General features: G+C 44.0%; 7 protein-coding genes across 8 annotated transcripts in view; 1 reads left to right on the forward strand and 6 right to left on the reverse strand.

The window, feature by feature from the left end:
• Positions 1–91: 91 nt before the first annotated feature.
• On the reverse strand, positions 92–1718 carry LOC106744613. Its single transcript, XM_014619537.1, has 4 exons — positions 1327–1718; positions 682–835; positions 368–549; positions 92–260 (listed from the first exon to the last, which is right to left on the reverse strand). The coding sequence occupies exons 1-3, from the start codon at positions 1701–1703 to the stop codon at positions 385–387; spliced, it is 696 nt and encodes a 231-aa protein (XP_014475023.1). The 5' UTR covers positions 1704–1718; the 3' UTR covers positions 92–260; positions 368–384.
• A 1042-nt stretch (positions 1719–2760) lies between these two features.
• On the reverse strand, positions 2761–5122 carry LOC106744622. Its single transcript, XM_014619548.1, has 3 exons — positions 5091–5122; positions 3733–3926; positions 2761–3189 (listed from the first exon to the last, which is right to left on the reverse strand). The coding sequence occupies exons 1-3, from the start codon at positions 5120–5122 to the stop codon at positions 3098–3100; spliced, it is 318 nt and encodes a 105-aa protein (XP_014475034.1). The 3' UTR covers positions 2761–3097.
• A 1853-nt stretch (positions 5123–6975) lies between these two features.
• LOC106746413 (tumor necrosis factor receptor superfamily member 4-like) lies at positions 6976–17301 on the forward strand. The gene is made up of 2 exons (XM_014623007.1): positions 6976–7263; positions 15005–17301. The coding sequence occupies exons 1-2, from the start codon at positions 7180–7182 to the stop codon at positions 15470–15472; spliced, it is 552 nt and encodes a 183-aa protein (XP_014478493.1). The 5' UTR covers positions 6976–7179; the 3' UTR covers positions 15473–17301.
• Positions 17302–21391: 4090 nt separating this feature from the next.
• Positions 21392–41556, reverse strand: LOC106746283 (hemicentin-2). The gene is made up of 12 exons (XM_014622694.1): positions 39519–41556; positions 31286–31418; positions 27963–28174; positions 27616–27726; positions 27305–27520; positions 25418–25714; positions 25073–25203; positions 24817–24976; positions 24202–24504; positions 23391–23843; positions 22385–22594; positions 21392–22300 (listed from the first exon to the last, which is right to left on the reverse strand). Exons 1-12 carry the CDS (start codon positions 39625–39627, stop codon positions 22257–22259), a joined length of 2379 nt encoding a protein of 792 aa, XP_014478180.1. The 5' UTR covers positions 39628–41556; the 3' UTR covers positions 21392–22256.
• A 16143-nt stretch (positions 41557–57699) lies between these two features.
• LOC106746401 (vacuole membrane protein 1-like) lies at positions 57700–60223 on the reverse strand. 2 transcript variants are annotated; one of them, XM_014622996.1, is made up of 5 exons: positions 59979–60221; positions 59402–59740; positions 58823–59332; positions 58474–58743; positions 57700–58380 (listed from the first exon to the last, which is right to left on the reverse strand). In XM_014622996.1, exons 2-5 carry the CDS (start codon positions 59726–59728, stop codon positions 58249–58251), a joined length of 1239 nt encoding a protein of 412 aa, XP_014478482.1. In that variant the 5' UTR covers positions 59729–59740; positions 59979–60221; the 3' UTR covers positions 57700–58248. The 2 variants fall into 2 exon arrangements, with proteins under 2 accessions (XP_014478482.1, XP_014478472.1); XM_014622986.1 differs by having other exon boundaries at positions 58249–58380; positions 60100–60223.
• A 467-nt stretch (positions 60224–60690) lies between these two features.
• On the reverse strand, positions 60691–64710 carry LOC106745702 (myotubularin-related protein 10-B). Its single transcript, XM_014621559.1, has 10 exons — positions 64335–64710; positions 64043–64237; positions 63805–63960; positions 63462–63586; positions 63194–63346; positions 62782–63086; positions 62553–62699; positions 62286–62458; positions 62032–62202; positions 60691–61838 (listed from the first exon to the last, which is right to left on the reverse strand). The coding sequence occupies exons 1-10, from the start codon at positions 64395–64397 to the stop codon at positions 61365–61367; spliced, it is 1962 nt and encodes a 653-aa protein (XP_014477045.1). The 5' UTR covers positions 64398–64710; the 3' UTR covers positions 60691–61364.
• A 1865-nt stretch (positions 64711–66575) lies between these two features.
• Positions 66576–67738, reverse strand: part of LOC106745662 (serine/threonine-protein kinase Genghis Khan) — a 17248-nt gene continuing 16085 nt past the window's right edge. The window contains exon 28 of the mRNA XM_014621481.1: positions 66576–66954. The gene's annotated coding sequence lies outside the window, so the exon portion shown is untranslated. The remainder of the gene's footprint in view (positions 66955–67738) is intronic.

Here is a 67738-nt window from a genome sequence, read left to right on the forward strand (position 1 = left end):
GTTTGACACCAAAGAGAGGCGTATTTTGCTGGACTAACAATCGATTAACATTATTCGCATATGATATTAATATTTTTATTTTCTAGAGTTGTATTTTATACGAGCGGTGAACTTTATTGTATCGTACTTATATAACGATCATATGATTTCTCATATATATTTCTACAAAATATGTTATTGATATATAACGAGCAGAAGGAAAAGCAATATATTATTTTTAATCTTTGTATCTTAAGAAATTCGGCGTTCTGCTTCTGGATGTTAATAAAACTACTACTTACTCATCTTCAATTCCGAGAAAATATCCGTAGCATTTCCACATATGGCNACTTTGTGTCCTAAGAAATTCGGCGTTCTGCTTCTGGATGTTAATAAAACTACTACTTACTCATCTTCAATTCCGAGAAAATATCCGTAGCATTTCCACATATGGCAAAAGGCTTCTAAATCTTCATCGGTTACAAAATGCATGCCAACTTTTTGCGGATATAATACAGGCAACATTATGAAATGGGCCTGTGCAACGGCCATCACCATATTATTTAAGTCCTTCGGTTAGCGTGACATATTATCTAAAATTTTGTAAGGACGTTGTCCAGGCTTCTCAGACGGACATGTGAGAGCGAAGTCCTTCAAAAGTGTTTCGTATTCTGGACACCACGGCTGCTCGAATTTTGATGCCTCCTGATATTGCTTGTTATCCAACAGGGAAACCTTTGTGCTTATTCTTATATGTTTATTGCGTGCAATTTGCATGTCCCTGTAAGCCTCCGTACCTTTACTCCAAGGTTCCCCATCGTACCAATCGAGTATCCGTTTCATCGTATTCAGATACCTTCAAATTAAGGAATTCATCCTTAAACTATATAGTATAATAACAGTGTAATAAGCAATCGTTGGTTAATATCTGTGAAGTTGATGTTATTTACATAGATAATGTAAGATATATTTAATTTTATTACAGTTATTTTAAATGCGCAAAGAATGAAAGAAGGAGGGAGGAGAACCTTGTATAAAGGGAACAGTGTGATGTTGGGGACGTTTTAAATCGATTCAGGAAAGTTTACGCATATGCAAGTAGTTGCGTAATATGTTCAAAAATATTTAAAAAATATTTAAAAACTGTAATATGGCGATGTCATTTGTTACTAATTCTGCAATCTCTGCCTTATCAATACAGCACAAATGTTCAAAAGACGTGCTGGAGATGTCCTAAAGATATTCGAATATTTTTGGTACGTTCCTACGATTTCTGTCGCACATTTGTTCTGTATGGAAATATCACTCTTGCTGCTATTTCGATGTCAGGCTTATAAATTAAAAGACAATATGTCAGAGAAATACCTTTTCACTGCTAAATATGGTGTATGACTGTTTCCTCCTATGATAATTGGTTTGAGGCCATCCTCGAAAGTGTAGGCGTAAATAGAACCCAATATAATAGCCATGATATACGAGAAATAATGCTCGCGCACAAACTTTTGTCCTTTGTGATATTTATCTGGATCCATCCATTCAGGTAACACATTTAGTGATCGGTTGAAATCAAGTGAACGTGTGTAAGCCGGGATCAGATTTTGTAAAGATTCTGGCACGTTTTTATATAAATTCGTCATATTGTGATACATCCAGTCACTTTGTTCTTGCGCTGTCCAATCATCGAAGTTGCACGGAAGTTCAATATCGTCGCGTACACGCTGCATTTTCTGCAACTATTCATCATCAGTAGTGTTTTTCAAATCATCATTGAAAAAAAGTATCCTTTAGTATATAATTAACATTCGTGTTTTCATTGAAGCCAATTGAATTTATCCTTAAAACACTGGTAATTAAACTTACGTACAAAGCACAAATACGTCGCGACGCGAAACCGTCCGTAGCTTTATATACGGGGGTGGTCCCTGAAGTATCCGACCCAACAAAGAAAACACAATAATTTTGGAAAAAAATGTATTTATTTTTCAACATAATCTCCTTTCAGCTCTATACACTTTTCCCAGCGATGTTCAATAAGTTCGATACCCTTTTTATCATAAGAACTGTCTTGCTCCTCAAAATAGCCATAAACTGTCCACATCACTTCTTCATTGTTGGAAAATCTTTGACCACTGAGCCATTTTTTCAAGTTTTGGAACAGAAAATAATCCGAGGAGGCGTTTGTTGCTGTGAAACTTCGCTAAACATTCAATTGAAACATCTTCAAGACACTGTTTTTGCTCGAGTGTGAGCAAACGCAGCACCCATCTTGCACACAGCTTTCTCATGTCCAAATTTTCAGATAATATGCGATTACCGCACTTTTTGGAATGCCTACTTTGTCTGCTAGCTCGCGCACTTTCGGTTGACGATCATCCAGTACCGCTTTGTGGATTTTCTTCACCATTTCTGGAGTCGTCATTTCATTTGGTCAACCACTGCGATGCTCGTCTTGGCAGCTCGTACGGCCTCGTTTAAACTCTGCTACCCAATATTTTACTTTTGTAAACGAAGGAACAGACTCACCCAGAGTAGAATCCAGTTCAGCTTTTATATTGGTTGGGCTAAGGCCTTAAAATAAAAGTATTGTATCACATTACGATGACCAATTTTCCCCATTTTCACAAATTCACTGAAAACGTTCACTATTGATGGCTGCCAAACAAATACTAAACAACGTGGCTTCTTCAAACTTGAAACATATGCTTTATAGATTGTGTACTTTCTAATACAGTGATATTTTTCAAACAACTACCGCCATCAGGTCGGGGACTTCAGGAACCACCCACGTATATGTGAAATGTGAAAACAAGATAAACTTGTCAATAAAAATAAATGTTTTTTATTTATATTCCAAAAAAACTTGCATACATTTCATAGCACGACCACATGTTTTCTGCATTTCGGACTATGTCCTTCTTACATTAGAGTCTGCCCCTCTCCCTACGATAGTATCTCTAAACTATTCCGAAGCGTTTGACGTCTTGCTAATCACGAGCTAATCAAATTACAGGCTACCAAATACAGCATTGTTTTTTGTTACGTCCTGGAAGAGGACGGACGCAACAAAATTGTTTACTCACGCCCTGGCGAGTCCTAAACGTACTGGTAGGTCTACAGATCAGATCAAGGACTGGAGAGGCCCATTTACTCCGATCACAGAACATACGTTAGGTAGTCCTTTATTTAGGTCAAAGAACTTAATCTCTTTACCTGGGATAGGACCATGTGAGTATGTTGAGAAGGGAATTTAGATTTAGGTAATTGAAAGAGATGAATAAATAGTTTTAACGACTTGATTAAATTTATGGCATTTTGAATAAAACAGTTTATTAATTATACTAATAATATAATTTGGTTCTCGGATGGATTAATAATAGTGGTAAATTGATGAGAAAAGTTATTGTAAAAATACAAGATTTAAAAGTTGAAAGGGTTAGCTAAAATTAAACAATGAGATATGTCGGTTAACATTAAACAAACTTTTATAAATCAGCATTATTGGAATAACGCAAATACAAGATGAAGATTAAAGTGAGATTAAGAAAAAGGTAATTCGTGTAACTTAATTTAATACAATCGGATATATCATAGCAAGAATGTTTAACGTATCGGTATAGCGAGGAAAACATCGTTATATAATACAAAGAAAACAATAATTACGCAGTGCATGTGTATGTTTTGAGGAGTGAAGTGGGATTGGAAATTGGATTGAACTGATTAAAAGTCATGTTTAAATATAAAATAGAGACTTACAATTTAGATGAATCAATAGACTGACGAGGACGAATGAAGACGAAGACGAAGCCTGGACTAGACTAAAACTGTTGACTAGACTAAGACCTGGACTGCTGAAGACTGAACTAAGACTGACTAAGAAGAACTGAGAACTGGGAACTGAGAACTGGGAACTAAGACTGAGACTTGAACTGAAAACGTGGACTGAAAAACTGTAACTCTAACTGTAATTGTGACTGTGACTGAGCGCGCGGCAAACGAGAAAGGCTTATATAGGAAAGATTTCCGTGGTGTAGTGAATGACTTCCAAGAATAAGAGGAAGTTGTGTGAAAAACGGTTACTCTGGAAAATTCCTAGCATCATCTGATTGACATAAATAATGTTAAGAATCTAATCGCATCGAAACGACTTTGTTCTACCGTCTGTATATAAAGGCGGATAAGATCGCAGGGGCATTTAGGCAGCGTGTGAACGTGTCATTTTACAGCAGCGTTTGCGAATGTTCGCAGATAAATGCGAATATCACGGTGTTATGCCGATTTTATATAAGTATCTTCAAGGACCTATTAATTGATTTAATGAATATTCTTTTAGTTGAAAGTGAGATATAATTCCTAGTATGTACTCATTTTGAAGTTAGTATAGTGTGTTTTTCTGTGTAGATTAAAGTTTAATGTATGCCGCTCGACATAAGCGCGTATAATATTTCTCATTAATCTGCAATAACAAGATACTTTACATAGCTGAAAAAAGTACGCCAAATATATAGAAACCTCCAAATATTGTATGAATAATATAATAAATATAATATAATATAATAAATAAAAATATAATATAATAAATAAAAAGAATAAATAAAAATATTTATAAAAAAAAGCTTATAAAATTTGCTTTTGTCCATCAAAGGTATAAAGAAATATTAATAGGTATTTAAACAATATTTATCAAGAACAGGCGGGAATTATATATCGGTTAAATAATAAACTAACAGAACTGCAATAGAGAATATCCTATATTGACGGAATCTCAATGTTATAATATTAAATTTCCATAATAGGAGTGTCCAAATTATTGTGAAGTCGGTCTTCCTCTCGGACTTTGTCCGAGTGAACTTCGTATACTATGTCATGATTTATCTAATTATTGATACTCACAGTCTACGTGGCAATAAGCTAGGCATATGCATAAAATATTCATGACAAAGATAGACATCTGTATGAAATTTTCATATCAAAGTGAATCGATATCATTTATTTTTCAATTTGCATAAATGTAGACTTCCTTGTTTTTTTTAACAAAAGTTGCTAACTCATTTAAAGCCAATAATCATTAAAAATGGCGACAGAATATATCTTGATACTCACTATGTAATTACTTTTTTGTGTAGGTATCAGAAAACACGGTCATGTTTGAACACAAATTCACGTGCAAAACAACGTATATTTACGTCGACCATGTATATTTACGTCGCGTCTATAGTTGATCGCAGGTAAGATTTCTCGACTATAACAGTTGTACCAGTGAAATTCTGGACAGGCTTACAATCGATTCCTTGGATTTATATTGCATAAGGAAAATATCTTTACTCTTGCCCTAAAAAATCAGTACTGAGCCAATATTCGCCGGGCAGTTATTTCCTACTTGAGATACATCGCATTTACTTCGCCGTTTAAGATTCTTTAATGCGATTTCGCTGGGAGAGCGTGCTTCTTCGTTTATACGAGGCCCGTTTTGAGGTGGCTACCGGCGCAATAATGACCGTAATTACGTTACAACGTTCGATCGAGCGAGTAGATCGAAATTTGCCTTCCCGCTCGATCGAACGCGCGCGCGCTTCATCTGCGAGTTTTAATATTCCGTCTGGAAAAAATAGCCCGACCTCCCCCTTCGACGTGATGAATCACTCTCATCTTCCACGCTCGACGCTTGGATCGGCGTTATCGAGACCGAGCGACGGAGAAAATGGCTCGTGTAATAGGTGGTTGATACAATACGATATAATGGGACCATATAATACGGTGGGCGCGGGCGAGAGAGGCGTTATTTATGTATGGGAAACGCTCGATGTGCACGTGGAACGTGGAATCAACGCCCGGGATTAGACGTTTCGTAATATCCCGGTCTCGCTGTGGTCTCGATCATCACACATTTATCGCGAGGCGAACTCTCGGCGTTATCCGCGCGAGTCGCTCGAAGAACATGCATCTCGCTATTTTCGCACGTAAAGGCTATTTTGATTACGTGCGAGATTGATGCAGCTGTTCCGCGAACAATTACCGACGAAGATATTCGCTACGCACTGAACGAACGAATCTTTGAGCGGAGGCACCGTGACCGGTCGCACTCGGGAAGTTGTCGCGTGGCGAAAGAGCGAGCACCTGCCCTCATCAGAAGCTGACTCGCTCGGATGTGCAACCGGTGGAGGTGGCACACCACGAGGCGTTCAGCTGTTGCTGCAGCTGAAGTAAATGCTGATTCCACGGGAACCTACCTCGCTTTCGGGAAAGGTAGCTTTTCTTTCTCACTTTTGTTTTTCTTCTTCCTTTTCAATAGTGGATCGCGTGTCGCGTTCGCCCTTTACATAAGTGCGGAATGTATCTCGAATTGTTAAAATCGCTTCCACGAACCACGTTTCTTTTTCTTCTTTTCTGAAATTTCGTCCGATTATGGCGACGTCGAATTTTCACACGACAAAGTCTCGAGATCGATCGGAGGGAAAGCGGCCTTATAATCTCCATTCGATCTTGCTGTTAATCGACAGTTTTGTAACTGTCAACGTTCAACGGGCTCCCTAAATCCCTGGAACGATCGTGATTTTTTGATCCGGCTTGAGATTTCCTCATAGCAAAAGTGCCAATTGGGTAACTTTGTTTCTTGAATTTGAATCTACAAACTCTCTTGAATCGACAAACGATTTCTCGCCCTGCCCCGTACATTTCACGCGAGTTAATTATTTTACGAATACGTTTTCCCTCTGTTTCTAATTTTTTCCTTTAATTTTTAACCTTTTTACACAGTTACTTCTTTTTATATATTTCTCTTTATACAGTCAAGCATATCCCCTCCTTTTTATTTAGTGGATCCACACAATGGCCCGTTCTGTATGGGCTCGAAATTCGTGCGCTTGATCAGAACATCGTAAAAACGGGGAGGGTACGCCGAGCCACGTGACCGAGCGCGTGTTCAACAGTAACAGCTGCATCAATGCAGTCCCTTCAATTCACGTTGAACCTTCGTCGAGGTAACATTGCGGCGACCAGCTCAACCGAGTCGTAGACGTTTCTCGATCCTACACGATAATATCAAGACACGTCTCCTCGCCATCCACCCAGTAGATCGAAACGCGAAATTACCGTTGATTAACGCAAGTCAGTTACGAACACGCGATTCCGCGAAGAAGAAGAAAAAAGTGATTCCAATTCACAGTGATAAACAATCGCAGCTCGATAACACTCCGAAGGATAATGGATAATCGCATCAAGCTGATCAACAATCGACCTCTGATGCTGGCGATCGTTTTCGCGTGTGTGCTGGCTATATTTATCCAGGTATGCGCGTATATGCGACTTTGTTTTCATTATATTATTGTAGCACTTGTCCATGATAATCTGAGATGAATTGTGATTCGGCCGATTCTAATGTTCATAAGTTTGGCGTGTGATCGTTTGGAAAAAAAGAAAATGTTACACCGACAAACCGTAACTTGATGGTTACTTGTTTGAGAAATTAAAGAGTACATTTAGTTATCGAGTCGTCGATAAAAAATGAAAGTGCACATCATTGCGTGTCGTTGCGTTCTCGATAATGCTGCGTTTGCTCTGCCAGAACACGATGAATTGCGTAAGGAGAAGAGTTCGGTTGCGTCGCGGTAATATTCAGGTATGGCTACGTTTCCTCAACAGCATCAGATCATTTTCCATATCCGATGTCACTTGAGCGATGCAATCGCGTTATTAAAAAAAAAAGAAAAAAAAAACAGTTTCGCTCTTTTCGCTTTGTAACCCCTCGCGTTTACATTACGAGCATGCGCGACAAACCAGGCGCCGAGCTAATTAACAGTTGAATACTTGCACGAGTAAAGCACGAGCGGAGCAAAGGACGGAGAAAAGCAATCGTGATGGCGATTATTGTGCAAAAATACGAAATTTTGTGTCCGACTCCACACACATACGACGATAATTATTACTCCACGATTATTCACCTGGCTGAAATATATTACCGGCTGGATAAGATCGGTTCTCACGTGCGCAGCCCGTCCCCGTAACGATAGTATACACAAGTATAAACGGGGTGGTAAAGAAAGATAAGAGAGAGAGAGAGAGAAATTCTTGTGTGAGGGTTGGACCGGAAATATCAAAGGCGCGCAAACACTTACACAATATGTGTGAACGAGATATGATTCGTGGGAACCGAAAGTCGTTTTATCAGAGTCGCATATTTGATCTCCCTCCCTCATGTTTAGTGATTTATACATATCCGTAAATTTTATCGAGAAATCTTCTGTATACCAAAGCATTTGAGGGAGGAGGTAAAAATTAATAACAGGTACGAAACTTCCTCTATAAATTAAGAATAGTATCAGTTTGAATCAAGATTAAAACTTTGTTAAGAAGATTATAACATTCTTGCTTATATATGAAAATTATATCTATCATTGATTTAAGATGAATTTTTACCTTGTACATATAACAGCGCACTTTTTATCAATCGCAACTCTGCAACACAATTGTTGCGAATTACTTATAGCTTACCTCTTGCATCAAAGAAGGGACATCGTCGGTGTCCTCCCAATTGACGCCGAATATCGTAAGCATGATCGGCTTAAATAACGTGCAAAATTCTCTCGTAAATGGTGTTTCCCGTTTCGCACCTCCTCGCATACTTTGCGACGCATTGCGTTGATGGCGGAGGTCTCATATGTGTGTGTATATGGGTGCCGGTCCGCGCGAATACGCGCATAGGCGACGAGTTGAACGCACGAGCACAAAGCGCACGGTCGCGCGTGTCGTCCGCGATTGTGTTCGTGCGGCGACTGGAAGCACACTTATACGCATTCGCACACACACACACATACACGCATGCACTCAGCGTGTGTCAGCGGGTTATTCGGTTCACTGGGGTACACATTGTGCTTTATGAGGCTCATTAGCATGGCCTGGGAACCCAGAGCCGGCGATTCCGCTCGCGGTGCGATTTTCGCGATGCTCTCTCGTCGTCGGCCCTGACTCCTTCGCTCTCCTACGCCCTCGCATAAGCACGGGAAACGCCGTTTGGCCAAGGATGTGTGCGCGTGTCTATTTACCGAACAGAGAAAAAGCCTTACGTACAAAGACATTGTCATCGCAACGCACTCGGAGGAATTGCTCGTTATTAACGATACGCTTAACGCAACACCACGCATAATTATTTTGTTTCGAGCGATACACCGTAATTTATCGTCTTATGTTATCACGATGTAACGATGCTAAGAATGAACACGAGAACACAGACTGCTGTGTCTACTATAGCAGATGAAGTTCATGTTCGATAAAATTCTTCGAAAAATTTAGCACGCTACTAGACTGAGAAACACGAGTATGTCGGTTCACCATATCTATGTCAGATTTTGTGCTTTTCCTTTATATATATATATAGGTTTCCGAACAAGACGCTTTCTCTTGTAAATTCACCAGGCTGAAAAAAATCCACGGCGGTATTCTCGCCGTAAATTAGGGACTCGTTGAAGAACTCGTCTGTCCGAACGGCGCCTTCGTGCCGAGGACTTACGCGACCGGCTGAAAGATACCTTGTTTATGTCAGGCAACGAGCTCTCGGCAAGTGCGGATCTCATTAGCATTGTAGAAGAGAACCCGACCGCCACGGTTTCTTTCGCGTTTGCAATTGTCGCGACACTTTCCTCCTCGGGGCTGCGTTTCAGCGAAGACGCGAGACGTTCTAACGAGCGGTAACCAGCGACACCCGCGCAATCGACGCTCCTTTCTTCAGCACCGTCCGCATTACTTCCCCCTTTCTTTGCACTCCCGACTTTTTACTTAATAATTTCCTTCCTTTTCTTCATTGACGCGCATAAACCGTAGCGACGTGTCCGACGTGAATATTTAATAAATAACTAATATTAACTATTATAATATTGACTAGATCGTACTATCAAATTTATAATTCCGTGCAGCCAATACGACATAAATCTTGCAAGAAGTTAGTGTTTTGCCGGTCAAGTTTTCAAGTATGACATCCTTTAAGATATTAATATATACCTGATTCTAAAATCTAGTCATTTCTTTAATTTCATTTCACCACTTCATCCACTGATATAAATGAGTTTCGCTGTATGATGTTTCAAAATGAAATGAAATTCGTTTCAATGTATGATGTAACCAGCACAACACTAATCTTGACAACTCTTACTAGTCATTTCAGCTAACAAAGTTGTAAGACTCGCAGCGAGTGCACTTTATTCCAGACAAGCAACTTTTAACGATGACGACAAAGTTCGAACTAGCTATTTAAGGCTTAGCTGTGCTGTTATTAAATTATTTCTCTCGGTGCACGCCCGGCGTTACACTCAACAACGGTTTCTCGTATCGAGACGGAGTTTCGCTGCGCTCTCTCATCTCGATTGTAAGCGATGGCATCTCGTTGACAACGCCTAATGCACCTTATTCGCTCGTGTCGAGACAGTTACAAGAATATGCTCTTACCTGACTCCTTGCCCCGTCCAGGTGCGTCGATCCGACTGACGGGATTCTCGGCGAGGGCGGGGAACAATAGGGTGCGTAGCGGCCGAAAGATAATTATCACGGTTCTCGAGGCAGCTGCGACTGTGGGCTCACCCTCGAGTATAACAGTGTCTTCCTCCGGGAAGTAGAAGCAACCGGCCGGCTCGCTCGGCCGAGGAAGTCGGACACACACACACATACAAAGGGGGAGAATCCAGTCTAGCGTGACTCCGCGGGTTGCTGCCTGTTGCAACTTTGGCAGTGACCACCTTCTCCAGGTATCGCGGGACCTTGCGGTCCTCTCGAACTTACTGGCGGCTTTCCAATTGAAACTAACGCACGAAAGTATCGAGCGTACAAAGGGCCGATGGATGTAACGTTCTACTTACCTTCCGGTATTTCGGCGCCGTAAGATTCTAGCTTGAAGAATTTAGGCCATCGTGTAAGTTCGCTGAAAATTAGTTCGATTGGATCCACCTGGCAATGGACAATGAAAGGCGTTTCGGTTGGAGGAAGCAAGATTTCGAATTTTCGTGAACGAAAACACATATAAGCGGGTGTGTTGCACATACTTAGTCGGCCGGATATTTCCCGATAACACGTGCGCGGATCCCTTGCGATTATTTCGCGCGAACACGAGTGGGCGACATCGGGTTTAATAGATATTTGATGTGATCGATGGTAACGGCATAAAATCGGAAGGAACTCCGATCCACCCGTCCGATATCTTATCTTGTAATAACGTTCGGAACGTGTCTCCACGTTCGAAATTACTGCAATTTCTCTCTCTCGTGCGCGAGCTGCCCGCCTCTTCCGGTTGACAAATGGAAGTGGGCCACGTTCCCTTAGGTGAGTCGGCCAGGATGAAAATCCAGCCCCGGTGCGATTCTATACAGACACACGCACACACTCTTCTCCTTCGACGCACCCATACGTACACATTAAAAATCCCTCTCCTCGCGTTTATCGCCGCTAATTATCTTCGCGGTCTCAGAAACGCAGCGAGATACCAGTAATCATCGCTAATCAGCGGAACAGGTTGAGCAGTAGCGATTTCCTCCGAGGGAATCGCTTCCAGACGTCAACGACGACTCCGTGTTCCTTCGGAAGTGCTCGAAAGCGCTTGCGCGTCTTTCAAAGAATTTAACGCGCTTCGGCGTGTGCGACGTTCAAATACGTCCGCAGGATGTCATCGCGACAAATGGTCGATGGTTTTACGCGCGGGTCGCGCGTGCGTTCGTAGGTCGCGGTCGATCGTCGCCGATGCGCCGGCTATAAAAAAGGACGGGGGAGGGAGAGGGAGGGAAAAAGGAAGGAGGGACACAAAAGCGACGGGCAATTACCGCTTCCGTTGCGCTCGTCATGCCGGAAGTTCCTATTCATACTCGTCACTATGAGCACCGTTACTTCCGTCATCCGTCGTTACGGATCGTTTGCGAGGCCCGGCGAATTTTTCACCGGTCCTCCCGATCGATCGTTCCGGGCGAGCGAAGTGTATCGTCCGCTTCGACCGAATTGTTTCGCCGCTCGTTGCGTTTCTCATCCGCTCGGAAGTCTAGTCACGTTATCCTCTTTCTCTCTCGCGCTCGCGCGAGGAAGAAGGAGAGAGCTTCGCGCGGTTTACGACGCGGTGGTCGCGTCTTCGCAGCAGCTGCGAGAGAGAGATCGAAGGAAATCGCCGAAGGGTGTTCCCGACGTGGTGCCAGCGAATCCCCGGCGCTCTCGAGAGTCATCGCTCGAGCATGACGCCTAGCGCTCCGAGCGACGACGTCTCGCCGCGCCCAGCCAATGCGGGGGAATAATAAAAGCCGCAATAACAACAACGATACCCCTCTTGTGCGCGAACGAGCGTTTTTTAACCGATCGATAAATCTCTGCCCGAGGATGGCTGCGAGGCATCCGAGGGTATGCATCTTCGTTCGGAGAATACGACGCGCCTCCCACGAACGTACTCCGCCGAGGAAGCCCCCGGATGCCCCTCTCTCTCTCTCTCGACTCCGTTGGTCCCGCCGCGTATTTACGGTATAAACGCGTCTCGTGTCCGGCTCGTAACCCACTTCGGCGCGCTGAGGACGATTTTCATATTAAAATTCCACGGCATGACAAAGTTGGAAGTTAACCGCGGGACGAGCGGAGAGACAGCGAAAGTCTGGGCTCTCTTTCTCTCTCTTACAAGTAACGCGTCGGGGCTCAACGAGGTAGCCGTCTCGTCGCAGCCGTAAATCGACAAGATGCATCCAGCGACGTGCGGGAACGGCGTTAAATTCCCTTGCGTTAAATTCTCCGCGACAAGGTGACGGACGTCTTGCGCGATCTTTTAACCGCCTCAAAATAAAGGATGTTACAACGAAAGAACAGAAATAGTTTACCGTCTTTCCACGGGAAACTAAAACACTCGTCTCGTTCATAAAACCTTCACAGGACCGTCATGTCAAAGTAAACAATTAGCTTTGAAGAAGATGATTTTTTTCCCCGCACCACGAAAGCTTCAGATATCAAATGTTCGCTTGATTACTAATATGATGGAAAAAAATATGACATTTCCCAACGTCTCTTCTGCAAAGTCACAAATTCGCGAAACGATCATGGCGAATCGCAGAGTTGAGATACGTCGGAAAGGACACACTCGACTCGGGTGTGATGTTGAAGAGCACGCGCAACGAGAAACTCGACGGTGGCACGGACGACGTAATGACGCGCGCGCCAAGGGGGAAAAAGTAAGGTGAAGGGTTTCGAATTAAGGCCCGGTGCTAACGATTCGCGTGATGCACGGTGACCGTTGGCGCGTGCCGCACGAAACAGCTGCCAACAGCTGCCGTCGAAAGGGATCGCCTCTTGTCCTCCTTATTTTGCTTGTTCGCCCGCCGCTTTGCAAAGAGTATCGCGAGCATCGGGGACATGAAGGACTTTTCTTTTTTTATGAAACTTTTAACTCAAGAAAGAGAGATGTCCTAAGTGTCATGCGACGTGTGTGAAAGAGGAAGAGACGAACCGGCGAGCGTTGCGAGACTTGTGTCTTTCGACACTCTGACATCTGTGCTCTAACCTAAGATTATCGCTGTGCTGTAACCTAAGATTATCGCAGTCGTAATATTTTTTCTAAATATGAAATAACTCTACTTATGTCAAGATAAGACGATACAAATAAACTACGATTAAGTACAACTATTTCATGCCAACTGTCGCAACTGTTTAATAACTATGAAATTGAGTGAACAGAAGCAAATGATAATATTGTGCTGAGGAAAAATCGGAGTCTCAGCATTACGTAAATATTATTATGTAAATTGTGAATCGAAGCAAGTCGAATGAAGATAGATGATGATATAACAATATGAACTTACATTACGTTCGCTCGATATCGGTTAACGTGTCGATGGTGTTACACACGATATTTCGGCACAAATTTAAAGATTGACATTTCGAAACAAGTTTGAGGACTGAGAGATCGAAGGAATCGACGCTGGTCTAATTTATTTCGAAGAAAATTTCTGAAAAATTAATTTCGGAGAAAGTATAGCGGCCGTTCTAACGTATTAAGGACGGTATTTTATACGCGTGAGAGAGCATGGGAGACTTATGTATCGCGTCTCGATCTGGCCAAAGTAGGCGGAAGAATGGCGCAAGGTGTTCTCGAAGTCAGGTGGCTGCCTTCCCTTGTGCACCTGTTGTCGGACGGTTGAACTTGCATTTCATCAATTCAGGTTAGAAGGATAGGAGACGAGGGGAGGGGGAGGAAAAGGAAGGGGGCGATAACGTTTATATGATTCGTAACTTCTCAGCAAGCAGGTCCGCTCGTTATTACTAACTAACTAACGTTAATACATATTTCAGATGCTAAGGTAAATTGTTTGTAAAATCAGCTTTTATGCTCTAGAGCATAAAATCGCGCGCCCGCATCGGCTTGCACGAAACCACAATGAGGAGATGCGATTAATAAGAGCATTTAATGAAATATTAAATGATATTTATACCAGTATCCCTTCTATAGGAAAACATTTACGAAATTATATCAGCAGAATTTTAAGTGAAATTTGTGATATTATATTCACTTAGTATCAACTTTTACGCGGCCTTTAAACTTATTTTCTCGGATGAGATAAATCACGAGTGACAAAGTGGCGCAACGAATGAACTTGTAAATAGAATTAATCTCTCAAACCAGACACGCGCATAAAGAAAAAGCAATAACAGCAAAGAAGAGATACGAAGAGGGAGCCGGATCAGTCCGGATCGATCCACGTGGCTATTTACATTTCCAAGTGTTTGAAACATATTATACGTGAAATATTGTTTTCAATTGTTAGACAATTTCTTTCCAAATTTAATTTTGCAAATATCCCGGTAAGATGACTCCTCATACCGCCGCTACTATTTCGAAATATTATTTCGAAGAAATATAGAAGAATATTATTTAGAAATTAATAGCGCATTGACGTCTCGCTCTTTGAAATCGCTCGTGAAAAGATCCGAAGCTGCCACGCGGCCTTTTTCTTTTATGGTACAGACGTCGGTCTGTTACTGATTTCTCAAGCAAGCACTAACCATCTGCTGCTTGTCTGACGGATTCCAGGCGGCCGAAGGCAGGCCTCACATCAGGCACCATCGGGACGGCTCGCACTGCAGCAGATGCGGTCCAGGTTGGGGCGTGATTAGCCGGTGCGCTCGCGGCCGCGACACCCAGTGCGGAAGATGTCCCGCCGGCACTTACAGCCCGCATCACAGCACGCAGCCCTGCTGGAACTGCGCCAGGTGCGGCCCGAGTCTTTACGAGGCTCATCCCTGCACATCGCGCTCAGACACCGTCTGCGACTCTTGCCATCGGCCCGCCCCGGACAATCCGGATTATCAGCGGAAATGCGAGGGCCGCGCGAGATTCTTCCTAGCGCCGGAGGACGCGCGTAGCACCGCCGAGGAGAGCGTGCTGGTGAACGAGCCGGCGTTCCAGCTGAACGACCGAGAGCGGATACTGGAGGAGGACGTGGAAGCCATCATGAGAGAGCAAGCGGCCGGCCAGCGGGAGGACTCGCAGAGGCTCTAATTTCCGCCCGGATGTCGGTTTCGGCCGATGAAACTGGTGCTGTATCCTTCACGTATGTTGACACGGTCGTACGTGAGTTCACTCGCAGATCGCAGCAATCGGGCTCCTTGCGAGTCGTATGAAAGAGTTTTAGATCCGTAGCGAGATGTAGGCGAGTTCGACATCGATGTCGATTCTGCGATACTAGTCAATTAGCGTGTAAGAAGTAACGCTTGGCCAAGGAATAACGTAGCGGGAGACCGGGGCGAGTTTCCACTCGGGGCTAAAGTATAACTGTGCCAGCTAAAATGTGTCTTTGAAACGGAGACAGCTAATTAGTCGTTGATTTAATAATTTGTATGAATTCAAGCGAAACATATCAACTAGTTCGTATTAAAATCATATTTACATTCCCGACTAAAATGTATTGCTTTTTTTTTTAACAGAAGCTGTCCTGACAGCGTATGCTGATTTTATCTGGAATTTAGCCATTTGTTTAATTTAATGCTATGAAAAACGCGCTTAAACACCGGTAGATCCGACCTCGAAAAATGTAGCAACTAAGGAGAAGAAAAGTCTGACGTGAGAACGGCCGAGTAAATAGCCGAGCGTCTCGAAATGTCCTGTTAACAATATATCCTCTGTCTGTATGAATTTCCAGGTGTCGTGTTATCGGTCAAACGGTCTCCCCTACGGCATCGATGTAATGTTCAATCGGAAATTTATTCATCTTTCGCATTCAGTCCATTACAAGAGAGAACTCCGGTCGTTCGCGTCGTGCGATCGTGCAGGCGCGAACGAGTCTCCCTCAGGATCGTTACATTAGCGTAGAAACAGATCCTTCTACTCGTGTACGAGTGAACGATTACACATTTCGCGCATTTAGGTCTGTATTATAACGTTGCAATGTGGATGTAGCGTTCAACGATCGTTATCCGTGGCTGCGTGATCTGTCGCTCGAAAATGCTCGCATTGCCAGACGATTACAGGCGTTACACAGGCTATTAACGTTATTTGTACATAGTTCCGTTCTCGAATACGGTGCATTGCACAGGGACTCGCGTTTTGAAGCATACTTTATACATACCCAAAGATCTCTCTTCGGATTATCGCGCTTATCATAAGGGTAGATACGAGAGAGACTCGCTCGTGACGGTGCTCAGACCTGTTATAACAATGGATGGTCGGATATCGGAATGCAACCGATGCTCCAGTAGGAGAATTTATCTTTCGAAAACGAATTGTCTCGTTAGACTATCGGCTGACTTTCAAAATCCGACAATGTCACAAGACTATTGTGTAACAAGCCTTATCACGTGTTAGAGCTCGGACACAATGAAAGGAACGAGGAATAAAATATTAGGAATAAGCTATAGTTTAAAATATAATAAAAGGAATGGATAGTAGAGGGTAAGATATAAGAACTTTTTCAAACGAGATCATCACTTTCGGTGCATGTTTTCTAACGAATCAACCGTCACCATTAACATTTATTATTTTCTGGATAATTATCGTTTGATTCAAACTGACTTTCTCATTAGTATATTTGATTAGACATTTTGAAGGTTAATCTTCAACTTAACTATCAAGCCTTATAAGCATACAAGTTACAAGGAATCGAATTTGTAATAGATAATGTTCTCAGTCTTGGTTCCCTATTCCTTTATTGTAGATTGAAGGTTCACATGCCGAAATTTAATTCCTCCCCACACAACACGTACACCTAAAAGACGTCTCAGAGATGTCCTTTAGACGTCTTATTGTCTCAAAGACGTCTTAACACGTTGACTGCCACGGAACTTTTCACGATTCTGGTCTAAGAAGCCAATTTGATTAAATCAAGTAATGAAGCGACGAGATAACTCGTAGTTGGCGTCCTAGGCAAGTAAACAACCTACGAGATATCTCGTAGTTGGCAGTCAACGTGTTAAGACGTCCTAATGTTCTCCAGATTGTTCCTGATCATTCCCTATATTTAATTTCTTGTTCCTTATTCTCCCTTCATTGTGTCGGAGCCCTTAATTTGAGACCGGCTGCTCTCCTCCTCCTCCGGCCGAGCGAATTCGCCGCGCGATTAACGAGCGCAGCAGGTATGGGAAGAAAAGCGGTCGTGTCGGTCATGTCGATAAACGAGATCTCGAAAAATTCGCTGCGTTCGGGGTGAAAGTTTCGCGCCGGCACGCGTCCTCCTTCGGCCGAATAATAATCGTATCGATTCTCGGCACTGTTGCACATGCCTCTTCTTCGCGGTAACAACAATTTACGGTCGACTTTCGAAAGCGAAGCGACGGGCCGAACTTATGAAAAAATAGAAATCGGCGCTTGTGAAGTGTTTTCATCTTGTTTTTTGATTCCCGCGCTGCCAAAAGGTCGAGTCCGTGGTTGGTCCGTGGCGGTGTGACACTTCAAATTAATACGAAAGAGAACCGGTTATATAATACACGCACGCAGAATGTATGTCTTCTAACGGATGTGCGACGAACGAACGGCTCTGTATGTACATAGCGCTATGCACGTCGTTCTTCCTCCGGCGTTCGATATTTGCGCACATTCTCGATACTACATTTCCATGTCATTCGAATGAATCGTTGGATTTCATGAACACACATCGACAGAAAATACGGTCGGACAGGGGAGGAGGAATTCGGCCGGTTGTCGTTTTCGTTTCCGAAAAGTTCACCGAAAATGACGCGAACGCGCTCAAAGTCGTCAAACGCGAGGCAAGGTCGGATTTTCATCTCGTGTCAGAGAACCCCCGACCTCGGACAAGCGGAATTCCGGGGGATAATCCCGTGTCTGGTGCTAAACGCCGGAGCGAGCCTATGGGCCAACGTGGCTGTAGTTTACAACTATGCGTACACATTGACGAAGTAATCCGCTGGATTTTGCTGCATCGCTCCGCTTGAATCTTGATACGATCTTCAACGCGATGTATTTAACGGTCGCGATGTAATTAGAGGTCAATTTATTGCGCCGACTTATTAAATGCGAACCGGCTCGTACGTGTTATGTAAATATACTGATACACCGGCTTTTACGTTAATCGCACTTTTTCTCGAAGAAGCAATATCGCCTAATCATGTAGCGTGTCTCGCAAAATAAATATCAATACGTTACTGACAAGTGAAGCATTCGTGTAAAAATGCTTCATCACGATTATTATATTTTTTATATTTATTGTGTTCGTTATAATCGCGCCAATTTATCATTAAGACGCGACGCCACGTGTTAAGACTGCGTGTACAATTGATACATGTTTAGTACATTTAATCGAATATTTTCGGTCAAATAATATACACGGTTTGATGATGCTGTTAAAATGTCCTTCGAATTGCATACACGGCTCAATGACTTTGTGTAATAACAAATAAGTTGCATCGTCAAATTAAAAAAAAAATGTCAAACGCACCAACACGACGGAGTTTGTAGATACGAGCGGACGAGCCGTTCAGCCGGTCAAATTTCGATGCTACGAGAAACTGCGAATCGTGTAGTATCGTTAATGCATCTCAGTACTGTAATGCGTACGTCTATGAGTAAGTTATTGTAAATATGCCATAATGAAAAAAAAAAAACACACACACACACACACTATTTAAACGTCGTTGTTGCTTTATTTATCGTACCACCTTGTTGTGCGGCGTGTGTGTGCTTTGAGCCCTAATAAGGTAGATTCGTCTCGAGAACGCTCAAAAATCCACGCGCTCGAGAAAACTGTAAATGTAGAAGAGTGGGGTTTTTTTTCGCAACGGATGGCCCCTGTACGGTCGCTCGTGTACTTTCATTTATAAAAATTAATAGAACGCACCGCAGCCGTATGAAATATCCCGGAAATATACGGCTGCACCCCAGAATGAGAGGAAACCACGTCGGAAAATTCTGATCCGACCGGCCGCGTCTCGATTGATGAAGCACGTACGGACCTCCCGGCGTACGAAGATCTGTTAATTGGCCGCGGTAAAAATTGACTTTGACGAAAATACTGCGGTAATAATCGAAGAACTCGCCGATAGAATCGATTCGTTCCACCGGCGACTCGCGCTTTGCAAATGAAAATAAGAATGACGTTAATCTCCGTCGGAGCAATCGCGTCCCGCGGCTTGGAACGAAAACATGTCTCGCGTGCTTGATTTTACTGCACTGAGAAGCCAGTTTGGTCGGATCAATTTGAAAGTGGACGAGCAAGAAATTTCTGTCTCAGCATTCCGTTTGAGAACCAAACGGGAAACGAAATTTCTAGTTGTAAGAACCAAATTTGGCTCTTCTGTTTCCTTCAATCAAAACACGTTTAGTTGCCCATTTTCCGATCGATCTGACCAAACTGGTTTCTCACTGCGGGGCGTCTTTGCACAGGAGGACTTGTACAGACTCGGTATTCGATAGTAACGTCCTCACGTAGTTCGGCGTCGATACGGATTCTCAGGCAGGCTCGAGTCCAAACGGTCCCGAATTCGTATCCGCGAGATACGCCCGCTGAATGTTGCCGCGAGTGTCACGAGGGACTCCTCTTGAATATATTTTTCTTCCTTCTACTTCCGAATTCCGGAGCCGGCGGCATTGTTTGCTCGCCGAATCCGCGATATTGATTTATCTCCGTCGCCGTGACTCCCCCATTTTCGGCCGACTCGTAAAATCCATCCCCGACGTTCGCTTATGCGGCCGCTCCAATTTCTATTCTTTCGTCGCGTCCTCCTCCCAGGACGCTGCCCACAGGATCGCTATTCTTCAGCCCGGGCGTCCTTCTCTCGTGAGAGGATCACCGGGATCTGCGTGAGCAACGACGCGGGGCGCGATTGTCGGGCAAGCGCGCGCTGGATATCGCGCGGTAGTGGAGGATGGTTAATGGGGGGTAGAAAAACAAAAGGACGTCGCGCACCGGGGATGGTCGGAGGGGGGATGGGCAGGCAGGAAGGGGAGAGTCCGTTCGTAAAACAAACCGTCGTCACGCAGAGTGGATGCTTTTAGCCGACGCGATGCAATGCGGCATAAAAAGCCGGGATTGAATTTCTCGTGACGTGCCCGTTCCTGTTGTGATCTCCCTCTCTCGTGTCTTTCTCTCTCGCTCTCTCGCGTTTGGCCTGACAAAGGTGGAATTTAACCAGTCTATTTCGACCCGAGGAACGCGCCGGGGGTTGAAAAGTGGCAAAACTGTTCAAAAACACGTCTATTCTTCATACACGTGGCGCTATCGAGCATGCGATGCCGGATGTATCAGTTTTTGCGTCGGTACTGATAGTTGGTAACGTAGATCACGCCCTGGCTGTCGAAAGATACGGTAGGGAACGTGGTGTTAAACATGATCTTTGTACCTACACGCTCCGCTGTCGTTTGTGATATGTCGTCGTTCGTCGATGGCTTTTGCAATGAAAATTAATGTTGCACGGGCGGGTTGATTGAATCCATCGAAAGTCGGACAAAACGCTTCTTTATCGATGCCCGACGGCCAACAAATTTCATATCGCCCTGAAACGCATCGCGAGAATTCAAAGGCGATTACGGTTCGTCGTGCAATCCATTTAAACACCACATCAAATCGCAACGTATTAAATATTAGCTTGTTTATTACATTCGGCAGCGCGAGCGATTATAACGTCGAACGAGTATCGCGAAATAGATAAATAAATGGGTAAAGCGAGCGAGCGAGCTTTATGGTCGCTGATAATCGGCAAATTGGTGGCGATTAACGGCACTTTGACGCTAGTGACTTTTGCGCGCTTTGTCGCGCGATGTCATAGAAATGATTTATGTAAAGCGATTACGTGATAGCACAGTTGATTCTTTCATATATGACCGACTTTGCGAGGCAAATTTTGCCCGGGGTAAACGGACATTAATTTCTGCAATATTCTCGACGAGAGAGAGAGGGAGAACCGCGCGAAAAGGAATATTAGAATATAATAACGTGAGGATAAGTGGTCGGGGACGTGTAAAGAGCTATCCTTTGCGAGAGATAATCCTTGTAATTTTTACTGAATATTAATCACTAATAATACAACTCGGTGGTTTAGTCTCCTTAAATTACGCTATGCCGATCGGTACACGTAAGTGCAGTATTTACACGATCGTATGGAATAACATGATCCGTATTGATCAACGATTATACAAATAATTTACGAACTACGGACTGCTTCAAAAAAAGAGAGAGAGAGAGAAGACAAAATAGAACAGCGGGTTTGTCCGAGATTTTGATGGATCGTCATCGAAAAACATCTGGAGATTCACAATACACACGATCGAACGAATGTTGTCCCAACTAGTGCGTTTAGATTCGAAATTAGCGTGCGCTTTTTCTTTTTGAAGCAGACTACACGACGAAGGTACACAAGATCACGGTTTTTTCTCCTTCCTTCCTTTTAGGTCGACGTATTAATATGCTAATATCTGAAAGTATACAAGAGCTTAAGCTTAGCCTTCTACGTTGTAAAAATAGCTATACACTTTGTAACAACACCGGTTAACTCTGGACTCTATACAAACTAAAAGTACAAATTTCCGCGGCGGACTTTCCGTGGCGTGGCGCGGCGCGATGAAGCGTTTATCGTGTGAAGCGAATATAAATAGCTAATAGAATGTATGTGGTGACGCCCCGACTCGCACCGAAGACCTCGGTGGGACTCTTCGACTCCGGTCGTTTGTTTACATTTTCTTTTCCTCCAACGAAGAAGCGCGGTACAGACCCCGGTCCGGATGGAATGCACCGATTTGTGCGAATGCCGCGGCGGCGAGCGTGTGGAATTCTACAGTTTTATATTGCACTACGCGTCTCTCGATTATTCCTAAGGTTCTCTGTACAGGATCAATTGAATTAGTCTTGCGAGTCGAGCTCCACTCGGTGAAGTAGATCCGGCTCTGAAAGAAGATTCCGATGTTAATAGTACGTCCAATCGGTAGTATGCGAATAAGAACGGTCGTCGTTCTATGCGGCTTTACTACCGTTTCGGTTCTCCTCCACGTAGAGACTCGCCCTTTGCGAACGTCTGCTCTCGTTGGAATATCGGATTCTGGGCTCGATTCTCTGGCCCGGCACGTAGGTCGGCGTGGTGAAATCGTCCGGACCCTCTAAGACGGGCACGCCCGATCGCTTCCTACAGATCGCCAGGCCGATGATCACCCCGATGCCGATGAGGATCAACGCTGCCACGCCTTCGAAAGATTCACCGTTCATTTATACACTTTCGATCCATATTAGATACACCATGCACGGAAAAACAATCTCGTTCGTATAACTGGATTTTCCGTTATTTGGAGATCAGGCGATTTCCCTCGGTTATCTCAACTGAGTTTTCCATACAACTGAATGTTCGCAGGAATATTTCTCGGTCGCGGAAAACATCATTACTTGTTACCGAGTTTTCATCTGATCCCTGTTCAGTTGCAGAAATTGAATGTTTTTCTCATGTTTGCGGTTCGTAATTCAAGTCTATCCGCGGCAAGCCAGTGCGCAATGCAAAAATGCAAAGTTAATGAAGACAAAATTTTATTTCCAGTGGTGCGGTGAGCGATCGTACACAGCTACACGGGTAAAAATAATTTGTTGGCGCAATAAATTTTACGCCGTCCCAGCAAAATCTATCAGTTGCTACAGACGGCAAAACGATTTGTTAAAAATACCAGTTGCCGTTAGCTGGATTATTTTGCTGTAATAATAAATTAGTAAATGTAAGTAACATACTGGTTTGTTTTAAGAAAAGCCAACTAACGTGTGCCCTAAGAACACTTGACTTGACTTCCGAGTTAGCTAATTACGAACGATTCATTAATTTGGCGGTGTCAATGAAATTTTATCGCTGTCGCAACGAATATAGCATTGATGATTTTGCTGCAAAAACAAAATTATTTTTCTCCGTGTGGGCGAAATCTAAATGCTGGTAATGTCAGCGCGACGTAAAAAAGCGGTGTTTAAGAAGGCAGCTGGCAGCATCGTCGATTTTACCTGTACCTGTCAATGCGATCGCGATGATCATGTTCTCAGAGCTGGCTCGCGGCAACGCCTTTTTCAGATCCTCCAAAAATATCCCACTCCTTTCCACTTTACTACCTATGGGCTCCGCAACCCTGATGTGCTCCAGGAGGACGGGCTCGCTCCTGCCGCGTCCGTTTACCGCGTAAATGTACACCGTATAGTCGTATCCCGGCACGAGATCGTGCAGCTGGAAGTTTGGGAAGCTCGGATTCATATCCTGATAGATGGGCGGCGAGTCCCCAACCAAGCCTTGATCGCTCTGAGGTGTCTGAAGGGTGTGGAAGCCAATTTGGCCGACATTCCTCGGGGAACCTCGAACTTCCAGTAAAAAGTGCTGCGGCGACCCGCCGTCCGATCCTGGGACGCAATTAACCTCCAGCGAGTTACTTTCGTTGTTCAACGAACAGTCCATCGGCGGTTGCGGCGGTTCTATGCAAAAAAATGTTCGATCCTTGACTTTCTCTCTCTCTCTCTCTCTCTCTCTCTTTCTCTTTCTCTCTTCCTCTTTGAAAAATTTGTTCCACGCGTTCTAGACGATAGAGATCGTTCGGCACGTGAAATTTAACTGATCAACTGATTCCAACTCTTACGTATCGAGGAAAGGAAGACTGTATAATTATCAGAAAACTATAAGTATTAATATTTAAATGGTAGTTATTGGCTAAATAGACTGCGATGATTAATATTTCGCATTTGTTTCGGTCAGTAATGTCTTCTTGTAATTTTTGTGAGATAAATTCATAGAGATGTCCGTGATAAGGCCGATTAACAAGCGATTAACACCCACTAGCTAGTACTATGTTGAATATACAGGGTGTCCTCTGTCGTCCGATACTGTTGATCGCCCAGCACGCCAGCGTGCCGTAATCGGTGTCGGCACTGGGTGTGTACTTCAACACGCTCACGAGCCCTTTATTCTCGGCCCTCGAACTCGTCATAGGCAAAACGTCGCCGCGTGTGCCGTTGTACGTCCACGAAAACCGCACTTGATCGTCCGGTACCGCTTCCACTTCGCACCTCAGCGTCACGGTTTCGTGAAGAGCCACGGTAATCTCCCGCCTCTCGTTTCCCTCTCTGCATCGCGGCGCGTCTGTCGGACATTTCGGATGCCACCGTGAAAAATGGAGGAAACATACCAACGGGAGAACATCCGCGAAATATTCGCGTCCCCGGTTTCAACAGAATCCGGTGTACTTGTTTAGTGCTGGTCAAAATTAAAAGACACGTTTTCTCTTTTGCCGGTAGAGGCGTTTGAAGAAACTGCCTCCAGAGAGTTTCATCTCTTTTCCGCCAATTCGATAATTATTTCAGATAAAAGATGCTTTTCGGACAGATAATATCTTACGGTATTTTGCGTCAACCACACTTTGTTCTTCTCAGTGGGGACAAATCGCACACTCACATTTGATTTGAATAAGAAGCGGCGGGCTGTGAGTCTCGCTCACGGCGTTCGCAGCCAAGCAGGAGTACTCGCCGGTGTGCGCGAGCGTGAGTTCCCGGATGGTCAGCGATTTGGAGGCCAGCAGAATCCCAGCGCTCACGTCGTGCTCCAGTTGCTCGTCCTACGAAGAGAAGAACCCGCGGCAATGAATCATCCCGGGCTGGCGGCTCATAACGAGGCTCTTTTTTCCCCGACCGACCGTCCGTTTTCTACTTACGTCGCGGTACCAGATCACTCGCATCGCTGGCGGGTTGCTTTGAACGTTGCAGACTAGCTTGAGATCGTCGCCCTCTCTCAATGTTTCCAAGACGTAGCCAGTGGCCAAATGGGCGACGACTACCGGAGCATCTGTTCATTGTTCGAGTGAAGGATTGTGTTATTATTTATTATAGCGTTCGCTCGGAGGATCTCGGATGACGCAAATGACAGGAAAGACAGTTGTTACGATTTCTATTCTACTCGGATAAAAATGAAAGAGAAGGAGAGAGAGAGAGAGAGAGAGACAAGAAAAAGATAAGGAGAAAATTTCCAATACGTTTGAAGAGACTGGAGGCACACTCACAAAGAACGCGGAGCGTTTTGACCTCTTCGAGCGCCCCCCCGGGAAATCTCGGATTCTCGGCTCGACAGATCAATTCCTTCTCGTCGTCTTCTTTGCCGAGTACTAAGGCCAACCTGCTCACCGTCATATTGCTTCTCTGTGTAGTGGACACGTTCGGGTCGCCGATCACTTGTTCGCCCAGCCTCCAGATAATCCTGGCCGCTGGAGAGCTACCCCAAGTTTCGCATTTGGCGGCGATCGGACGGCCAGCGAAGATCTGACTGTCGGTCATAACGATCTTCACCGTCGCCGGTTTAACTGAAACGCGAGAAGCGAATTAAAGCTACGTATAAAGGACCGTCGGAAAGATCGAATCGCACGGACAAAGGCATTAAGAATCGTGACGGCGATTTCTTTCTTCTTACAGTGTCTCGCAACCATCTCCGCGATTCCCTCTTGCTCATTAAGCGTCTCGTCGTGAAAAGGGACAAAGAAATTCCTTAAATTTCTTGGAGTGGAATTTCACTCAGAAAGAAAAAAAAATGGTAATATTTTCATCATCTACTTGGTACTTGGTAACTATAATCATTATAGCGAGAGAATTATAGTCAGGAAAGCCATTTTTCCAATAAGCGTTATTATAACGTCCGTGATAATAATCTTACATGCGTATTACTATTATTATTTGTGCGGTTAAAACCGTAAAAGAGGTATGGCTGAGGCCAAAAATAATGTCTCTGTCGCAAGTCGGTGTGCGCAAGGAAGCACGTGGCAGCGTCACCTCGCCGGGCGAATCCGCGCGCGCGCGCGCGCGCGTAGACACGAAATATGAGTGCCGCCGATGGAAAAAACTACGAACAGGCCGCATTTCGTCGTCGTCGACGTTGCGCCACGAAAATAACGAATCGAGAGGGTGCCAGATGCCCCCGCGTATTTTTACTTTCGCACGACAATTCCACGAAACGCGACCATCAAAGGACGGTTAAGGAGGCCCGCGCAAAATCGTTGGAATTCATTTCGCTTCCGCCGCGGGTCAGTTCCTCGGTTAGTTCCCGGGGTTATATTTACATTTCTTTCTTCACCGCGCTAGGAACGCGCCAGGATCGGTTTGAACTTGATGGCACGTAGGACGAATAGTACGGAGTATAGTTGCGCAAATCCGACCGCGACTCCGCCGAGAATCGCGGAAGGATCGCTTTCGTGGATCGACCCTCGTTGATGCGCAAGTGAGACGGCACTTGGCTTGTTTTTCGGCCCGAAAATAAATACAAGAGGCGAGAGCGAGGAACGGAAGTACGGCGTGTCGATCGGATAAAACGTGCCAAGAGAGCCCTTTAACACGCACCGCTTGAGACCGCCTTTTTAGCACGTGCTTGAGACCCGGAGGAACGGCCTTGAGGAGAGCGCGAGCGTTTCTACGATTTTATTTTAAGCAGATGTCACGTTAGCGCGGCATTTATGGCCCGTTTCCTCGAAACGCCCTTTGCATTTCGTCGCCGCTCGAACGCGCCCGTTGCGCGCCCGGACGTCGAGGAGGAAGAGTTGAGAAAACCTCCGTAGGAGAGCTACCCTGTGATAAGATGATCGTGAGGAGAGATTTATGGGCTCGTTAGCTCGTAATCGTGGTCTGTGTTTTCGGAGGCAGCCCGTAGCCGCAGCTTCGCTTCCGATCGACTCCAGTCTCTCGGAATCAGCGCTTTCAACATACAACCCGGATATTTCGATATCCGGATAATACTCGCGGGTGGATCACCCGGACTTATATACACATTTGCGGATACTACCCGAAAGATCTGGATTATCCGGATACTCGGATAAATACTCGGGTACTCGTATAGTCGAAATCGACAGCTACTCGGGACTGTTTAAATATATGATCGTGCAATATGCGAGAGATACGACACTTACGATATATTTCGAGAGGCACCTCGCGGACGGTAGTTTTTCCTATCGGTCCAGACTGAGCCCGACACTCGAGTTTCGTTCCCCACAGCGACCTGGTGACCTTGTCGACGAACAGGTGGTTCACCGTAAATCTACTCGACGAGCCGATAGACGCGGTATCGACCACGCCGTCCAGCAACTGGCCGTCCTTCCACCACGTCACCGAAGGCTTGGGTTTACCTGTGTGTGTGCGCGTATGTCAATTTCAAAGAATGTCGAACACACAAGGCGCGATTGATAGACTCTGTGCGCGAAATACCGATGCACAGGATTACCTCCGGACACTTGACAGGTCAGAACGAGGTTATAACCCTCCAGGAAAGGGCCTGCCACTCCCGTCACCTCCCGTCCCGTCCCGTCGTATATCACAGGTCTAGTTGGCTCCTCTGCAAGAAGCAAAACGTAACGTATGATGGTGGGACTGTGACGCTGGTATCCTCGCTCGACGCACTCTTTGAACGGCACTCATAGTCGGATCTTAGATTCAAGATCGTTTCAAGTCCACCTTTAAATACTCCGTAACGAAACGATCCGTACAGCATCTGAACAGGGATTTGGGACGATTTGAAATACAAGATCCGGTTTTACGAATACCGTCCTCTGTGAGAGACGCGATAGTTACCAACTAGAGTCAGGTTGACGCGAAAATTCCGCGTCGGCGAGTTTATAAAGTCCACCCTACATCTGAACACCCCCTGATCATTGAACGTCACTTTGGTGACTTTCAGCTTCGCTCGGTGACCGTCGCCGATCTGGAAGTACGTCCGTTTGCCGAGATCGTCGCTAACCGCCCAGTGAACGGCGGCGGTCAGGTTGCCGTTTCTCGCATCCAGGCTGCGGAAGAAAGGACATCGATCATCGAGTAATTTTCGCGTAATACTGTGCTAAAAACACCGATCACCGGCACGTCTAAGACATAGAGTTAGTTCGGAGCATGGACCCAGAATAAAGGGTTAGTATTCGAGGGTAAAGTTTTAATCAAACCATTGATGAAATCGGGAGGTAACTCAGTCCTCCCGGTTTGTGTATAATCTCGCAATCGGGAGCTGTCAGATTGACAGCTGTCTAAATCAGAGTCATGAGTCGATAGAAATATTACAGCTTCAATGTATTCCTCGGAGGAATCCCAGAAGCGAGGGTGGGCATCTCGTCGGGTGTTTCGTACGGCATTTCCGCTAGCGTGAACCCGGTAAACATCGCGCTTTCGCCAATTGGCGACTCGCGGTGACTAAACACGCGTGCACGCGCGCGCCTAACGTCTATTCGCGGCCGGGAAAAAGAGCATTTGGCAGAGCGGCCGCCTGCGGATTTAGATTCCCTTAGCCTTAGAGTGCTGACCGTTACGCAACGGCGAGAGCAGGAAATTATCTTGGTGCGACGGGAAAAAGCAGGCATCATCAAAGCGCTATTTACCGCGCACACCCCGCGACTCGCCGCTGATGATACTTACGGGAGGTTGACGACGATCGTTGCCAACTACGCCGTCAAAGTCGATTCGGAAGTGACGGAGGGCGGAAGGTTCTAATTTGTGCGACTCGGGTTACGTGGCGTGAAATTGAACAGAGGCGTCTTCCGCGCGGTCAAACGAAAATATGACGCTTCTTCGAAAGCACGAGATGCGCCCCGCTACGAGGAATTCGCAAACGTAAAGTGTGCGAAGCGCAAAAAACGACAAGGCCAAGCGTCACTCGAACGATGTGAATTTAACGGACGTGATTTCTTATTTGATCGTAGAAAGTATAAAAGAGGGATTTCTCTCGCAGTCTCCCGATGCCCCTCGTTATAATCGAACTTCCTTCGACACCAAACGAGAATGCCAAACAGGAAGCTTCGTGAGAGAAACCGCCCCGTTTAAATTTCTCGAAGTGAAATCTCGCTCAAAATTAACGAGAATCTACTCAAAACAATAATACAAATATTGCTATCTAAATTTCTTGTAATGAAATAGCGTACAAAACGAGTGAAAAATAGCAGTATTTTCATTCAAAACGATAGTGAAAATATTGCCGCTTGAAATTGCAAGAGTGAATGTTTCACTCAAACTTAGAGTGGATTCCGCACGAGTGAACATTTCAAACGATTATTATATCAGATTCGCTTTTTATTTTCGAGCGATAATATTCATTTGACGATTTAAATTTGAGAATTCACTCTATACGAGTGAAAATCGCTCGAATTCGAGTATGCCGATAGTCGCTCTACATTTCGTGTGAAATTTCACTCCAAGAAATTTAGTGAACGCCATTTGAAATCGTAAGAGCGAATGTTTCGGTCACTTAAAGTGAATTTGTTCCAACAATAACAGTGGAGTGCATCAAATTCAATCTTCAGCCTCGAATGAAAATAATCACTCGACGATTCAGAGGGGAAAATTCACTCTCTATGAGCGAAAAGTCACTCTAACTCATTACTTCGTGTGAAATTTCACTCGAAGAAATTTAAAAAGGGCGCGAGAGAACATAAGAAGCGGGGATCTTCATAATAAAAATTCTTGGGAACGTGTGATCTTCGCGCGACGCTATTTATTTTTCATAGAAACGTACGAACGATAGTGGGACGAGGGGAACATCTTGTTTTACGGCCGTGGAGATCGTTTTCGTAAATAAGCGACGCCCCGCACACGCTCTGTTTAACGCCCGTGTCAGCCGGAAAGAATTCTTGATCGACTGCTATTCCTGAAGCCCGGACGGTGTTATGAAATTCCATCACCTACGCTTCCGATGGTGGAAATTCGGTCGAATTATTTATACAATCCTGATCTAGCCTAACTTGAATTTCCTACGTGTATACGAGCCAGTGCGCGGCGTATGCATTTAAATGATCGTCCGTGCGATCAGTATACTCGGGTAAATTTGGAATAACTACCACTTTTCAGAATTCGCGCGTAAAAGTCAAGTAGAGACGAGTTAACGTAGAAATTAACATGAAACGCTTCGTTTCCATCGTTCTAGTGAGTGTAAAACATTATTATACACGGAAAGAAAAAATTGTAAAAAATAAAAAATATTTATTTACTTATACTAAAGTACATGCTTCTACGCTGAGATTTTTCTCGAATGAGAAAATATACATTTTCTTAAATCTTCTCATGAAAGTAACTGTTCACTCTATTCTTAAATAAAGGAATTTTGAAAGAGAAATTTCAGTAAATATATTATTAGTACCCCACCGAATAAATACTTCTTATTTCTTAGATATTTTTTTCTCTCAGTATATAATTTTGCAATAATCAATTTTTATCTGAAAGCAATTAAAACCCGATACTCAGTCCCTTTTTTCATAAAAGAGACTATCGAAAATTAATTGTAAACCGCGTCATCAGGCGCATCGGTCGTTAATAAACCCGCGATATTTATACGTTGCGAACAGAGCGCGACGAAGGTGTCCATAACGAGAGTTCACGTGTGTCAGCTCGCCCTGTGCCTGGGATATTTCGAGATGCGACTTCAGAACAATGGCATCTCATCCCCCGATAAACGCATGGCCCGGCCAACATCCGGCAGGCCTGACTTTCGGCAGAAAGTCCGCCGTGTGAATCAGTCTCCCCCGCGCGGGATGTTCCTAGAAAACAGGAAGTCGTCGACGGGAAGAACTTTTTTTCAGGCTCAGAGACCGCTCCGATGAGAAAACAAATTCGTCCTCGCGGTGTATTCAGCATTTATCATCCTCCTCTCCTACCCCGTTAAAAATAAAGAGCCAGTTCTAATTTCTGACTAATGATGAAATTTCCGCGTGATTTCGCAGAAATTTGTTTGTAACAATTTTCCGCAGAATCAAGTTCAGATATCGCTCGCATCATTTTTAGCCGATGACACTTCCGCATAGTTGCTCGAGAATTTATTTGCGACATCTCTACCGCAAAGTTTAGCTCGGACATAGACATCGCCGGCGTTCCTGCTTGCGCGGCAAGTGGAGCTCTAGAAGACTTTGAAGCGTAAGACTCACCTGTAGAGCGGTATACCGACTTCGTCCTTGAACCAGAGCACCATGTTGACCGAATCCGAGGGTGTCGGCGGCGTGATGTCGCATGGCAGCTCCACGTTCTCACCCTCGACCGCCCAGACCAATCTCACGGGTACTGAGGGAAGAGAAATCGGTCAGCGGAATCGCCCACGGTTCGACAGATTCGCGATTCAAGCTCGGATCCGCCGGGGTCGTGCGTAACACCGGCACAGAAAATAGAAACGATATATCGCGAGTCGGCCAGCCGACACGCATGCACGCAAACAAGCAAAGCGTCATCGTCGACGCGTCCTCCGCGTGTCGCACGTGCGTGAGACGCGCTGTTAATGCACATCGCGGTATGCCATTGATAACTCGCTGTTCATTGTGAGGCCGCAGACACCGAGACATCACGACCTCGCCTTTCGCCGGGTGTCCTTTTGTCGGCCGTTCTCTTTCTTTCTCTCTCGCATTTTTCTGGAATTTTGCAATTTTATTTTACTAAATGCCGATACACGCTGAATGACGACCACCAGTGACCCGTACACTACGACATTACATCGCACCTTATTAAGTTGCGTATGAAATATCATTAATTTCACTTGAAAATCGGTTGTACGACCAATAGCAACGCGAACGATACACCGAAGAAAGAAGTGCTATTATTCAGAAGTAATATTTATTTGGCCCAAGCAAGTTGGTTTACTCCAATACTCCTCGGCAAATATTTACGAGAAGTAGAAATATAATTGATTATATATATAATATAGTATTTCCTTCCTATAAATAGACATTTATTTGTTTACGTTAAAACAATTGCAACAAGTATTAAAATCATAATATTGGAAATATCAAAATTTATTTTTAAAAAGTATTTACTTAACAGTAAAATCTAACTAAATTTAAATCACCAACTCGGAGCGGCGAAGAAGTATACATAACTCTAATAAATACTCTCTTAAATTTAGCACTATTTTATGCTTACATCTAGTAGTTAATTTACAAATTAAGATGTTGCTACGTCCAAGTAAATATTTACCATAAGCTGTTAAAATATATTTAAATTGCTGAAAATATTACTTGATTTAAGAAACTGAAAAACAGATAATTATATTTATTTGATTTTAGCACTTTTTCTATATATATATATATATATATATATTCGCCCCGAATTACATTTTTTACCGTGTCTTTGGTAGCTCAATCATCAATTAAGCTTTCACAATCAACGGAAACCGATCGGATCGGATCGACGGAATAACCGCTCGGGAACCGGCAAAGTTTGTCCGTTCGCGACCGTGCCTGAATGCACTTCTCCCATGTGCAGCATCGCACGTGGCCACGCGTGCATAACGACGACAGGAGCACTCGCGAGAAACCGCTTCATTAGTACGCCGCTACATGTTTCATCACCCTCGGCGAGCTTTTAAGAACCCGACCAGAGGGTCGCGCGACTAACCGCCCTGTCGAGTTTTACGTCGCTCGTTGGACGCTATATCTTCGTACAGTAAGCGCGACGCACGGTTGTTACACCTGTTGAAGCAGCCAACGAAGAATTTCGAGGCTCCTATTGTGCGTGAGAGTTAATCGCAATTTTTGTTCAATGAAATGAAGAAGATACATCATTCAATGATACCCGGTGATATCTTAATGAAAATCGAAGAAAAATATCTAATATTTTCTGAAAGGAACATTTTACAATTCCTTCTCTCCGCTGTTTCTTTCACGATAAACACACGATAAATAAAATGCCCGTCAGACCTACCCTCAGTTTTCTCTGGGAACCACATTTTTCCTCCACCCCTAAACTGACGAGTGTAGCCGCGTATTAAAGCGAGGATAAGCTCTTCAAGATTCAATCCGTCGTAACACTCGTGTTCCCTTCCTTCACCCTCTTCAAGACGTGAGTGTGTATTTTCTTCATTTCGAGCTGACATAAAGGATGTAGGAGCGCGTGCAGTTAAAAAGAACGGACCTTTGTTGTTGATGCTACGCTATAAATAGTCGTCGCCACTATGCCGATCCGTAGCGAGAAATGAAAAAAAAATCGAGTACAGAGTTCACGGACTCCTAAGTGGATCACCGCAGCGTGTTCCTCCTGTTTTCTTACGCGATACATAGAGGCGATCTTTCAAGGAAGTCGATCGCGTGGCGTCGAAAAAAGGCACACTCGTGTACGCGTATCGTGCAGTTATGTAAATAATAGACCGGCCGTAAGAGAGAGAGAGAGAGAGAAAGGAAGGGAGAGGGAGAAACACAACCCCCGCTATTTTTGTGTCACGCGTTCATTGGGAAACCATGCTTCCGGCGAATGGTCTATTTCCGTGCCGGACCGCGGCTTGGCCTCTTTCCTTGTCTTTCCTTTCACTCGCGATCGCGCATATCCGCTCGCGGAGTCGAATTCGCGGTCATGCTGCTCCGCACTGTGACGTCACGCGTGCCGAGAGAACAGCATTTGCCCGAATGGGAATTTTGATTATACTTTGACTCTCTTAAAATAGTCTTCGCGCCTATCTAGAGAAAGATGGATTAATAAAATCCTACTATGACGATACTGACACTTGTTGACTTCTCTCTTGAACTTTTAATCTTACACAGAGGAAAAGATTTCTTCGAATTAAGTACGCGCGTTTGTTTGGCTTGGGTTTGTTTAATATAAAACAATATAATTTAATATCAAATATCATTTTGTTTTAATGAAAGTGTTGTTTCCTAGATCACACCAGGTTGTTTGATAGAAAAAAAATAGTACTATTATGTTGAGGATATATAAATATATTTATGTAAAATGTAAAAGAAATATGTTATTTGTAAAGATATTTATTGTTTGAGAAACCAACAATATTGTTTGTTGAATCAAACATTCGTTTCTTTGCTCCACACTAAGAGACAATTTTTTTTCAATTGAAGAAATTCTTTATTAAAAAAATCTTTCTCTACGTGTACAGATTTTATTTTCATGCTACCTTGAACAACCTATGTTGACACGAAAATAGAAATTTAAAACATCATTAGGATCAAAGTAGATGATAAATTACATTAGAATTGAGATTTTTTTGAACCTACATATTTTGCTATCTTAGCTCCTACTATGTTATAAAATTAGAAGCTTAACACAGGACCAAAATTTCAACACTCGGCTGTGGGCGCGAGTCGTCGAAGATCGTTGGTAAACGAATGGTCCCCGAAAGAAACGCTAATGGTCGAATGTCGAAAGAAAATCCCGCGATCGAAAGGTGCTCACGGAAAAATGATTAACGACCGACAATGCTGGTAGCGAGCGCGTTCTGAAAAGTTGATTCAAGTAAAAGAGGGTCCCGAAGCGGGTCGAAAAAGACGCTCTTCTCATTTGCGCAATAGGCAATATCTCATCTCGGTCGATGAGCGGTGATTATTTACGAAGCTTTACCGTGAGGCCGCCTGCTTAAATTATTCGAATCTATTTCGAAGTAACGAGCCGCACGCAACCCGGCGATTATGTCGATTCCTGAACGACCACCTTCTGTTCTGTCCGACCTCCCTGCACGATGCCCCGCCTCCCAAGGGTCAAAGAGATGAAAAGGGACGGTATACCTTTGACCAATTCGTTTGACAATTTCGCCCCGATCCGCAACCCTTGATTCCCTTATTCATTCCCATGATTCCCTTATTTATTCAAACTTCGCTCCGTTTTCCCTTTCGCGAGTTGAAGCACGCTTGATTATTATACCAGACCAGTTGTTATTGATATTACGTAACTTAACTACTATTGTTATTATTACCGGTACACTTGTTCCGGTTTGTTCAGTCAACCTACATCTATTATACTCATTATCCATACCGTATTCATTACAGTGGATTATTTGGCAAATCGCGCTCAGTCGTTGCAACTATTGCGAATATCCGCGAGCCGCCAATTATTTTGATAATTACACAGGCATTAATGAATAACAGATTCGAGCTTTGACTATTTAAACGGTTGTAATGAATATCTAATGCGAGTCCGTTGTCTACATCATCGGTCTCTGTCTCTGTATAATTTTCATACGTATAGTTAATCATATATTTGTCCGTAACGTGTTGGCACACCTGTCACGCACAACAGCGTACGGGTTCAGGATCAGCAAGCCGTTGAACAAATGTCAAAACGAGCTCCAATTAATTACAGCCGGAACCTCGTTTGACGAATCGATGATTATTCGAATCAGTAGGCAAAGACTGAGCGGCCATTAAATGATAACGCTTGTAGTAATTTGTCTCGCATAATATTTGCGAAACGCGACCTATGAATACTGATTACGTTAATTACTCTTTCCATCGGACGGCGGAAATAATGTCGCAAACGTTACGAGCGACGGTCCTCGGGGCAAACAAACGAAGTTGCTGCTTTCACTCGACGACGATCCTGGTGCATTATTTTATTTATGTTTGCATTATTTTATCGTACTTTATTATTTCAAACATTCGCGTCGCGATACACGCGCAAGCGGATTAATTAAAAGAATACCGCCGACGCGATATTGGGGACGCGTCGTAGTTTCTACTGAAAAACGGAACGCTTCGCAAAATTGAAACACCGCTAATTCTTCATCCCTCCCCCTCTCCCCCGTCGGATTGAAAAGAGCTGACGTTATCGTCCCGAGAATTATTATCGTCCGAGCGGGAATATTTTAACGCTTTTTCGTGCGTGAGGAGTTAAGTAAAAACTTTCTCGGCGTCCGATAGAGCCGCGCAGGTAGCTTTTATATAAGGATCGTTCTCGGATTATGCATATCTTATGGACAAAATGCAAATTCCGCTGTACATCGGAAGATTAACATAGGCGATACGCGCCGGGGGAGAGCGGTGTGCGAGATGTGCGCGCGCGCTCGCGCGAGGGTGAGCTTCCAAGCGCGAAAAGCACGCCGCCTGCATTGGTTTATGTGTTTTCATTTCGCAGAAAGTGTTGCTTTCGCAACGGGCCGTTCTGCATGACTTTTACTGTTAGACAAACATGTAAAGGCTCTCTCTCTCTCTCTCTCTCTCTCCATCTCTCCTCGCGATTCCTATATAGCGAGCGATGATAAACTGCCGGATCGTTATCGTCCTTTATGCTCACCGTGTCACACACCCCCCGGCCCTTCGCGGCGACGATCAAACGATCGATTGTAAGACTCGTCGGTTATGCACCAGAGAGCCATTACGGCATTATTTGCAATTCCGAGCGGAAACGCGAGTTTCCGGCACGCTTCAGGCCGTCCGATCGCAATTTCGCCCGTGTTTTTGGACTATTACGGGCTATCCCTTTCGAGCGGGATCATCGGTCTATCATCGACGCTGCGCGACGGAGCAGTCTTTCCCAATGACGTGTCGTGAGATCTCCGTGGCTTCCCGATCGAAATCGATTTTTCGATTTCACGGTGTTGAAATCTTTCCGATTGTTTCGGACTATAAATTTCTGTTCTTGTAAAACAGAATAATACAAAAAGGTTTCCCCAACGGAAAGGACAATTCCGTAAATTTTCTACCGCCTGAGGGCCAGACGAAGACTCGATCGTAGAAAGATTTCTGGAGGAGGTTTCCTCTCAGTCAATTATTTCCGGTTTCCCCAACCGAGTTTCAATGCTGCTGAATGTTCGCACGAACGTCCTCAGTCGCGCTAACAGAAATACCATTTCTCGTCCGAGTTCTCATCTTGTCGCTATTCAGTTGCAAGGGCTGAGATTTTTTTTTTCTTTTCGTGCTGACTGTAGTTACTTTGCTATGCAGTTACAGTCGCAAATTAATTAAAATAATAAAAATCGCGAAACACTTTCCGCTCAGTGTCGGCGTAAGGTGGGAAACTCGGTGGGAGACTCCAGTAAATAAATGTCGAGTCTCATGCATGACGTTCGGTATTCATCTCCATTTTACGCGAATGGTGAAGTTTATCAGAGTGACACGGAGGGGCAAAGGGCGAAGAGTCCTAAGATGCGGGGATATTTCCCCGGCTGAAAATAAATCGCGCGAATTCTTTCGTCGTGAAAGTCCTCACGACCATCACGAGTTCCCGCGCTCGCTCGCTCGCTCCCGCGAGGGACCGTCGACGAAAATATCCACTCCGCGCCGATTCGCGCTTATGGCGCTTCCTATTTTCGATCGGGCGTTTCGCACGTGGCCGGATTGTTATCCCACGCGGTTATTATATCGCGCGGATTCCGCGCGAAATTTCTTCGTTATCCCTCCCCCCCCCCCNGTGTATCTACGTCCAATTACGTCGTTGTATTATTTAATGCGAATTAAAAAGAATTAGCGGCCGAGGAGAGCCGCCAGTCGCGGACGAAAGCCGCGTCGCTGATTGTCGTCCTGTGACCGGAAAAGCCTGCGAATTTCGCTCCGTTTGTTACACCATTTTTCACAGCCGAGATGCTCTTTCCATCGCGCTGTCTCCGCGATTTTCCGCGTTGGGACGAATAATAACGTAATCATAACCGAATAACGTAATAACGTAATAACGCAATTATTAACGTTATTAACGCGTAACCATTCCGACGTGCGCGGCAAACGTGTCCGCGGTCCCGTTGAAATTAAATCGCGCGATGTTCATTTCAACAGCTGTTTCAATTTTGGCAGATTACCATGCTCCTCCGAGGGGAAAAAAGAAAGAGAGATCTCTTCCGCGATAAAATTAATTAAACGTTCACATGTACGCGCATGCGATGTATTTCTCTTACGCGATAATACGCGGCGCAGCGCTCGGCGGTTTATCTACTTCCTCCGCCGGAAGGAACGGCGATATTGTTGCTTCGCAAAAAAACGAAAACAGGAAGTGATGCACATCTGATGCGACGTCGACGCTCTCATAGAGACTGAGGCGCTCACAAACGTGTCGCCTGATTGAATTTTACGAACGCTAAAACGTCAGTAGGCCGCATGCGGGTCTGCGGGTTTATTTAAATCCTTCCGGTTGGTGTCACTGGTCGGAAAATATTGAGACGCCTTACAAGTTACGCAAGAAAGAATGGTCCGAACGAACCTTCGAGATGTGACCTTTCCTTAATTCGATACTCACGCTGAGGGAACAAAACCGGGTAGAACGAGTTGAAGTGAAATCGACGAAAAATCGAACCGGAACGGGCTATTAATTAACGATGCTGATTAATTAATTGTATGATGCTGGTTATTAGAATTAATGTATAATCACGCAACATTCGTGCCGAGCCGTCGCGGTGCGAATTTAACGCGCGCCATGTAATAAACATGGCCAAATATAAGTTTGGAGGGCGCGTTGAACTTCAAGCGTATGCCGCGTTAATAGCCCCGCCGCTGATGGATCTGACCTGCTAATTAGATGTCAATCTTCCGACAGGCTCAGCTTGCGGAAAATAGACGCGAACAACACACGAAACAACGGCATATATACAGTCGGGTGAAGGAAGGTAGCAACATTTCTCGCTTCAACGAGTCTCGCATCCAATAGGAGAATTTACTTTCTGACAATTCTCTAAAGATAAATTTTCGCTATTTCGGACTCGATATCGAATGCGTTCTGAAGCTGATAACGAGGTTAAAATGTCGCAATTTTTCCTCCACTGACTGCGTCTTGATTTTCCGCAAATTTACTCTCGCGTATCTCGAATCGATATCTCCGTAGCAAATGCATTCCTCGTTTTCTTTTATTTCCGATCAGAATCGGGGATGACACATCACGCCTGACGTTTGATATTTTAGAATTAAAGAAGAATTAAAGAAGAAAATACGGCAGAAGAAGATTCTCCGTTCGAGTCGAAATTTTGGCCCTGTGTTAAATTTGGAATTCTACGACAGTAGAAGCTAAGATAAAATAGGTTCGATTTCAATTCTGATAACGTAATTTCCTTTGATCCTAGTGATGTCTCAAATTTTCGTTTTCGCTATTTCAGCGTCAAAATAGGTTGTTCAAGGTACCGTGGAAATTGAATCCGCAGATTTAATTAAAACGCGTTTTGGTTGAAGGGAATTAAATTTCGGTTTGGAGTCCTCATGAATTAGGAATTCTGGTTCTCGCGAGCCAGAAATTCGGTTTTTAAAATAAAGAATTCCGTTTTTTTTTCAATTAAAACGCGTTTGAGTCATTCATCGTCACGCTAATTTAATTAGTCTTTTTTCTCCGTATAGGATAAAAGACTCAAGAGAAAAGTCAATGAGTAATTAGTATCGTCAAAATAGATTTTTACTCAGTGCACAAGTCATCCCTAAGAACACGCGAACTAACCTTAAGGAACGTCGAAGGACGTTAAAGTTTCGACTCGACCGTTACCTTTGTTCTGATATTCCGATGACGGCTCCTCCGCGGCTGCGCCCGTCCGGTGGGTCCTCAGCACCATCAGCAGACTCGTGAGGAGCGCGTATCCCGACACACGGTGCATCTCGATACCCGTCCTGTATCGAGAATCGACGCTCACGTATCGCGCTGGCCGCGCACAACACGAATCCGCTCTACCGTCGCGGCGAGCAGCATTCGATCTCGGCTGCGGATTCTCGCGGTTAAGCGTGGTGAACTTAATTTAAGGACGGTCCTTCCAACGTAGCCGTAGATTCCAATCCCAGGACGACTTCGGCAGCGCGACTTGCTCGATGACGGATCGCGACCACTTGAACGATCCGGAACAACGAGGCATTCTCGATCCGATCGTTTCTCGGCGTTCCTCGTGTAACGTCGCTTTCGTGCGTGCACTTCCCGTCAATTCTCGATATCCCTGATCAACGAGAAGCGATTATTCTGCGTATATTGCTTGCAGTGACTGCGCGATCTGTGATCGCAACGAATCTCACGAAGACGACTCTCCGTTTCCTCCAATAAGAACGATCCCCTCTCGCGCACGCGAGAGAAAAAAAGAGAAAGAAAGTACGAGAGAGGTTTCTCCGTTCCGCACAGCTTTTGCTATTCTATTCCCGCGCGAACGCGATAATTGGAATTAAACCGACGTTTCTGCTCGCCGTATTTTCCACGTTTGCGCGTTCGGCGCTTGTAAATGTTTAATCGCCACGGGAGAATAACGCTGCCGGCTTATTGGAATTCTCAGCCTCCTACCGTGCGTATTTACATTCAACGACGGTTTCGCGAGATATTCATTGCTCCTTTCGCCTTCGTTCTGCCTCGAGAATGAAGAAAGGCCCCGCTCGCTCCTTATCGTCGTATTCAGCTGTGGATTCTTCGCGAAAAGTCGCCAGCGAATCCACAATCGACAACTGCGGGTCCTCCGCAAAGTCCTTTTCACGCCCGTCCTTCTTCCTGCTCCCCCGCTCGTTATTAGGCCGCGCGCGTCGTCTTGCAAACCCTTTGATTAACAAAACCAGACGTTTTTTTCCTCTTGCTTTCTTCGCGCCTCCTCCCGCGTCCTCTGTGTCTTCCCTCTCTTTATCTCCGCGGCTTCCACGGGTCGAAACTTTCGCCGGCTTTCGACCCTTGGTCGTCGTCCTCTTCGTCCGCTTTGGCTTCTCCCCGAGCCTCCTCCTTCGCCACCCTCTCGTGGAATTTCGACTTAGATCCTGCGTCTCGCGCGTGCCTTTTGCACGCCACTTTTTACCACAGATCCCCTCGTCCGCCCGCTAATGTTAGTCTCGCTAGGTGGTCCTTCTTTTTTGCGCGGCGCTTCGTTTAATTTGGAGACGCGGTCAAGTGCCACCGTCGCGCGCGCGTGCGCGCCTCACTTACACAACTTCTTCGCCGATGATGATGATGGCTATGACGACGATCACTCGTGTGAGCATTCTTCTTTCTTAAGGAGCCGGCCGACCGGTGTCTCGTTTACCGGGGTGTCGATTAATTCGATGAATCCTTTCGAGGATTACACGCCGATAGTGAGGTGAGTGATAAGCCTCCGATCGAATAAATCAAAGGTGAGGTTCAGAGGAGGCGCTCTCAAAGTTCTTCAGAGATCTTTACTTTATACCACGAATACACGATGCTCCTTACACGGAAATTGATTCAGGCTAGTCGAAGGGGGAATCGGAGCGCCGCCGATGCTCCGAGATCCGAGACGAATAAATCCGCAAACCCCCCGGTGCAACCCTCGCGCACAGACACACTCGCGCACAGATACACATAGGAAACGCGCACCCTCGAAGTCACTCGTGCTCCCGCGCGACGTCAATTTAATCGGGAAGAGATGACGCCAGAGTAATGCAGCGAGTCGCGTCGTCACGTGTCGCATTCGCGCGATCGGGGTGCAATTCGGTACTGAGAGCCCGAGTTCGTCGTCGTCGTCGTCTTCGTGGTCGTGGTCGGCGTCGTCGTCGGCAGCGACTGCCACGAAACTAAAACCAAAACCGAAGACACGCGTTTAGTTTCCCCTACTCGGCCACCCTCGCCCTTCTCGCGCGCACCGCACGCACCACACGCGCGCACGCACGCACGAACATACGCATATCGCACGCAGGCACACGTGAAACGCGGGCGCACACGCGTGTCTACAACGCGACTCGTCAAGTGTTCGCGCGAGTGGGTGAATGCACACACCCACACGCGGCCGTTGCACGCTGCGCTCCGCATAAGCAATGCGTTTGACGGGTGTGAGGGATACGCTGTAACGCGGGAATAACGCTAAACCGGTGCCTAAGTAATGCATGCGACTGTTTGCAATGAGTAACACCTCTGGCACGACGCGCCGGACGATAAAGTGAAACGCATTTTTACGTTGCACGCGCGGCATTACTGCCGTCCCCTTGTCTTTTATACAGTCGGATACTCGACTAAGTCGATTACGGTAATGCCGTAACTATTCGCACACACCGTTACAGCTTCGTCGGCTTTCTTCCCCGCGAGCCTCCAAGTCGTAATCCGGACGTTCGTACGGCGCGGTATCGCCGTGGAACAATCCGGGTTTCCCCGCTTTCCCCGAATTCGTTAAAATCGGGAAAATGATGAATTGAGAAAGAAAGAACAGCCGAGTGAATTCTCTTCTCTTCTTTCCCCTTTGCTTTCTTCTTCTATCTACGAGGAAGCGGGCGAATTTTCGAGTGTCTCGGCAGCGAAATTCCGCAAAATATGTACCAACCCAGCCCCCGACATTTCTCTGCCCGATGCACACATCGAACACCGTGCGCTTGTTTGCGCGTGCAAGCGCGCGCACACGCGCCGCTGCGCTCGTCTCCATCCGATCTTTCCGCTTCGTAAAAGGGAGTTCGATGCCGAGTCCGCTCCGCCGGAATAAACGCCGTACGGGGTTTCTGGCGTATCATTGCACAGGCGATTACGGACGCTGCCGGAGGGGCTGGAAACACTATAACAGTTTCGAGGGTGGAGTGCCCCGCCGTCGGGGGTTCCGGAGCAGCGGCGGCAGGCCGAGGGTCAGGAATGCGTGCGTCCTGAAAGGACCGGGCGTGTTCCGAGCCGCCAGCCGCGCGACGTTGCTGGACGGATGCATCGAATTCTGCTTGTTTGTCCAGGAACGCCATTGTGCCAAGCCCGGACCACGATTTCCTGTCGCTTGTCGCGTGTTCTCCGGCCATGCTCTCGCCCTACGCTCACTCTTTCTCTCTTTCTCTCTGCTTTGCCCCCACCACGCCTGCGAAAGGTATTCCTCCGCTGCGATCGGGCCTCGTGTTTTTGTTTTTCGAGAGCGGAGCGACTCCGGAAAACAAGATTCTCGAATAGACGCCGAGGTCGCCTTCCAAACCGAGCACGCGTTCCGGAGAGACGCGTTCTTTATAAATACACTTTTCGTGAATTATAAATATACTCGGACTTTCGTTGGTTGTAAATACTCTATGAATACACTTTCCATCGACTCGGCAGACTGAGGGGACATCTCGCTCATTAAGCGCTCGCTACTAGGATCAGACTCGGTGTTCACACCGCTCACCTTAACCCTTTCGGTACGAAGGGTGATTATAGCCGACCGCTGTGCCGAGCGCTCGCTGAATCCGAAAGGTGGCTGTGGTCAAAGTTTTTTGGGCATAGTCGCTAACTTTATTCCGGTAGAAACGTAGCCATCCAGTTACTGTCTAGAATTAATGCATACTCATTAGTTCGTATAACAATACTGCGTAGAAAATGGAGAAGAATAAGAACTTGATAGAGTTTTATTCAGTGGTTGAAGCAGTTTCCCCGGTAAAAATATACGCAGTTTGCTCAGATATCTGTCCAGTTATTATCTGGTATTGATCAATTGAATAACTTTTTGTCCATCTGTAAAGTTTTTTCATTTTGTTTTCGTTCAGTAAATAGGTTCAGATTTTGCGCATCTTTTGCCCGGAACTGCGGGAAAAGTGTTATATCTTGATTGGAATCCCGAGTAGTTTAACTTCTAAATTATTAAACAGTAGTTAATATAACTGTCCGGTAACTACTAAAAAAATACATGAAATTTCTACCAGGGTGTAACTAATTCTGATAAATATACTTTGTTTTATTATAACACTACATTATACATTATATTATATATATTATAAAAACTTTATTGTCTGTATAAATTGCGACTCTAAATTCGCTAAGCCAGCGAGATTTTCAATTGTGACAGTAAATTTTTTTGCGCCAAGGTGTTACTGAATGTCCCTTTTACGTCAAAGCGATAGTAGGAATGTTTTTATCTCTCTCGACTGAATCCTGCCGTATCGGAAGGGTCAAAGAGCGAAATTTTCACTCCGAGTCCCTCAAGCGTCCCACAAACACAAGTGTGCTTTCCGCGCGCCAGCACGCCTCGCTTCCACACACTGTGCGACTATTATTATTGCTACCATTATTTTCCAGCGCTGTTGCTCCCAACGACCATTAGTCACCGGCGCTTACGCTCATTAGACGAATTTGCTAGGCGCGTTTGCGTCTCTCGTAAGCAGCTCGATTCGAGAATTTTCGTGCCTCTCGGCGGTCACGAACGCGGTCGTTTCCGCCGCCATTCGCACACTGTGCGTATAACTTCCTATAAATAAAATGCACGCCATCGCTTCCGTTTGGATGTCGTCGTCGCGTGCGAAACAAGTAGCGACGACACGATTTTACGACGCGCATAATTTTCCACCCTTGGCGCTTCGGCTCGAGAGCGTACTCTCTCCTCTATTTCGGGATTCGCGAGTTTGCTTTCCCTCGCTTGGGGATACCGCGTCGACAACCCTCCTCTCTTTTCGCCCGACCAGCGTACTCACCCGCGCAAGTGCACCCGCACATAGCGTCGGACTTTTCGCCAGCCTGCCAGGTTGCCCGCCGGCTCAATGCTCCGTAAGTAATTGCCCGGAAAAGTATCGCGAATTGCGTAATCGTCGACACGTAATGCGCCGTTAATGAAAATTCTCTATTACACGGCGTATCTTAACACGTCGATGGGGCAAACGGAAGGAATAAAGGAAGGAGGGAGGATGGAATGTATTTTACTTCAGTTGTGGAGAAAAAGTTGAATATAGAAATCCTACATCCTAGTTCCGTTGTAAATATATTTATGTTATTCATGAATTGAGAGAGGAAAAAAATATCGGACAGAAGGAAGAATACCTACAAGCTAAGAATTGTATTAGTCTGAAGATATCGTTCTTCCTATATTTTTCCAATATTTTTTTCTTCTCAATCCACAACAATTATTTTTATGAATATATTCCTGCTTGTACAACAGAATATGAGTCTTGAATTGATACTCGTTTTTTTTCTGTCTATATATACAGCGTCGATATATTTCTCGTGTTCCCCTCTTCCGCTTCTCCAAATAAACGTTCCGAATAAAGGCGGTAATTGTTATAGAAAGACAAATATTTGCACGACGGTCGATGAACAAAGCGGGCGTTACCGTAACGGAGGAATGTAGCGGGAGAGTTGATTCATCGGTGGTTTTAACATTATTTTTCGCCGGCTCGCGGTTTATTTAGCCGAACGAGCGAGCCTCTCTCTCACCACTCGGTTCCGTTGATTTGTTTACACGTAGATGAAGTGAACACGAGCACGGCGTAGATACGCTGCGCGGCGCACTCACGGTAGATTCTTGAAACTTTTATCGATCGATCCGTGTATCCCACGTTTTTCCACTTATTCATCTCAATAAATAATAGCTTTCGAACGCGTGTCCCTCTCCCTCTCTCTCTCTCTTTCTTTCTCGCTCGGAGACAAATTGGTGATTCCACCAATGGAGGATTCTAAGCACAACGTGCTTCCTCATTACCGCCGTAAAAGGAAGGCCGAGGCAGTTACACGAGGAGCAAGTTATCCATATGTTTCCTTGCGAGAGAAACAATGGAAGAGGAATATTTTAATGTTTTTATGCAATATTACATTATAGGAGAACAAATATTTAACAAATAAAAATATTTATTCGATGAGTACTCTCGAATAACACAGACATATTTACTTACACTAATATAAATGCTTCTATACTGAGAAAGAATTTTTCTCAAATGAGAAAATATACATTTTCTTAAATCTGTAGCTTTTCATGAAAGCGATTGTTCATGCTGTACATTTAAATAAAAGAATTTAGATTTAAGTGTCATTGGTAACCGCCGAATAAAATGTCTTTTGTTTTTTAAATATTTTTCTCTCTCAGTGTAGATATCTCTCTGCATAAGTTTTCTTAAAATCATAAGAATATCGCAATTGAAGGAAAGAGATTCAAGAACGACCGACTCAATTCCCCTCCAGTTAATATCCCGATGTTGAAAAAGTAATCGTTGATTGATCGTACAGAAATGACACGGGTCGAACTTTTCCCGTCTTTTCACGCCGGAAACGATCCCGTGAACTACTTGAGACATTTCTTTTCTACAGCGATTGAAACACAAACACGCTGCGTCGCGATGACTTTCGTCGCCGACGGCGATACAAACCGCCGACGACTGCGTTTATCCATTTAATGGCGTTTCAATTATACCCCTCCTCCTTTATCTCTATTTCTATATTTCGAATATCCGACGCGCCACGTGCCGTTCGTCTCACGATTTCATTCACTGGGTTCGGACTCTTTCGTTCGAATCGATCTATTACCCGCTATCGGCTACACCGGGCGATGCATCTATTTGGCCACGGCATTACGGTCGGCGCGTATATATCCCCCTCGCCCTAGTGAACTCGGTTCAGCTGTCTCCCCGTGTGCCGCGATGATCCCTTCGCCTTTTCGCGCTGCAGCCGATAGACACGCGTTTGTAATGCGGTCGTACGCACTCACTCACGCACGCATGCACGTGGTTTCCGCGTGTCGCAGTTTCGAACGGGGTCGATAAACGCGCCCCGAGAAAAGACAGATATCGATCTCTCTCTCTCTCTCTCTCTCATCCCGACGGATGAGAGGCAGTGCCCTTCTTGCCGGACATAAATAATAGAATTACAGAACAGAGAACGTAATTGTTACGAATTGCCGTCGTAATTTATGGATACCCGTGGGTGGGCTTTCACGCTTCGCGCGCGTTCGCATTTTATCTCGCTGCCGCGCGTTTGTTAAACGAAAATAAAGCTCGGGCTTTCGGGGTTGACGCGCGTGAAATGTCAACGCCGGCCGCGAGGCATCGACGCAGAGCGGCCGCCGAGCGCGATAACGCGGAAATTAAATGCGACTCGATCGACGTGACGTCGGTTACATTGTCTTCCATTTTTTTCTCTTCTGTTTTTTTCCATGCCGTCCCATCGGGTTACGTCCGCCGCGATTTCTGTTCTGGATTACGACGAGGAGCGCCGCGCTCGCTTTTAGCGCGTCGTCGCGAGTGCATACAATATCAAAAGGCTGTTGCGCGCGTGTAAAAACGCTAATGCCTCTCTTCCCGACGCGGCTGCGAGACGTGCAAAGCGGAAACAGAGAAATGGGCCTTTGATAGTACTCAAAATGTCATCCTTCATGCCGTTCGTCCAGCGGAGAAAGAAGGGCGAAAGAGGGGGAAAGAAGTTCCAAAAGGGGCGTCGGCGACGACGGCGACGACGATGATGACAAGTGAAATCAGCGAAGAATTATCAGCTGCAACTGCAAGCGTTCGTCGCGTTTGCGCCGCACTTACGCACTTGGCTACCTTGCGTAGCCGACTCTGTACGGATCTTCACAGTATCTTCACCCTAGCACACGCGTCGCTCGCCTCCTCGATTTCCGAGAAGATTAATTGTCCTTATGCGGGTCACGAGGATGACTCTTCCGGTTCGAAGACGCGCGTACATTGAGATCACAAATTGTTACTTCCAATTTGTCCCTCGGACTCGACGCTACATGAAAAAAAAAGTGCCTTCGAATCAACAGAATTTCCAACAGCGCGTTTAATTGCAGTAAATCTTCTTGACTCAATAGTGATATCATTGAAACTAATACGTCACATATTGTTTCAATAATTTAAGTATGTTCAATGATGTTACCATATTCTGAAAAAAAAACATCCAAATAAATATTAGCTAAGGAATATTGTAAGTAATTTTTACTTGGATTAAATCAATATTACTTGAATGTCGCGCGTTAAAGGAAAAACTGCTGTGTTCGAGTAATATTTATTTAATCCAGATAAAACAATTACTCTAACACTTCATAGCAAATATTTGAATGTAGCATTTTTTCGATGTGTTGAATCAAGAAAATTTATTACAAGTGAATGTGCTGTTGGAAATTCTGTTGGTTCAACGACACTCTTTTTTCATGTTCACTGAGAGAAACGAAAGGTTCGACTCACTGAACTGACAGTGATTTTTGGCGCCAGTCATGGACTTTTTCGTGGACGCTATGGAATGCTGTGTGTATGCATATCTTTGTTGTTTCCTGTTTTTTTTTATTAAGTGAGTCTCACACGCTTCCATGGGTGGTGTCGAATGTTAAATATACCTTTTTGATTCTCGAGCTGAAGACGACATCACACACGATGCCGTGAAAGCAAAACGACACCTGGAATTAAAAAGGCATATTTAGCGCTTGCTGTTCGTCCAGAACAGGGCACCGTATTCATCCTCAGTGCGTACAAAAATAGCTCTTCCGGCTACGATTGTTTCACCGTACAACCGCAGATTTCGAATATCTTTTTCCACAATCGTATGGGAACGAGCGATTCCTTGTAAATTTTGGCCCTCGACTTCAATTCTTCAAGTCGCACGATTATGAGTTCTTCTGAGGAAATGATTATACGGGAAATTTGGAAGGCAGCTCGCGCGCGCGAGCGATTCCTCGGAAACGATCGGCGCTCGTCCGACGAGAACCGACGAAACGCCTAAACGTTTATTGCATTTGGCACTTAGCTGACGTTACATACAGGCCCGAAAGCACTTACTGGAAATGGACTCTCTCCCCCTCCCTCCCTCGCCCTCCATCTCTTTCGCCCGCTTATTAGTGACTCACGAGAACGTGTACGTTCTTCTAGGCGAGTCGCCTAGCACGAAACCGCGATGACTAAGAAGTATCAAAGCTGGTCGATATCATTCCGACTGTGCAACGGTGCAAGTTCAACTCGAGGGTGACGCGCCGTGTCGTTAACGCTCGTAGGATGAGTGCGCTTCACTGTTTTTCACCCTGTCACCGATGAACGATCAATCACACACCGCGCGGTCTACGCGCACCGTTCCTTTTAAGTTCGAATGGAATTTAAAGAAAAAAGGAAAAAACTGAGCGAGCTATGAGAAATTTTGACTTCTCGCGCGCGACAGTGCCAACATCCGATCATAATTACACTTGACTCGGTGTTTGCCGCGTCAGTCGTGTTGACACACGCATGCGACTTCGTCGTCTACCGCGCTAAGTTTCATTGAACTTTTTTAATTCTTTCATGGAAGTGTGTGACTCGCTTAATGAAAGAAAAAGGGAAAAAAACAAGGATACACGCAAACGTACACACACAAACTATGCGTCATGAAAGCTACCACCGAGCTTGGGAAAGTTCCTTTCTGACACGTTATACGTTGCTCATTGAAAAAAAGGTAACTCGTTAGCGTTGGCCGTTTTACTCTTCCGCTCATATTTCGAAAAATAACTCGTTATCCTTACTCAAGGCGCAACGAGTCGCTACCGTTTCCGTTAGTTTCTCCGTCAATTTTCAGGATCTTTCTCTCGGAATTATTATTTCGCTGCAATATTCGGTTACTGCCGTTCTCTCCGTGCGCGTGCGAACAGCAGCGGCAAATATCTCTTTGCAAAAACGTCTCTTTCGCGAAAAACGTCTTTCAGACCGCGCGGCTGTCGATCTACGAGATCTTCGCGAATAAGACACGCAGCCACTTTTCGTAAGCGCGATGAGTCACACGCCTGCCTGCCATATCGTGACGCATGATTTTTATGGTGTTTTCGCGTGGGTGTCATGATTCACGACCCCTTCCCCTCCCCCGGGCTAGGCTTTTCCGCCACCCTCCGTTCGAACTGCAAAGCGTCAACCCATCCGCGTTTCGCTCGCGAATGAATCGTTAGAAATCCCGTAGTGCTCACACAGTGGCGTCCGGTTAATTAATCCAGGCGGCAAGATCGCGATTTTGATCAGTCGTAAACACAGCCGACGATCCCCGTGGGACATATCACAGTGCTATCGCGTCGCTCGCACCCCTCGTTCAAAGGAAAACGCGTTTAAGATCCCGCGGGATGACGATGCATCCGCGAAGTTCACGGAGTTCGTGAAGATTCCTCAGTTTCGAGGATTTATCTCCTGAAAGCCGGAAAGCACGCCGGATCACGAACCGTATTTCCTCCGCGTCAAGATTTTTCGCTCATCTCGCGGATCCGTGACTCTGATGATTTTTCAATTTATGACAAGGTGGCGGAATAGTAATTTTTTGGTAAAAAGGAGAGAGCATCATAATACTATCATGTATTATTATATTATCTTTGTAATTTTCTGTCACCATGAATATTGTAACTTCAGCTATTTTCTAAGCCTGAGACAATTATTTCGCGCACTCAGCCAATGCAGTTACGCTTCTCGAAATGGCCTTCGCGAGATTTTTCTCCAGCACATCTGAATTTTATTAGAGGGGAGGATATCGTGAAATGTCATATTGTTACATTGCTATGTATTATTATATTTCATTATATTATTTTTCTAATTCTCTATCGCTTTTTAAGCATCGTTGCTTTCAGTTAACTTCTAAGTCCGGAACAATTAATTATTTACTACAATCAATTCGTTAGTGTAAACATTCTTTTTGTGCGTTCAATCAGTGCCGTTGAACCTCTCGGAACGGGGCGAACGATACGGCCTTCGCGAGATTGTCCTCCGGGGTACATCTGAAAATTACGACGAGCCGTGCGCTTCAGCAGCCCACCCGGCCGAATTCGGGAGCACTAATGCATCGATAAATCTCGCAGCCTCTCAAGGCGTCCATTCAGTCAGCTAGGCACATGCTGATGTTTCGTATACACCGAGTCCGTGTGTGCGTGTGACACGTACGCGTCCCGATTTCTTCGTCGCGTTTCTTCGCCGGCGCCCGACATTTTTTCGCTCGCACTTAACGGCGCGATGTCCATTTCCTCGGGGATATGTCCGTTGTCGTCGATGTCGTCCGTAAACGGACGCGTCACCGAGCGACGATGAAGAGGAAGAAATAAACTCTCGCGTACGAATTAATGAAAGGAAAAAAGGCGGCCGTCGGGCGACCGAAAAAATTAAATGAGACGAATTCACGCAGTCTTCGTGAAAGAAACGTCACGTCGGAGAAATAGGAACGGTTGCGCGTCGCAAAGGGATAATTAATACTTTTTTCTCCCCCTTTTTTTTCCGACGCAACACTTGCCCTCGCGTCAAGAGATTAATAGAAACGCACGAGGTCCTCGCTCATTCCTTTCACTGTTGTTCGCGCGCAAAACGACGGCTGTTTTGCCGAAAACCACGGGCTTAATTAGGACGAAATTTTTGCCCCGTTCGAGGCACGCACACCTGCGCCGGTATTCCCCGCGGAACGCGCAACGCGTCCGGCACGCGCGCGAATAAAGAAAGTAAAACACAAAGCGGCCAGTACGAAAGGGCACAAACGAAACACAGACGGTGGGACGCGCGCGAGGAACAAGAGAGGACGACGACGCGTCTCGTTTCACGTGCCGGCGCCAAGAATCCAGCATTCTCGGATTCTTTGCGTTCTCTCGGCTGTTCCCTGTTTTTCTTACTTCTTGCGTTTCTCTCCTTTTTTTTTCATTCTTCGCATAAAACGCGAAATAATTTTTCTCTCTCGTCGGCTTTGAACTCGACGGAGCGGAGTGGGAAAAAAATATAGCCGCACCGGAGTGAATAAAATCTGAGGGGAACGCGGACGCGGTCGAGAAGCGAAGCGACTTCTACTTCATTTCAGCTTCCGAAACTTCAGTGAAACGCGCTAATCGGCCGCGATAACTTCCAACGTTTTATTATATCGCGAGTCATCTGCACGAGTGCCGTCACCTCGCGCGAGGATACGGAGGGAGGAGCGAGAGAGGAAATCGCGGCTATATTTAAAATCCAAAACAGCGGGCTTTTCGGACGCGGAACGAGAAGAGTCGTGCGTGCGTCTCTGCGGGTGACTAAAATTGTCGCTTTCGGGAATCGATATTGGCTTCACGACGCGATTGGACATCGGATCACAGGTGCGTTATGCAATTTCGGCGAGGAGGAATCGGGCGTGGAAGAGAGACGGCCGCAGAGCGCGATGCGTCGCGACGCGAAGATGTTGCGAGCGGGTGCGCGTGCTAAAGAGGGATCGGAGGAGACCAAAAGGAGCAGGACGAGGTCTCTCGAGAAAGAGGGGAAAGGAGGGACTGTGCGGTGGAATGTCGCGATTTCGCTACGGGATCGGACAAAACATTCGCCGCCGGCGACCGCCAAAATAGAGGCATGCACCTGTCCCGTTAGAAAAGGAAGAGCTCCGGTGTCTTCTCCGCCTCTCCATGCTCGCTCGCCCCCTCCCGCTCGCCCGTGTCTCTCGTTCTTCTTGTTTCCTTCTCTCTTTATCCATCTGCCTCTCCCGTTTCTCCTGCCCTCGAAACTCTCACGCACTTTTTCCGCCTCCGTTTCCCCTTTCGAGATTCGCCTCCTTCGTCGTCTTCTCACCAGCACACTTCGCCACGCCTCTGCTTCTTCTTCTTCGTCGTCTTCGTTCTCTTCTTCTCGACAGAATTTTGCGGCACTTTCCTCCTCTCCCCCGTACGTCACGCTTTACGTCTTCTGACCTCTCCGTTTCTCCTCCGCGTCTTCTCCTCCGGCCGAGCTGTGTATGCCATAACGCTATTTCCGTCCACGGACCTCGCAAACGCCGTAAGTCGCTTTACACACGCATCGTGTACGCAATGTCCGAGCCTCCGATCAAGTGAAAATCGAAGAAACGACACACCTGCATCGCGCACGCAAAAATCAATTTCTACCCAGGTAGAAAACGGAAAATCGCACTGACGTCAGATTGACGAAAAAATTACTAGAAAAGATCATTTTTCGATCATCTTCTCGTCATTTCGACGTTGTCGTCATTTTTCGTTCTACCTGGGTGCAGCTTGCCCGACAAAATTGAATCCTTTGTGCTATAATGTCGAATATTATCGGCCGCGATTATTACTTTTATGTAGCCCTGAAACTTAGTTACCGCGGCAAAACTAATCATCTGTGTATTGCAGCTATAGATTTTCTTGGCCAGCGAGAGATTTGGTTGCAACAACCAAGTTCCTCCTTTCTTTCCGTGAAATGGACTCGCATTAATTGCCTGTATCGAATGCCAAGATATTTTGGAAGACTCGAGCTTGAAGTCTCACGTTCCGTGCGAATCTTCTTACGAGAGTCTTCGTGGAAGTACCTCGACTCTATTCATTTGATTTATGTAAGTCACGCAATAGGAACTGACACAGGTTTTAAAGCGCGCAACCTTACTTGCGAACAAAACTATTACATATCCTATACAATTTAATCGTACACGTGATCAAATTGAAATGTGATCAAGTTTAAAAAAATATGTAATAATTTTGCTTCCGCAACTTGCAACCTGTGTCGGCTCTTATTGGCTTATGTAAATTATATCTGAATTACATATCGGAAAGCTTTATAAGGTTTGCAAATTTTCTATTAATCTGGCCCATTATTGAATGCAGATTGAAATCTCCGCGAAATTGGCTAGCTCGTTATCATCAACCTTATGCGACTATAATACCACGTTACTTTCCTCGCGCGTCGGCCAATTTCTCCCGATATTAATAACACGGTATGCGTACGCAAATGTGTCACGGCATTGTAACATAGTGCCATTGTCGAGGCGCGAGGCGTTAGAGATTCAAAAGCGCCGGTATTTTAGAAGGTCTATATATAGATCGACATGTGTCTCGGGGCTGAACCACGACGACCTGTGTGCAGTTCCGATAACGCGGTAGGATTTTTTTCTTTTGAAATCCGAGATGCCGGTAATGAGCGTGTGGCGCTGGCCAACAATTAGACGACGGTTTTATTGGCCGGCGGTATAAAATCGGCCGTCTAAGTGGATTCCCGGGAATTAAAACGGGCGCAGCGCGGCAGCCGAATTGTTTGTTCCCCGGCTACGCGTCCGGCCGGTACGGCGTTAAGGGCGCTTTCAACTCGGTAGCCCGAAACGATCGCTCGTAAATTGAAAGTTAAGGTCACTCACGAATTAGCCGGGGAGGTCAGAGAGCGAATGATGCCGGAGCGCATCGCGACTTGCATACGAAAAAGAAAACTGAAAGACGTGCCATTGTCACGCGAGAAAACGGAGATTATCGCGATAATTGTCTTAAATACGAATTTAACTCAATCAGACCTCCGAGCGCTCGCGCGCATACTTGTCGCGTGTTATTCAATTAATTCCGGAATTTGAAGAGGAAGTTAATTTGTCAATTCCGTCAATCGCGTTTCTGTACGGGGAAATTGATGCTTTCTCAAAAAGCTCTTGCTCACGACGAAATGATCGCGGTAATTATCATAAATATAAATTGAATTTAATCGTATCCCCGAGCACTCGCATATTCATTGCGTATTATTCATTTAATTTCGCAATTTGAAGAAGAAGCTAATTGTATTCCGTCAATCGCGCTTTCGTGCGGTAAAGTTGACGTTTTCTCAAAAAGCTCTTGCTCACAACGGAATTATCGCGGTAATTACCTCAAGTATAAATTGAATTCAATCATATCGTCGAGCACTCGCATATTTATCGCGTAATATTCAATTAACTTCGGAGTTAAAAGCAGAAGTTAATTATATCCCGTCGAACGCGCGCCCTTCGCCACGGGAAAGTTGATGTTTCTCGAAACGCTCTTTTTCATAACAACGTTCCGCGTGTCAGAGAAAATATTTGAAGAGTGTTCGTCCCCCAAGGGAGCAGGTCGCGAGGCCTCCCCCGCCTTTCTCCCATGACACTCTGATTTCGTTGCTGCCCGACGGGATTCCGCCGGCGAGTGAGTATCCGTCAAAACACAGTATCACGTGGCACGGATCTGCGTGCATTCTGTCATGGGAAACTCGCGCGGGTCGAGTTTCTCTCTCTCTCTCTTCCTCTCTTTCTCGAACGAGAAGATGAAAAAAGGCTCGACGGTTCTCAGAGGTGGGCGAAAAGAAAAACGGCCGATCGGAAAGATGCCGTCGTCCTTCTCCGGGCGAAGCTTCACGAGCTTTCTAACGCCGAGAGACGCGCGTGGAGAGACCGAGCGTGTCGGCGATCGCAGCCTCCGCTTTCCAAGCCCGACTTAGATCGAGCCGAACAGCCGCTACGTCAGTGAAATTGCATAAAACTCGCGACGCGGAATGACACACTGATACAATTTGCGCGAGGCCGAGACGGCACCAGAAGACACCGTCATCCAAATATAAACGAGTAAACGGATCAGTCTGCCGGCCGTCTGGTTATTTATCCCGCTTTTCCGAGATTATCCCAAGAACCCTTGGCTGACCGACCGTTCGGCTCGTCCCCGCAGGGCCGCATGAATGTAAAGGCCGATGCACGCGATGAGTAATCCGTGCCAGCCTTTGTGAAGAGACACGATCGTGCATTTTATTCGCGAATTCGCGCGCGCAATTTAGAGGTCTAACTGCTCTCGCGAACCCCCTGACAGATCGTCATCGCTAATCAACAGCGCAAATTTTCGAGCGCTGACGCGTCGGGCATCGCAATTCCGCATCGGGGGAACGCAATTCTTCAAAGCTGACGTTACTTGCAAGAAACAATTGGTTGGAAAAGAGAAAGAAACGAATAAAGAAATGAATGAAAACGACCGGTAAAGAAAACTTTAAGGCTCTCACTGGCCCTCTTGCTTCCTTTTTTAACCAAATATCTAAGAATCTTATTTTCTTTTGTTTCTCACGGGACAATTGATATTGGATTGACACGAGAGATTTGTCGTGTTTGTCGAAGAAAAGATTGAGAATGGAATTATCTAATCTCGCGAGATATTGATCATATTTGTACAGAAAAAAGTGCTATATTCGGGTAAATAAGTATTCCAATATTGCTTGGCAAATTTTTATTTGGATTAAGTAAATTTGCTAAAGAATATTGGAATAATTGTACACTTGAATATAGCACTTTCTTTGCTTATGAATAAAATTACAATGTCGACTCAGCACTATTTTAGAACATCTAGTCTATCCTTCCTTTAATACTCAAATCAGTAACTTTTTGCAGCGCAAAAAGATTAAATCTTGCAGCAATCATGATGTACGATAAACGCAAATCTCACCCGGCACTTAAACGTGATGATAACATCGTAGTAATTCCGTTTACGCGAGAGAGCTAAGCCGAGATACTTCACGTAAGCTTATAAATACTCCCCGGACTTCGAAATAGACACCGGAGAAGTCACAAACCACGAATCATTCGGAACTCGACGAAGACGCAAATGTCTTCAGGTATTCAGACACATTTCGTGATTTTGAACGAAATGTGCTTGAACCAAATTTGCGCGACATTTATATCTGCACTCGGATTACTTTCCGGATCCAAGTGATTTGTCGCGCGATAAATGCAGATCGTGTCGAAACGTTCATTCACGAATTTTCGTTTAAGCATTACCTAACGGTATAAATTCTTTACACGTGCGTCGATACATGTACATCGAGTTACATTGAAAGACAGAAGAATTCTTCCTTCGCAATCCACACACCCGCATTTCATTCGTTTACTCCAGTCGCTTGTAGATAAAATTACAAGTGCTAATATTGCCGGTTCATAGACGCTTAAACAAAGAGAGCTCGATTTGGCAAAGGTCAGCGGTATTGCCGAATTTGAGGATAAAAGCGAGTGAAGTACGAAGCAAGATGAACATGCGACGAGAGACTATCTAATGGCGGAGAGCACGCGATTAGCAATTGAGAATGAACGATGTGCTTCCAGAGAGCTGGAAAGACTGAATGACATTGTTGGTATTTCGGTTGATTGAGAATTTCTGAGCAAAAGATTAGATTGATTTTTCGTTGCGAACATTGTACACGGGAGGAAAAGACTGGTTGAATTAACGTGACGACAATGAATGAAACCAAATGCGTTTCGGTTGAAGGAAACAGAATTTCTGGTTCTTTACAACCGAATTCGGTTCATAAGAATCAGAAATTCTGTTTGCTTCGATCGAAGACAGAGGTTTCCCACCAAATTTATGGTAAATCTGAAAAAAATTCTATCATCGAGCGCACTGTGTTAGACTTCGTTCGCTATTGCAGCACTATTTCACAACAAACGTCGTCCTAACGAGATATAAGTTTCGCGTCGGCCAGTTTCAAAGCCAAGAAATTCTTCTTTATGGTGGCCTACTCGCGCTCTCGTCCCAGATACCTCTCTTCGCGGTCCCGGATATACGTTTCCAGCTGTAACTCGGACCGCTCGGTATATAAATCAAAAACGGGCGGCGTTTGTGCCACTTTTCGTTCATAAGGCGGCGCACTTTGATGAAAATTATGGCCGACCACATGCTGACGGTGCGAGGGTGCACGAAGACCAACCAAGACGCCGGGACAAAGGCGTCATTACATAAGCAGTCCGAGAATTCACCAGTACGAAGACAAATAGCAAAAGTGAATGTTGCAAGGCTCGGCTGTACACGGTTTTCGTGTATATCTTCTAGAAACATTGACATTTATTACAGATTTCGATGCACATTGAAACATTTCGAAATATCAGGATTGGAAAATCGAATTCAATTGATTTAAGATTGATCTCGTTGAAAAAACATTATGCTCTTACAGTGTGTATTGCATATTATAAATTTTGCAAATATCGATGTTTATCACTAAATTCTCGTAACATCCTCCCCCAAGTACAGGATTCAATATTTATACGTTATAAAAAAGCTTTACAATAACTATGTATATATTACATATGTGCTATCACACGCGCGCGCGAACCACACACACACACACACGCACACATATTTTATCGTACGTTCGTAGCGTACATTTCTGATATTTCAGTTACATGTCTTTTATTCATAGTAATCTATTGTTTCCCCTAGATCAGTCATTTATTACATATAATACTTCTTTTTATGTGATGAAGCATCGGCAGATAATTCGAGATTTCATCATGCCTATGTCTTAAGACATATATACAAAATTTATGTATTCATGTATATATATATATATATATACATATATATAAAAATATATATACACATATATATATATATGGAAATTTGACATTTTCTGGAAATTAAATTTTATTGAATACAGAATATTCTTATCGCTTATCGCAAAATACTCTAAATTCAATCCCTGATAGTCATCGATATATATAACATACAGAAGCATATCAACCGATCGTGCACAGGTGTTGCAGAATATGCCGCTTATTTATTTCATGCACTGTACATAAACTTTGTGTTATAAAAGACATCAGTCTATATACATGTAAGTCACCTGCATAGCAGGAACATCCTTGCAACATTTATATAGAATACTGCAACAGAAGTGAAAGCGAGCATCAAAAAGAAGAGAAGAGGAAAACAAAAACGAAAACCAAAAAAAAAAACAAAAGAAAAAGGGAATAACTTTTTTAATATTCCGCTATTGTGTATATTATATTTATAATGCAACATTGAAACCATAGAAATGAAAAATTTCTCAACACGTCCCTTATATTCCTAATGCCGCGTTTGTCCCGCAGTGAAAACAAGTATCGTATATTCACTTATATGTTGCGGCGGAACTTATTTTATATTGCTAACTAATTATTCTATATCCCATGGATTCTAATCGATGGATGGTTTAGTTCGTCTACGATGATGATTTCGTGCTAATGCGTGGATAATCGTCACTAAAAAGTAACAGACCATCAACATTACAAATTTGTCGAACAACCATGATATTGTAGTCGTTCCGTCCTGCAAAAGCAAAAATTGTTCGTTCTTTCAAGAGATTACCGCGCTTTATACACGTTATTATATCTAAAAAAAAAAAGAAAAACTGGCTCTTACCGCAGACGACTTATCGTGCAGCTTCTGTTTCTGTTCAATGAGATATTTCTTCAATGGTTCCTGGAATTTCGTACCGACAAACGGCACTACCGCTAATAAACTAATAAATTTATCTAAAAGTTCTTCATTGAAGGCTATGATTACTGCTAATTGTTGTATGTGCATTTTAATAACAGCCTTCCCTATTAACGTGGCGCCAAAGAATGTCCAGAATGGAATGAGGTAATGTCCGCATGTCAGACCAGCCAAGTCGAACAGCGGATTCGGAATCTGTTTGAAGTTTTTTTTATTATTAAAGCAAGCTCTGTGTGTATGTCGAAGAAGTAAAAATATTGTTTGACACACATACCGATGCACAAGCCAGTATACCCCAGAATCCAGCTTTCTCAACAAATCGCTTCATCGTCAACTTGATACGCATCACAAATGGTACGTTCTCCCCATTCTCCAGTGCTTCCAAAGCCTCTAGTTCTTTCAGGTCTTCCTGATCGAAATTCTCACTTTTGCTACTTTGCCCGCTCGTCCTGGCAGCTCTGGCCATAAAATACGGCGGTAACTCGCCAAGCGCGGTACCAGCTCCCCACAACATTGCCTCTACGCGCACTTTACTCATTATATTCAATATGCCCGCCGTCCACATTGGGTCAACTTTGCTTGGACATACTATTTGGTCGGGATATGGTGGTTCGAGGAAGTTCAGGCCGCCACATTCGTACGCTGCCATAGTAACAGCTGCAATATGTGGCCCTAAGTATAACACAAAAGTATGTAAACCTGTCCCAAGGCCTACACTTGATAATACACCTAGTCCTACCCAATATAGCCACCACATAATCTTGGCTTCCCATAATTTAAAAATCTGCAAACAAGAAGCAAATAAGCCATCTTACACAAGTGACTATTAAAAGTAAAGTGTTCCCCCACATACCTCTTGTTGAGGACCAGAAATTCTGCTCATCGCAAGAAAGAGCATTACAACTGAAATTAAAGCGCATACTGTCCGTTTGTACAGCAATGTCTTCTTTGCTAAACTAATCAAATGAATGAACACTTCGTTAAAGAAATAATGCAATGTTATAATTGGATGCTGCCAGAGTGTTAGATGATCCGCATCTGAGATATTTTTGGAATAACTTGAACTATCTTCCACTGCTGAAGTGGATGTTCCTTTTTCCCCACCCTTTTGAGCTCCATTGGTAGAAGCCTGATCCTTTGGACGTCGAATGGCAGTAGAATTATCCAACATGATACTCATTAAACAATTAACCTGCAAATAGATAGAACAAAGATTTATGCAAGTGATAAGAAATCATAATTAAGAGAGAGAAAGGAGAGTATTATATTTAGAAGTTCGATCTTATAAAGAAAAAAAATTCCTTTGTTAGCATGTCTCAAATTTCCGATTAATAATCTAATTCAAGTTTAATCGAACTCCTCTGGTTGATTCTTTGTTCACGGTACACAAATAACTGCACGAAGTGACCAATTTTGCACGAATAAATTACCTTCTCGGTTTTAAACGAGCATCAACATGCACCAGGTAGAAACTACAGTACACTGACTTTTCTTAAATCATTGCAGAACGTGCCTCGGTGAAAGTAGAAAGTGACTTTGCAAGAATCTTACATGGTTTTTAACCCTTGATCTAATTTATGTCGTGACACTAGCAATTAAATCGGCAATTCACTCATGACGTGTATTACTAACGTATGGTTTATATACGTACTCCTCATATGATAAATACATTAGAAGTGACGTATATCGTCGCGCGAGCATAGATACCGTACGAGCACATCGAGAGATTCACATTGCATCCGTAGTTTACATTCACATTCAATGTACGATATTCGATATCCAATGGGAAAAGTCGCTTCCTAGAGACATTTGAATCCACCGTCAAAGCCAATTCCCTGAAAAACAATCCCTTGTTAAAGATGGTGGCGGCTCGTAACGGAGACTTCGGGAATAACAACGACCAATCCGTTGATCTCGTTCAAATTCTGAACGGCGAATCGGATAATCTTTATTTAGTGCATTAGTGCACAAGCATGAACATGAGAATATACAATATAAATGAACGATGTATCAGATGTATCGCGAAAATAATATACAAAAACAGAATTAAATAACGTATGAGACATTTTATTTACGGTAGAAAACGTGTGCCTTATTTATAAACTTTATTTGTCGATTTGTAACAATGTAAAGTTCTTCGAAAGTATTCAAAATTATTTATTTCTTTCTATTCGCATTGTAATTTATATACAAATATCGATGTTTCGTTCCGTCGTTAGTCATTTCTTAAAATTACTCAACTTGACTTGATAATATTTAATATTCTCTATCGGAGTATACATAAAGCTCGTGGAAATACAAATTATCCTATTTGTTCTGCGAGAAAAGGTGCAAGCTGCACTCGGTTGCGACGAGATTAACACTTAAGATCTACTTTGTGAAAAAAAAAAAAAAACATATAAAAAAAGAGTCTCTACTTCTTAATACAAGTTCATGTCGAGTGTCAAGAAAATTAAATAAACTTCAATATTTATATCGCGTTCCCGAAGATCTGTCCTTTTCCTCGATTGTAGAACGTAAACCGTAAAATATAACAAAGGAGCCGACGGCTGTCTACATCAATCGAAGAAGCTCTTTGCGCACTACCGTCACTCAGACGCTCGTTGGTTTAACAAAGTCTCTGTCTTAACTTAAGAATAAATTACTATCAGATAATTAATATTGAAACTTAACGGGCTGTGAGAGAGAATACGACGTGCGATTCTAATACTAAGGGGAAAAATCGCCTACCTAGGGTGATTTCGCGCTATCCATTCCGTAAGAAGGAAGAAAGGGGAATGTAATCAGGTACATCCTGAACTGTAATCAGCGTCCGATCAGTCGGTCGCGGTTATCAATGATTGTGCGTCCAACAAGCTCTCCGTTATGATGATTGAACTATTCATAATCGGGGTGCTGATAGCGTTGCCCGATCTCTTGTTGCTGAAGGGATAAAAGCTATCGATGTTCGTATGAAGGGAGTAGATACCGACTTTGTCCACGGGCGAGCCGCAATTGCCGTTCACGTTGATCCTGAGCTGATTCACGTCGTTCTGGAGCAGCCTGACGTAAAGCTCGGCGTGCCTCTGCCCGCCGTTGTGAATCTCGAGGGCCGGTATCCAACGGAAGTAACATTGCGTCCAGAGTTCCAAACTGGAAATAGCACAGGCAGGCTTCACGATCGCCCTGCTGTCCGTCTTGCTGGTGTTGCGAGGAACGAATAGAGGGTTGTAAAATAGCATGATGTCCTGATCACCAAACTGCTCCCGCCAATCCCAAACACTGCGGAGCACGAGGGGCGTATTGGGATCCTGAAACATTAAGAACGTAATGCTCAGATCAGTCGCCAATGTCAACATTCGCGTCGAATGTCTCCATAGCGACGTGATAATCACGCCAAATAATCATCGAGCGAGACACGATTCAATAGAAACAACGTATTTGCGACGCGGGTGCGGCAATTTCGGATATAATAGAGGCGGATTTTTTTTTTCTTTTTATTACCATAGCTGCCACTGCCCGATCTCTCTCGCAGTTGAAGATAAAGGTGTCGAAAATGGATACGTGTACGGTGTCCCATAACGTAGTCAAGTAGGTCTCCGTGAATTCGAATTCGGTCGGGTACTGTTGGCACAATTGCCAAACGCAGTCGAGGTACAGGAGAAACAATGGAGACTACAATGCGCGAATATAATGGAAAAGTCATTTCAGTTAACGTGTTTTAAGCATCCTACGAGAGATCAATATGTCGCGGTTACCTTTTCCGAGTTAGTTTTAACAATATGGCCTAATCTGTCGCAAAATGGATGACCGCCAGCGACCCATTCCTTTTGTAGTAACGACTGAAAGCCCGTGATAGTGCGGAAATGAGGATCCAGTAATAGTTGAACTAAACTCGATATAACACAGCACAAATCTCTACCGGCACCTTCTAAAAGTGATATCTTTCTGAATGAATCTCTGTTGATTGACAAACATTGCCGGCTGCACGTAGCGTATTCAAGCGTTATCTTGATGAATCATACCTTGTAAGATGACGGAATACCCTAAATTAAGACGGTCACAGACATCGACTGCTTTTTGCAAGCAATACGATATGTATTTAAGCCACTTTGTATTTTCTAACAACGAATAGAAATTATTGTCTTGAACCCAAAATTGTCTAATATTTTCTGAAATGTGCAAAGGTCCCTTTTTTAATGAACATTTACATGATTGTTATCAAGTATCAATCATATAAAACTTGTCGCTCACCTGCTGAACATAAACTAATAAACTTCGAAAAACCTATAGCTATTAACTTTACATTAATCTCTTTATTTAATTCGACAACAACCGGCGGCATCTTCTGAGGATGGCTCTTACGAACATTTTCAAACATAATGTTCTCTTGCCTCCTCTCCGTTATCGTTGGTAACAGTTCAGACATTTTTACTAACGCTGCTCCGTACACATTTGTCCAAGACCACACTGGAGGTCTGTTGCCTTGAAAATGTCTGGCCGCGTCTGTTAACTGACTATCGGTTACAGATGCAGGTACGATTACGTATTGCGATAAACTGCAAACATGCACAGTATGTAATATACGATTTATAATATAATATAATAATAACACACAATTTATACGTTCATCATGTAAATAATCTATGTGTTCAATGCCAGTTACCTAGGACAAAGCTGAAATTTGGCATTAACAGTGGATAATCTCCAACCTTTCCTTATTTCATCGCTATACAGTGTTCTTTTTAACTCGTTTTGCCAATCCGATATATCTCGAAATAGCTGGACGTTTTTGTCAAGACTACTATAATAGGCTTCCCTGTAATGAAAATAAAGTTTTTTTTTCAGGTTAGATGTCATACAATATATTGTTTGTTTAGAATTTTCACATATAAATCTTAATGTATAGTTTTCAAGACTTTCAGGATACTAACTTGTAATCATAGGCGAATAACAATTGGTGCCTGCTAGGGAAAGCATGATGTAACAATGCAGTAAGAAGATTCTTACCATGCCCAAGGGGTGAAAATTTGAAAGAAAAAGACCATGTCCTTAAATTCTGTAATTTACAATACAATACACAATTCTTGTTGTAATCACATGAAGCAGAAATAGAAGATGCCTTAACATGAAGTAATAATAACCAACTCTAATATATCCAAAACATGAAAACTGATATTTGGTATACATATGTATTCTTTAATTGTATCACATCTCTTTGTACTAATCTAAAAATTATACATTCAGTCCAAGTATATTATAAATAAAACAACTTACTTTACAAATAATGAATATCCCTTTTACTTTCGATGGTACTATATTACCAGGAGCTAGTTTTCTTTTCTTATCACCCACCATTATGTAAATTTCATCAATATTTGTCAAACATGTATCTGTATATCCATATAGATGGTTTTGTTGGTGAGTAACATCCTGTAAACAAACATAGACTTCATATTCACATATTTGTCCTTTAATAATTAAATGTATTATTAGAATATCTCACTGTAGTTACCTCTCCATTCGAATCATCGCTAGTAATGAAGGTAAGCTTGAAGTTAGTTACTGACAATACACCCGAAATTCCTTGTTTCAAGTCACTGACTGGTGAAAACATAAGAACACTCTGTGCTTCAGCGATAAGAACTTCTCCTGGTAATAATTTTATATTATTCTCAATTAATGAATTACGGCGACTGGAGCTCAAAGTCTATAAAAGAAAATTGGAATCGATTAACAAGTTTGAATATCTCAATATCGTCTCATAAATTAATAATGTTTACATAGACGGATGTGATTAGGATTACCTGGATCTCGTGCTCTTCAAGTCCCACATAACTAATAAAATTGTTGCAACTTTTGTTTTCCATAATTAGACGGCTAATAATATTTTAATATTAACTGAAAAACACCGAAATTTGCGGTTTACCGCAGATCATGTAAATAATAGCGAACAATATTGAAATAACTTGGTGTTTGATTTCTTCCTTGTCATTTCCATCACAATATTACGAAATATATCCGCTACGAGTTTCAGTAAAAGTTGAACATCCAGTCTGCAGATACCAGAAACTTTTCCACACAAGTGGAGAGATAGTAAAATACAAGAAATAAACAACGAGAAAGAAAAGACAGTTCTCCCACTGCACAATAAACAAGATAGAACACACACATTTGCGGCTACTTGCCCATTCTCCTTGCGTATGTTTCTAACCAATCATAATACCGAGTCGTTCTTTCGTAAAACTCTATACACAGCGGACGTTCCATCTGTCTCGCCTCTTATCACATTCGCTTTTATGATTGGTTATTTCCAACAGCACACATATTGATTAGGTCAGAGAGAAACTCGAGAACGGCAGTCCCCCGCGTGAAATTAGCGTGGAGATAAGTTCACTACTTTCACGCAAGAAACTCGAGTTCGTCTACCCTGACTGATTATTGCGAAGTCTATGACGTGAAGGCATGTGGGAAGAAACGTCAAAGATGTATTTACATATCATATTATAAATGCCTTCTCTCGACAATGCACGTAAATAATTTTAACTCGAAATTGGTGAAAGGTACGAAGTCTCATTGATAAGTTGGCAATATGGCAATATACACGGGAGATTTATATAGGTTATATCGCACAGGTTATATCTTGGACAAAGAAGGAAAACACTCTGAACTTTTTCGAGAACCTGTTGACAGACAGATCAATACTCGGACGTGTGGAGACATTCAAATAATGCGAGAGGTATAAGCTTTTACTTTTATTAATATGGTTCTTCTACACAGGAAAATGAAAATTCTCAATATGGATAAAATAAAAAATATAATGTATGTCTCGCTACCCTCTTTTTGGTAGTCTCACACGAGGAAGAGAATAAGACAAACGATATAAATACTATAAAATCTACATACACAGGGGCGTTTTTTTACGGCGAGATACTAAATACATAGTTTGGTCTCCTTTCTGGCTAATAATAGCTCGCACACGATAATTTACAATAAAGTACAGCTCTCATCCAAAGCGCAAATAATATTTTGCTATATGTTCTTTAATAAATATTGCAAACGATGCATATGTTATAAATAACATGACAGAGGAAGAGATAGATAGATAGATAGAGAGAGAGAAAGAGAGAGAGAGGCGCTAAATCTAGTTGCTTGCGAAGTGACGAATAATATAATCGTATTGTTCATATGTTGATACAGATTAACAATAGAGTTACCTAAAACGCTGCATTCCTTCGACCCTCTATAACCCAATTACTTTATTATCATTATTATTATTATTATTATAGAATTTTTAGCATAGATCTCTCGTTCCATACACGACAAGTAATTGACGCCGTTTTCTCTACGATGTTGCTTTTGAATAAAACTCATCGTCAAAAGAATCGATCAACCGGTATCTGTTGGAAGATACAACACCGACAATCCTTCGGCCGTGAAGATCGTTACTTGGAAGTTATGCTGGGTTATACAGGGTTAAAAAGATAACTACCTGCTTATGTAAAAAATGCTAGTCATTCGTACAATCTGTATACATAATACATAATCTATTGTCGCGCAGAATGCCGTACATTTTGTTACTCGGTAAAAATAATATATGTATAATGATATCGCGCCATCATTTTCTATACATATAAAACGACAAACCGGATAATGTCCCTTTTCTTTTTCCTCAGCAGCCCCGACGTATATGGCCAATATAAATAACGATAGGCTCGAAAAAAAAAATCAATCATGATCGCTGGGAATATTGTGTCCTAAACAGACTTGAGAGAAGTAGACCGGAATCTCGAATTATTTACAGAGATATGAAAAAAAAAAAATCAATGCTATATACAGGAATGACAATTCCTTTCATGTTGTGTGTGTGTGTATGTGGTGTGTCGATGCATCGATCGCCAGACTTGACAAAATGACGAGACAACAAAATTATGAACAGTCAATATCTCTCATTTTAAAACCCTTAAGTAACAATAACGGAAGATAGGCGGATCATTGGATTCTATCTGTGTGTGTAAGTACAGCGATACGTTCGTTATTATGTATCTCGATTGCGATTGTAAATTTTTCCTCGCCCTTTAAAATTCACTTCCACTTTCCGCTTTTACTTCAGTACGGGACAACAATGCGTATATACGGTACAATTATTTTTTCTTTCTTTTTCCTCATCCTACGACGTATCGGTATCGATCGTCACTTTAGTATTGACATTCCTCCTGTCCATTTAGAATAAGGCTATTTAGGTCTATAGCCGTTACAATAACGTGTTATTTATAACGTGTATGTGAGAGAGTGTTTTAAAGTACAATCGTATGCTCATAATTGAGCGTCGCGAGGCACGCGTGTGTCGTCGTGTCCTCTCGATCGATGTACGCTTGTACGTCAGCCAACACTTGGTAAATCTGCGCGTCCGTGGCGGGTTTCCTCCTTCAAAATTGAGTCACAAGACACACGTACAGTAACGGACTTGAAATTACAATCAGAAATGTGCAAAACGCTCCGCACGTGCGCGGAAGCGTTCGGCCAACTTTATATGTGTGTGTATATTTTTTTTTCTTTTTTTTCGATGTTTATTCTCAACTGCTATCATTGAATTTGATTAGAAGAGCAACTGCTATAGCGAGATCTCGCTTTTGATCTCGATACGTTTTGTACGTCACGCGCATCACACTCCGATATCGCGATCATCCGTTTTTCATTTTTTTTTGCCTTTATAGTCTTCGTAATGAACGGAAGTCACGCGTGTAATCGCGCGAAAATTAAGAGGTATCCAGGTGCGGAAGGCAGAAGAAACAAGTAGCAACGATTGTTTTTCGATTCGGTCAGATCGGACCTCACTACAGCAGTCAAGGCGCAATTATTTTACAACGGTAATAAACTAACACTAGCGACGCCACTACTTGTTGCATTCTCTCGTTTTCTCGTTTTTTTGTTCAATATATATATATATATATATATATATGTGTGTGTGTGTGTAAGAAAGATCGTTATATCGTGCGTTTTTGCGTGACGATAAAATGCCGAAATGCCTTTGTTATCAGCAGTTTGCTCGAGTCTCTTGATCACTGAATAATGTTATTCCGTACTTAAGCTACTGGCATAAAGTCCTGAGACAGTTGTCTTGTTGTAACAACCCTTATGATTCTCTCATAGTTGTCTTTTTAATAAATATACATATAAATGTATGTATATACATATATATATATATATA

Source organism: Dinoponera quadriceps, unplaced genomic scaffold (assembly GCF_001313825.1).
Source record: "Dinoponera quadriceps isolate SergipeBrazil2010 unplaced genomic scaffold, ASM131382v1 scaffold120, whole genome shotgun sequence".
Classification (NCBI taxonomy): domain Eukaryota; kingdom Metazoa; phylum Arthropoda; class Insecta; order Hymenoptera; family Formicidae; genus Dinoponera; species Dinoponera quadriceps.

Bases quoted from the DNA above. Each gene is read 5' to 3' on its own strand.
- LOC106744622 (XM_014619548.1), bottom strand. From the start codon at position 5,122: ATGACCGTGTTTTCTGATACCTACACAAAAAA. The intron at 3,927-5,090 runs GTAATTACATAG...TTAGAGTTACAG, and splicing joins TCTGATACCTACACAAAAAA to TTTTTCAGTCCACGTTTTCA. The intron at 3,190-3,732 runs GTAAGTCTCTAT...GTCCTATCCCAG, and splicing joins TCTATTGATTCATCTAAATT to GTAAAGAGATTAAGTTCTTT.
- LOC106745702 (XM_014621559.1), bottom strand. From the start codon at position 64,397: ATGGAAAACAAAAGTTGCAACAATTTTATTAGTTATGTGGGACTTGAA. The intron at 64,238-64,334 runs GTAATCCTAATC...TTTCTTTTATAG, and splicing joins TTGAAGAGCACGAGATCCAG to ACTTTGAGCTCCAGTCGCCG. The intron at 62,459-62,552 runs GTATGATTCATC...TATCACTTTTAG, and splicing joins GTATTCCGTCATCTTACAAG to AAGGTGCCGGTAGAGATTTG.
- LOC106744613 (XM_014619537.1), bottom strand. From the start codon at position 1,703: ATGCAGCGTGTACGCGACGATATTGAACTTCCGTGCAACTTCGATGAT. The intron at 836-1,326 runs GTCTTTTAATTT...CTTAATTTGAAG, and splicing joins AGGTATTTCTCTGACATATT to GTATCTGAATACGATGAAAC. The intron at 550-681 runs GCATCAAAATTC...CGCTAACCGAAG, and splicing joins ATAACAAGCAATATCAGGAG to GACTTAAATAATATGGTGAT.
- LOC106746401 (XM_014622996.1), bottom strand. From the start codon at position 59,728: ATGAGTATCATGTTGGATAATTCTACTGCCATTCGACGTCCAAAGGAT. The intron at 58,744-58,822 runs GTATGTGTGTCA...AACTTCAAACAG, and splicing joins GTATACTGGCTTGTGCATCG to ATTCCGAATCCGCTGTTCGA. The intron at 58,381-58,473 runs GTAAGAGCCAGT...TTGCTTTTGCAG, and splicing joins TGCACGATAAGTCGTCTGCG to GACGGAACGACTACAATATC.
- LOC106746413 (XM_014623007.1), top strand. From the start codon at position 7,180: ATGGATAATCGCATCAAGCTGATCAACAATCGACCTCTGATGCTGGCG. The intron at 7,264-15,004 runs GTATGCGCGTAT...GACGGATTCCAG, and splicing joins TGCTGGCTATATTTATCCAG to GCGGCCGAAGGCAGGCCTCA.
- LOC106746283 (XM_014622694.1), bottom strand. From the start codon at position 39,627: ATGCACCGTGTGTCGGGATACGCGCTCCTCACGAGTCTGCTGATGGTG. The intron at 27,521-27,615 runs GTAATCCTGTGC...GCACACACACAG, and splicing joins GACCTGTCAAGTGTCCGGAG to GTAAACCCAAGCCTTCGGTG. The intron at 25,204-25,417 runs GTGAGTGTGCCT...AACAATGAACAG, and splicing joins CAAAACGCTCCGCGTTCTTT to ATGCTCCGGTAGTCGTCGCC.